Genomic DNA, 72089 nt, shown 5'->3' with positions numbered 1-72089 from the left:
TTGTAGTCTAAGCCTCTGTTTGATACAGCTTTTCTTTAAATGTAACCTCAGCCTATCCCGCCACATTCAAAGACTTGTGCATGTGCACCCCAGGACCCTCTGTTCCTGCACCACGTTTGAAATTGTACAATTTCGTTTAAACATTCCCTCTTAATTCTTTCTACGAAATTGTATCACTTCACACTTATCTGCATTAGATTTCATCTGCCATGTTTCTCTCAATTTCACCAGTCTCTCTATGTAATCCTGAAATAAAAACAGAACATGCTGTAAATACTCAGCAGGCCAGGCAGCCTCTGTAGAGAGAGAAACAGTGTTAACGTTTCACATCGATGATCTTTCCTCAGAACTGGAAAACTTGGAGTTATAAAACATTTTAAGCAAATGCAGAGGCAGTGAAATGGGGAAGGGAGGAAAGATCAAATGGGAAGGTCTGTGTTAGGTTGGAAGGCAGGAAAGATTAAATTACAGTAGGTCTGATTGTACAATGCAAAAGGAGATGGTATGGGACCAGTAAAGAAACAAAAGCTGGGTCTAGAGGAAGTGTAAATGGGAATAGCAGAATCATGTCCCCTTGATGTGTGTTGATATCATCCTCACTGCTCACTATATTTTCGACTGTCTTGTCTTCTCCAAACGTTTCAGTTATCCCCTGTGTACACAAGCCCAGCTCATTCATATTTTGGTTCTCAAGAATAAGTCTATATTGCATTTTGAATCGATGGTCACTACTTGTTCCTTTCGAATTACAGGTCTACCCAAACCAAATATATCAATGGATTCCAATGTTCTTGTGAAGGGTGGAGAAGTCACCTTTAACTGTACAAGCCCACGGGAGCTTCCTGGCATCACATTTTACTTATACAGACATGGAGAAACGAATCACTCGGATGTCCAGCATGCTGCTGCAGGGTGTAATTCTCTCACCTTCACCATCAGGAATATAGGTCATTCCGATGGAGGAAGTTACACCTGCCTGTACAAAGCGGATGTGAGCGGAAGGCGGCTAACATCGGCTCTGAGTGACCCTGTACATATAACTGTAGGAGGTGAGTGAGATTCACAGAGTCACTGTATTTATCGGACCCCAGCACAAGGGGTGCTTGCATCATAGTTAGTCTGCATCAGTTGTTCTGTTTAAGGATTAAAACTGGCATGTAAATGACATCAATATGTTAAAATTCTTATTGGATGTTGACTCATAGGCTGCACACTTTACACCCCGTCATACAGGACTGAACAGGTGGGCGATGTGACATTGCCCACTTTTACGCCAGTGCCCGAATACCCTTTGACTCTTATTCCATTAAGTGTTTGCTACTTACTGCGTGACTGATGGCAGAACTAAAGCGCTAACCATTGGATGGTTTTACTTCTCCAACTCCGATTAAAAGTTTGATTCACTCGCTTTCTCCTGTAGTTCCTCATCGATTCTATAATAGTGCAAGATTAACCCTAGGGAAGCTGAGAAAAAAAATATTCACGTTACCGACTTTAACAAAAGGTCATTTTAACCTGGTAAGCAATAAGCAAAACAAACAATCTGCTGTTTGAAATATACAACAGTTCAGTCGGCGTCTGTGGAGAGAGCAGGATGTTGTGACAAAGGTCCGCACCTAAAAAATTAGCTCAACTCATTCTCTCCTCGCATGCGCAGTTTTGACCCAATGACCAGAATGAAACTTACAGAATGAAACTGATTAATTTACGTGCAATCTGTTATATTTTTGCCGCCAGCTGGGAACAGTCGCTTTGTCCCAGAACACGGTTAATATCCAATGAAAGAATCAAAGAATGAACGAGGCAACTAATCAATCGAACAATGAGAATCAGCTTCGTGCTGCGTCATGTTCTCCCAATGCATTGTGACGTCAAATGCATGCCAAACCCCCGCCGACTTTATTACTGATTCGCTGATATTGCAGCACTGATTTAATGCGGGTCATTTATTATAAAAAACAGAGAGGAGGAGAGAACGACTTTGAACATCTGAGGCACGTTTTCGAAACAGTGAAAATCCAAGGATCCGCTAACATTAAGTATCGCGAGTGTTGGAAATGCTATGCCATTTTATGTGAAGAGACAAGGGAATCTGAGGTCGTTCTCCTTAGAGCAGAGAATGTTAAGGGGAGATGTAATAGAATGGTTCAAAATTATGAGGGTTTACGATAGAGCAAATAAGGAGAAACTGATTCTACTGGCAGTAGGGTCGATAACCACAGGGCACAGATTAAAGATCACTGGCAAAACACAGAGGTGAGATAAAATTATTAAATAAACAAGCGAGTTGTTGTAATCTGGAATGCACTGCCTGAAAGTGAGGTGGAAGCAGATTAAATAGTAACATTCCAAAGGGAATCGGACATATACTTGAAAGTGAGAACAAAATGCAGGGCTGTGGGGAATGAGCAGAGGTGTGATACTATTTGTATAGCTCTTTCACAGGCACGATGGGCCAAATGGACTCATTCTTTTCTGTGCAATTCTATGATATTATATCAACCTTTTAATTTCTTATGTATTTTTTCTGTTTTGGAATTCACTCCGGATCCACTGCCTATCTGTGGCTTCTGTTAAGCTGCAGATTATCTATTTTTTGTAGAAACTTTTGTTTAACTTGGTTACGCTGTGTCCCTTTACCTCACTTAGATAAATCCTTTGCGCTGGAGGCTGGTGTTGGCTCTGCTGTGGGTCTGATTCTCATCTTTTTTCTGTTGGGTGTGTGCTTCTGGAAGAAAGGTGGGTTAATCAACATGCATTATCCGTTCATTACAGACATGCAGACCATGCTTACTGCCGCCTCTCCATGAACACAGTACTGACAACCTCCTCCAACCATCTCCCACTTCACCCATAAGCTCGGACTGTAAATATTTGGAAATCGTAGACTGACAGGCGAAATAGCGAGGGTCGAAGCAGAAAGGGTCCTGGGTAGAAATGCGTCTTTGGTGGAAGCACATAACGGGTGTATTTTAAATAGCCGCCTGTTATTTGCTCCATCCGATATTTAGTATCATTGATTTCAATAGAATATAGATTTTAACGTAGAATGGGCGGCTCAACGCTACTGCTAATTTTGAGCAACTGCATTGCTGGGGTACAAATGTGTCTTACTTGATCGTGCAAGATGGATGATATCGCATTTGCCACCTGTAGTATTCCCCATGTATGGAACTGAATGTCCTGTGGGGTGTAGAACATGCAGAGTGAGCGATACCGCCCATTTTCCTTTACCAGTCAAGTGGAATTCCAACCCACAGTGTCACATTGTAACGAATGAATCGAAAAACTCGGTATTCTTAGTCTGGAAGGAGACGGCTGAGAGGTGATTTTGTGGAGGTGGTTAGGGTAGTACATGAGTATGGAGGAGGAAAATCTGCAACACAGCATGGAATGAAATTATAGTTTGGCGGAGCGGGAGATGGGCGCTGTGTACAATGGAAATCCTGCCTGAATTCGACCGTTTCCCACCGGTGGGTTTATTTAAAAGTACCCCCTTCGGGTTCCTTCATAAAACATTGGTTGGTTGTGTCGGGACAGTTATGGTGCTGAGGCACAGGTTTCTGTGTCCAAAAGACCTTTTCAGCTCATTGACTCTACTCTTATTCCTATTTTGTAAACCATTATTTGGCTCAGATTTCTAACACTTACATTTTCTTCTCAGGGAAGTGGAGAAGCAGCAGAGAAATGAGGTGAGATCATTGACTGTTGAATTGTCAATTACAACCACACCTGGCCAAGATAAAACTCAGATGCAGATGTTCAGGAATAATTGTACCCTGTATACTTCACTTCCTTTTCATATTAGAAAGAAACTCCCCCACTCACACTCACGCACACATTCCAACACGCAATTAGACGTATATACATACATACACTCACAAATATGTATATATATACACAGACTGGTATACATAATCACACACATTCACACACAAGAACACATATATTTTCTCATACGTTCAGTGAAAGACACAGATACACGCTCATAATAAAGCATACACTCAAACTCAAGCACACACATATTAAAACACACATACACACACTCAAACACACAATCATAATAAAACACACACACACTCAAACACACACACAATCACACACACTCAAACACACACACAATCACACAAACTCAACCATATTCAAACACTAATCCAGGCAGTTTTCACTTACTTCAGTAATTTTGTTTGCATCTGCACTGCATCCCATTAAATGTGTTTTTGTTCATTATCTCATTAAACTATAGCCTTTCTCATCTGGGGATCCCATATTAACGACAGCTCAATGAGAGATGAAATCCCTCTTTGTGCTCACTGAATCGATATCGCGAATCGGTTTGTGATGATTTCATCAAATTCTTATTTTTAGCCCAATGGAAATTCTGCTCGCCAAAAAGATTGTCCAACGGGAGGAAATATTCACAAACTATGTAATGGTGCCGCTTCACATGGTGAGAGCAGGAGATAGGTCCTCATTAATCACCTTAGACGTCAAACTAATCATTAGTTCCAGGGTAACAAGGAATAACCTGGCCTGGGAACAGTTGGATAAACACATGTTCCAGGACGTGGGCAGAGAGATACTTCTACATATAACATGGGATCCATGTCTGAAATCCAATCAATACCTGTATCAAGAATTTAATGATCTGTGACATCGAAAATAAAATGATTAATTGACGATATATGTTGTTTTAAGGAACACAGCGCCTCCTGGTGACCAAAGCAGTGAGACCCTGACATGGAAGTTCAGTTTTGTATTCGTACATCCAAAATTCTCCTTTGCATTTAGCTTTTCTTGCAGTTAACGAAAAGGAATGAACACAATATTATTGTTACATTTCTAGTAACCGTTTGTAGACATTTTATTGTATTAGCAAGCCAACTGTGAATCACATAAACTGTCAATCATTCTGAATCATTTAGTGAATCTGACCAAGAATCAAAATAAACTCTGAATATATATTTTCATCATTCAATGAAAGTGATTTTTCAGACAGGGAGTGATGAGGGAGTGTAGTCAACAGATGCAGAGAGGATAGTCGGAAACAGGTCGCTGGACCCGGCACATAGATGTAAAACAAACCCCTTTTTTATTCCGACCCACTGTGCTAATTTGTTTCTAATAGGAAATCTGATCATGCATTGTTTTAAATATTTATATATTTACAGTACAGTAGTGTAATAGATGGCAATTGCTGAAGCAAGTTGAGTCGGTAATAGCATCACAGGTTTTTGCAAACATGCTGTGAAGCTGCACCACGCCACCACTGGTGGATAGATGTAATTACAGTATGCCAAATTCCTGTCGCAGATTTTGATTCTACAAGTGAATCAAGCAGAGGAATTTATCATGAGCAATGTGAAGCAACTAATTACAATCGGAAGTGCGATTTATAAAGAGCACAAAAGATTTGTATGGTATTGCTCATCGAATTCGCAGTGCAATAGGCATGTGGAGTCCGGGCTAAGTAGAGTCTTCAAGTGCAGCACTGCAGGGTCATCTTCTTAGGGTGTCAGTCGGAACCGAGGATGACTTGCTTCCACACTAAAAATTAGTTCTCAGGTGACTACACGCTCTGTCAAAGGTGGGGCAGACGGTGGTTGAAGGGGTGGGTTGGTGGGCTGCATGGGTTGACGTGCGCTCCTTCCACTTTTTGCTCTTGTAGGGTAGTGGATTACTGGACCGGGGTACACAGATGTAATTAAATTCCAATGTTGGCCGTTTTTCCCTTTTGTACAATACTTCACGTTTTATTGTTATTTAATGTTAAATAGCAAAACCCTTTCAAAGATGTGAAGCTAACACATTGGGTTAGGAGGAGCATCGAACTTCTTCTCCAGTAACGTTTAATGCGTTGTAGTGCCACCCGTGGTTAGATGGTGTAACAACAGTGTGAGAAATGTACATATAAAGTTTCCAGAATAAAGGATCACATAGGTTATTATAATGAGAAAAGATTGAACAAAAAGGATGACAACATTTTTACAACAGCAAGTAAGATTTTGTAGAGAGGTAGCAACATGCCTGTATGATGTAAATATTTCGGAATCAAGTGTTTCCTTATTCAAATAGCTAAAGTTATTATCATGGATAAAAATGCATTAATATTCAACAATCGAGAGTTTAGCACTCATTGAGATCACAGGACAACTCTAGATTAGGCAAGCTATCGCTGCATCAGCGATAATCCGAGAAACATCAAGTCATACAGTGAAAATCTACTGCCCATGTCGAGAGAAACCTCAGCCAACCCATCCACTTCCTGGAGAAACCGAGGAATTGAGAAGGGAAGCTCAGCATAGGAGGTGCATTCACTTCCTAGTGGATAGTCAAATACCCATTGGTAGTTGTCAATGGCCAGCTAGTTCCCACTATTGAGTGTGGAGATGGTGTCCCATCCATATGATGCTAAACAAAACCTCCATAGGAATAAAACTCTTTAATAAAAGAGGGAAATGCTCTAAGTATTTAAACATCAATCCATTTGTTATTGTGTTTTATTTTGTTTAGATGCTGTTCTTAACCTGCAAACATTGCCGAGAGTAAACGCTGTAAGTTAAAAATGCACTGGGATTTTATTTTTCCATTGATGTGGACTTTTATCTCGCTCATTCCATCTCCTGGAACGATGTGTCCAAATATTTGTTGCCTTCTCCAACAGAGTTCTTCTTCTTTTGAAATATCACAATTGCCTTGTCCAGTAATTAATATACACGAGGACAAAAATGTTTTTGATCACACTTCAATATGTCTTTAAACGGCGACAGAATGATGTCCAATGCAGAATAATGAACGGATCTCTATTTTTCTAAGCGGATTGAACAAATGTATTTGCAATAGAACAATAATATTTGAGGGGTGAGGTGTAGATTTGGGCCCGCTATAGGAACTGAAGGGAAATTACAGAGTTCAATTACCACGAATGCAGCTGCAAACACACTCCTGTACAAGCGAATCTAGGCAGTGTACAGCATTTACAGTTTAACAATTGGTTAATGTCTGGAATATGCAGAGCATTTTGACATAAACAAGACCATTTTCTATTTCACCCACTGAACCAACATGCGCTTTCCACGTCTTACACACAACATCCTAGTATCCCACCTGGAAAGTTAAGTTGTCCCTTCATTTTCCAATGCTGTCAGAGATAGGCGCTGGAACTTTTGGCTTAGAGTGGGCCTAAAACAGTGATCTGGATTCAGCCGCCCATTTTACACCTTACTGATGTCCCTTTCCATCGATGTCAAAGTGATCGGTGGCCGAACCCTTATCGTCCCTTCAGCACCTCTGATCAAGTAGAAAATTCCTCCCGCTCTCTGTTTCCATCATGTCCTGTTGCCCTGCTGCTGCTCGAGAGTCCCTTCTTGTTTTAAACAAACAGCATTACCTGAGGTGAAACCTTCATCTGCAAATGTAACCGTTAGCAGACAGTTAATACCCTTTAGAGCAGTGCAATATTCCCCGTTTAATACTGCTCACTCCAACAACGCTGCTTTTGACATTTTTCGGCTTCTGCCTTGGAGCATCAGCTGATAGAATTTAGCTGAACTGTTACCAGAGTGTAGTTGTTCGATTGCATTTCTGACCATTTGCACCATTCCTTTCAGAGTCAGCGAGACACCGTCCAAAACCTCGGTGAGGACTCCGTCCTCTATGCAGCAGTGAAACTCGAGAAGACCAGGCACATCCATCTCAACAGTACCGGACAATGCCATGGTCATCAGCATTTCACCCATTAAAATATTATTCAGCGAGACTTTGTGTTTGCAAGAAGCCATCTATAGAAATGTAATCTGTGAGAAATGTCTGACCCCACTCCAGGTTATTAGTTTACTTTGTGCGTAATTTAAACAAACATTTTAGAACATGGTAACCAGGAGCCGGCCATTCAGCCCCTCGAGCCTTCGCTATGGAATGAGATCATGGTTGGTCCGAAGCTCAACTCGGTTTACCCGGTTTGTGCCTAATCATTTGATACGCTGACCTAACAAAACTTTTCAATCCCTCTCTCGAAATCTCCTATTGTCCCCCAGCACAGAGCCTTTCTGCGGGTAAACTTCTAAATTTCTACAAAACTTCGCGTGAAGATGTGCTTCCTGAATTTGCTTCTGAGCGGCCTACCTCTAATTTTATAATTACCTTGTTATAGATTTCATTACCAGAAGAAATAGATTACCTATAGCCAACCTATCAGATAGTGTAAACATTTTAAGAACCTTGATTAATTTACACAATAATCTCCTGTACTCAAGGGAAAACAATCCAAGTCAATGCAACCTATCCTCAGAATGTAACTCTCTAAGCTCCGGTAACATTCTGGTGAATCTGCGCTGCACCCCTTCCAAGGCCAATAGTTCCTTCCTGAAGAGCGATGCCCAGAAATGGCCGCAGTATTCCAGACCGGGTCTGACCAAGGATTTGTACAACTCAAGTTTAAATTCCATCCTTTTTGCCATGTTCCTTGAGATAATTGTGACTGAATTGCTGTTTCTGTGTAGCCGGGCACAAAATGCAAACTTGGCCCCCAGTCATGAATTTGAATAATCGATTAACCGCCGGATTGGGGGCTATCAATTTCGCCAATACTCTCGGCACCACCTTGCAGCAGGAGGGTAGAAGCGGTGTTTTAGTAAAGTAAAACTTCTTACTAAGCTTGCACATTACAGAACGGACCTCACTTTGGGGAAATTAGAATAGATCAGGAAACTTCATGAACATCTTTGCCCTCTCCGCTACTGCTGGAGTTTCCTCCAGGAAGTCAATTCTGCTCTAAATAATTTGGTGTAAAATATGTTTTTGCTTTTACTGCCTGGGTGCTAAGTTTCACCATAGCAGAGCGCCGAATGTTAAATCTGGCGCAGAGTATCGCGCGCACCTTGAGGAATGGGATTGACTTTCCTTTCACTGACAAAAACGGGGTTTATTATGTTAAAACTGTGCGACTCCCCTCTGCCCTGCCAGAGTTTCCTCTCTGCGCTCTGCCCGGGTGATGCTTTGTTGCAGGAAATAATTATAACTGTTAATGGCATGGAAGATGATTTAATAGCTTTATAATAGCATATGCATTTGAGCGTACAGCAATGTCATGCGTTCAGTATCTGAATAAAGGCATTACAATTTCGCAGAAGTCTAATTACACAGTAGTGGCGTTTGTTTATTTACTACAAGGTCCCATGAGGTTGGAAAGTCCAATAAAAACAACTTGCATTTATATCCTTTCCTTAAACGGTCCAAGGTGTTTCACAGGAAGGTAAGCAGAAAAAAATTGAGATCGAGGTATCTGAGAAGATATATATTCCTTGGCTCACCTAGAGTGCAAAAATCAATCTGTCTCAGCCTTGAATATGCTCAACGAATCAGCATCCACAGCCCTCTGGGGTAGAGAATTCCAATGATTCATAACCCTCTGAATGAAGTTATTCCTCCTGATCTCAGGAATGAATCTATTGAACCTTCGTTGCACCACTCCTAAGGCATGTATATCCTTGCTCCGATAAGGAGATAAAAATGGCTGAGACGTTAAACCGAGTCCCCGCTTACTTTCTCAAGTAGACATAAAGTATCCAATGGCACTATTCGATAATGCGCAGGGGAGTTCTCCCCTGTGTTCTGGACAATGTTTGTCTCTCAACCAACATCACTAAATCAGATCATCTCCACCTCATAACAATAGAAAATGCTGGAAAAACTCGGCAGTTCAGGCAACATCCGTGGAGAGAAATTTGAGTTGACGTTTCGGGTCGGAATCATTTTTCAAAATTGGAAAGAAAATAAAATCGATCGAAGGCAGGACTGCGATCGACAAAAGGAGTAAAAGAGACAATAAAAGGTATTCGAAAGCAAACGAGATGGTTATAGGCCGGTGGAGACAAAAGACAGCTGAGATTAGGTGTGAAGTGAACTAGCAGGCAAGAGACAGCTGCCAGGTGAGAGGGAGAAACAGAAGGAAATGCGGGTGGGAAGGAAGACCCAAAACAAACGGGTGGAAAAAATTATAAGTAAAAAAGTAATAGGGGACGAGGTTATGATCTGAAATTGTTGAACTCGATATTGAGTCCGGAAGGCTGCAAAGTGCCTAATCGGAAGATGAGGTACTGTTCCTCGCATTGCACTTCGTGGGACATTGCTGTGCACAAATTGGATGCCGCATTTCTGACATTGCAACAGTGATTGCTCCTCAAACGTACTTCATTTGCTCTACAGTGTTTCCTGAGTTCGTGAAATGGAAGACTTTATTTTTTCTTTCGAATTTAACAGGGTGGAAATACCTTGCCCTTACTAAAGCCCCCACAAAACATACTTTCCGCCCTCTTTCACGTCCACACATCTCCACTAACGGGTGGGTAAACCTATATCGCTCATGATACACTAGCTCCCAAAGATAAAATTACAAACGTTGTGTGGACCAGCGGTCAGCGCTTTGTAAAAGTGAGAACTGAAGATTGGGCTGAAATCTGAACTGTGATTCAGAAAGTGGGAGGACCAATCATCGGCAGCCAATGAGGAACAAGAGGGGCTGCTCGCTCACCGTGGACACCATCACATATTCAGGCACTACCCATTGAACTGAGCTGTTTCTGGGAGCCTGAGATTAACTCCTGCTCCGATATAATTAAATGTTTGGAGGTGATGAGTCTGTGGGAGAGGCGCTCAAAGAAGCAAACAGCAGCCCTTAGACAGCAGCGCTCCTCTGTGTCCAAGGTTTGCGTGCTTAGCTGTCAGTGTGGATGTAACTCAGTGGTAGAGCGCATGCTTTGAATGTATCAAGGTCACGTGTTATAATTTTTAGTCTCTCCAAGCACATTATGACTGTAATTATGAAAATATAATCTCTATTTTCTCTGACAGAGAGCCAGCTGCCCAGCGATACTGATGGCTCACAGCTTTTAAATACTTTTCTGTTCTCAAGGTTTCTGCTCCTCTTTGAATATTTCAAAAACAGGTCTGTGGCATAAATGCAATGACCAAGGTTTAGTTTCCAAGCTGACATCCGATCTTTGAATCAGCAAGTGAGATGGAAGAACCACAGGGCGTCAAACAGGAACTAGAGCTGTGGCTGCTCGCTCAGCATTGTGACGTCACACAATCTGGCCAGTCTGTGACTGTGGGTGAAGAGCAGCTCCGGCCCACTGATTGTTTCTGGAGCCTCAGCTGTTGTAACCTGCTGCCCTCATAAAGCAACATTCAGCAACTGTGGTTAAAGAAAATGCTTGGAGATGCAACTTAGGCTCGCATACCACTGAGCTACATGTCCGGGGCACCAAGCTAATGACATCAAGGATAGAAGGACTGAGTTCCTTACTTTCTCAATGCCAACATTCATTTGCTGGACTTAAAATAAGCTCCTTTTTTGCTCCAAGTATGTACTGAATATGTGCACCTAATACAACTGTGGGTGAAGAGAAGAAACCAGGGCTCAGCACAGAAGTGTGAAAGGGGCATTGAGCAGGAAGACATGGGGACTCCTTGGGCTCCTCCCTCAGGGAAAAAGGAGACTAAGAGGAGACCTCAGAGAGGCCTTTATCATTATGAAGAGATAACAACATATAATCATAGAATCTTACATCACAACAGGGGCATTTGGCTCCGTTGTGAGAGTGTCGTCTCTTTGAAAGAACAATCCAATTTAATCCCACTGCCAACTATTTGCCCCATAACTATCCTTCTAAGAACATATAAGAAATAGGAGCAGGAGTAGGCCATTTGGGCCCTCGAGCCTGCTCCTCCATTGAATAAGATCATGGTTCATCTTCTACCCCAACTCCACTTTCCTGCACTATCCCAATTCCATCAATTCCTTTAATATCCAAAATTCTATCGATTTCTGTCTTGAATTTACTCAAGGATTGAGCATCCACAGTCCCCTGGGGTGATTAATTGCAAAGATACACCACCAACTGAGTGAAGAAATTTCTCCTCTTCCCAGTCTTAAATGGCCGTCCCCTTATTCTCAAACTGTGACCGCTGGTTCTATACACTGCAGCCAAATGAAACATTCTCGCTGCATCTAGCCTGTCGAGCCCTGAAAGAATTGTATATGTTTCGAGAGAATATAGGCCTAGTCTACTCAACATATATTAATAGTACAATCCCCCTATCCCAGCAATCAGTCTGGTGAACCTGTGTTTGCACTCCCTCTAAGGCACGTGTATTTTCCCTTAGTTAAGGAGAACAAAAGTTTTCACTGACAGTCTGAATGCTTATCCTCACATGTAGCATGTACATTGCACTTGTTGACTAGGATCAGTTTCTGAGGATCCTCGTTCTCTATCTCACATCAGTTCCCTTTAGTCAGTCCACTATCAATCAGACTAATCCCGTTGTAACCCTCTAGCTCCCTACGAGGTGTTACCGAGATCTGGAGCAAACTGTTCAGATGCTGCTACCGACTTCCTTTCGTTAAGTTTCTGCTCATCTCCCCTGGAAACATTAAAAGAAACTGCAGCAAAGCAGCAATTGTGAAGGTTTTGTGACCAGACCAAAATCCGATGACCGAAACAGAAAGTGAGGTGGAAGAACGACAGGGAGTCAAACAGGAACAAGAGCTGTGACTGCTCGCTCTGCATTGTGAATACACACGATCCCGTCAGCCAGCGGCTGCTGTGAGCTGAGATGTTGAGGAGTCCGGGTTGATGAAGAGCAGCTTCGGGCCAATTCAATGCTGGTGGAGCTTCAGATGTTGGAACAACTTGCTGCCCTCATGAAAAGTGGATGTTTAAACTAGTGGATGGGGTGCCGAGCAAGCGCACTGTAATCAAGGGAAAAATTAACGGGCACTTGGGAGCTTTAAATTAGTGAAGTAGAGCCACCACGAATTTGTAAAAGGCAGATCGTGTTTGACTAATTCAATTCAAATTTCTGCTAAAGTAACAGGGCGGATTGATGAAGGGAATGCAATGGATGTTGTCTACATGGATTTTAGGAAGGCATTTTACAAATTACCACATAGAAGGCTGGGTACCAACATTGCGCCACATGGAATAGGCAAGTTAGATATGGAATTGGCTTAATGACAGAAAACATCGTGTTGTGGTAAATGGTTGCCTTGCAGACTGGAGAATCGTAGACAGTGGTGTTTCGCAAGTGTCTGTGTTGGGGCCACTGCTTTTTTGAAATGTTTAAATGACCTGCATATTTGTATACAGAGTAGAATTTCTAAAATTGCTGATGACACCAAACTTGGGGGTGGGTGACAAACAGTGGGGATGATACCAATAGACTGCAACAGGACATAGATAGGCTAGCAAAATGGGAAGACAAGTGGCAGATGGAATTTAATACAGAGAAGTATGAGGTGATGCATTTTGGCAGAAATAACAGGGAGGGGCAATATACACTTCATGGCACAGTTTTAAAGAGTGTGCAGGGAGAGAGGGACCTGGGAATTAATGTGCATACGTCCCTGAAGGTGGCAGGACATATTAGGAGTGTGGTTAGCAAAGCATATGGGATATTGGGCTTCATAAATAAAGGTATTGAGTACAAAAGTACTGAAGTTATGATGAACGTTTATAAAGCACTGGTTATGCCATAACGGGAGTATTGCGTTCAGTTGTGGTCACCACATTTAAAAGAGGAGATTATCACAATAGCAAGGATGGATATTAGCACTAATTATGTGGTACCCGTAGGGTTAGAGCTGACACTTACCAAGGGGCAGAAAAAGATAGTGGGAGTTGTATACAAACACCCAAAAAGTAATACTGAGTTTGGGGATGACATTAAACGGGAAATTAGAGAAGCGTGCAATAAGGGCACAGCATTTATCATGGGTGACTTTAATCTACACTTAGATTGGGCTAACCAAATTAGTAACAATACTGTGGACGAGGAAATAGTAGACTGTATACGGGATGGTTTCCTGGACCAATTTGTCGAGGAAACAACTAGAGATCAGACCATCTTAGACTGGGTATTACGTAATGAGAACGGATTAATTAGCAATGGTGTTGTGTCCGGCCCCCTGGGGAGGAGCGATCATAATATGATAGAATTCTTCATTAAGGTGGAGAGTGAAATAATTGAATCAGAGACTAGAGCCCTGAATTTAAATAAAGGAAACTACGATGTTATGAGGCAGACAAAGGGATTAATTAATAGGGGGAAAATATAATATGAGAGTAAGCTTGCAGGGAACATCAAAACGTACTGGAAAAGTCTTTATAGATATGTGAAGGGCAAAAGATTGGTGAAGTCAAGCGTAGGTCCCTTGCACTCAGAATCAGTGGAATTTATACTGGGGAACAAAGAAATGGCAAAACAATTAAATACATACTTTGGTTCTGTCTTCACAAAGGAGGACACAAATAACCTTCCAGAGATGTCGGGGAACATAGGTTTGAATGAGAGGGTGGAATTCAATGAAATCAGTATTTTTAGGGAAATTGTGTTAGGGAAATTGACGGCATTTAAGGCCGATAAATCCCCAGGGCTGGATAATCTACATCCTAGGCTACTTACAGAAGTGGCCCTAGAAATAGTAGATGCATTGCTGGTCATCTTCCAAAATTCTATAGACACTGGAATAGTCCCCATAGATTGGATGGCAGCTAAATTAACTCCACTATAAGAAAGGTGGTAGCGAGAAAACGGGGAATTATAGATCGGTAAGCCTGACATCGGTATTGGGGAAAATGCTAGAGTCCATTATAAAAGATGTAATAGCAGAGCACTTGTAAAATAGTGACAGGATCGGACAAAGTCAACATGGGTTTACAAAAGGTTAATCATGCTTGAATAATCTACTGGAATTTTTTGAGGATGTATCTAGTAGAATATATAAGGGAGAACCAGTGGATGTGGTGCATTTGGACTAACAGAAGGCTTTCGATAAGGTCCCGCATAAGAGATCAGCTTGCTAATTTAAAGCACATGGCATTGGGGGGAATGTATTGAATTGAATAGAGAACCGGTTGACAGACAGGAAGCAAAGAGTTGGAATAAACGGGTCTTGTTCCCAGTGGCAGGCAGTGATTAGTCGGGTACCACAGTGATCGGTGCTAGGACCACAGCTGTTCACAATATACATTAATGATCTAGCCGAGGGAACTAGCTGTAATATCTGCACGTTTGCAGACGACACAAAGCTGGGTGGGGGAGTGTGCTTTGAGGAGGATGCAGTGAAACTCCAGTATGATATGGACAGGTTGGGTGATTGGGCAGATGCATGGCAGATGCAGTACAATGTGGGTAAATGTGAGGTTATCAACATTGGTGACAAGAACAGGAAGACAGATTGTTATCTGAAAGGCAACAGATTCGGAAAAGGGGAAGTACAAGGAGACCTGGGTGTCCTTGTGCACCAGTCGCTGAAGGTAAGCATGCAGGTGCAGCAGGCCGTTAAGAAGGCAACTGGTATGTTGGCCTTCACAGCGAGAGGATTCGAGTAAAGGAGTAAGGATGTCTTGCTGCAGTTGTACAGGGCCTTGGTGAGACCACACCTCGAGTAATGTGTGCAGTTTCCGTCGCCTTATCTGAGGAAGGATGTTCTTGCCATGGAGGGAGTGCAGCAAAGATTCACCAGACTGATACCTGGGATGGCAGGAATGACGTATGAATAGAGATTGGGTCAATGAGGCTTATATTCGCTGGAGTTTCGAATAATAAGGGGGGATCCATTGAAACTTATAGAATTCTAACAGGACTAGACAGACGAGATGCAGGAAGGGTGTTCCCGTTGGTGCAGGAGTCCAGAACCAGGGTTTACAGTCTAAGGATAAGGGGTAAGCCATTTAGGACTGAGATGAGGAGGAATTTCTTCACCCAGAGAGTGGTAAACCTGTGGAATTCTCTACCAGAGAAGGCAGATGTGGCCAAATTATTAAATATATTCAAGAAGGAGCTAGATATATTTCTTCAGGCTAAAGGGATTAAGGGATATCACAGAAAGCAGGGACCAGGTTCTGAATTTGGATGATCAGCCATGATCTCATTAAATGGTGGGACAGGCTCGAGGGGCCGTATGTCCTACTCCTGCTCCTATCTTCTATGTTTCTTTGTTTGTATGTTTCTCAGAAGGATGTGAAGACACTTGAGAGGGTGCAGAGGAGATTTAACGGTGATGGGGGATCTTAGTTACAAGGACAGGTTGGAGAAGCTGGATTTTTATCATTACAGCAAAGGAGGTTGAGGTGTGACTTGATAGAGGTGATTGTGACAGGTTTGCCTTGGCTACACGGGGAAAGGCTCTTCCCAACAGCTGATGTTACAATGACTAGGGGACACAGATTTAACCTTTTGGGCAAAAGATACAGGTGGGATGTGCGGAAAAACGTTTTGATTGAGCGAGTGGTGACGATCTGGAAGTCGCTGCCGTTAGAAGAGGCTGGAAGTGGAGACACTCAAATGTTTCTAATGGAGACTGGATAGGCACTTGAGGGAATTAAAGTTGCAGGGCTACGGGGTAAGAGCGGGGGAATAGCACTGAGTGGATTTCTCTATAGACAGCCGGCAAGGACGCAATGGGCCGAATGACCTCCATCTGTGCCGTTATGATTCTATGATTATGTTTGAAACGATTGCTTTAAGGATTCAATGCCGCATGCTCCCGAACGGAGATAATCGGCCACAGAAATGTCCTTATGACTGTGTAGGTATGAGGTTAATTTAGAACAAATTGTTTATACAATTAAGTTAATTCACATCTAAAAACAGGCTGTGCAGTGCGATTTTGAACTGAGTGCGTTTTAAACAGAGTAGTGCGAGTTGAGTGAATCAGGGAGTTAGGTGAGGAGTGGGAGGAGGAGTTCCCTTGCTTCGCCTTTGCTTTTCCTAACTTTTCACCCTGTAGGAATTGGTTCTTACTTTACACCAAGTAAAGAGCTTGAGAGCAGGAGCAGTCAAACAACAACTGCGAAACCACTAAAATGACCTCACAACCATGGAAGGAGCTGATTGCTAAGTAGGACCTGGTGACTATATGTACATTCCAGTCGTTAAAGTAAAAGTAAGGTCTATAGTTTAGAATAAGTAGTGTTTAAATAATATAAGGTCCCTATTGTAATTAATGGCCCAGAAATTAGGGTCGGGGGCTTCCCGCGGGTGCAAGCCCCCGACCTACACTTACCTAGCATGCCGACATTTCAGACCTCGGCCTGTGTGGAAGCGTCTGTGGCCTGGTCCAGGTCCCGGCGCGCTGTGCTAGCGTGATCCAGCGACGTAGTTAGTTCGATGAGCCAGCTGGGATCACGTGAGTACTGGGCAACTAATCGGAGGTTGCAAAAGTTCATTCATGAGTTTGATAGTAAGAACTGTCAAACTCATGAAAACTCCGGGCGCCCAAAACAGTACTTAAACTTAAAATAAAAGTTAAAAAAATCCCACTAATTAAATGAACTATTAATAACATTAAAAAACTATTAAAAAAATTATTCAAATTTCGGAAAACATTTTTTTTCACGAAATCGGGTCCAAAAATACACTTACCTTACTGTAAATTCTACTAAAATAATAAACCTGTGGAAAAAAAATTCTAACTTTAATTATTGGACCACTTACCTTTTAAAATGCAGTCCTTATGCCCGATTTTTACATTTCTAAAATCTAAAGACTTACACTCATGGAAAAATCTGTAAAAGAAAACGTAAGTGCAAAGCGCACGCAGAGACTCCCTTGCGCACACGTTCGTTCAGAGGTCCGGAAATGCCAGTTTCCCACGCATGCGCTATGCATGAAAGATACTGGCACTTCCATCGGGTCCACGCGTGGGTACTCCGTCCATACTCACGTGTTGGGACCCGAATTACTGGGCCATTATTCTTTAATTTAAAGAAAGTAAAGGGAGTAAATTAAGAGTAGGGCATGGCAGGGCAACTCGGCAGTGTGGAGTGCTCCTCCTGTGCTATGTGGGAAGTCAGGGACACTTTCTGTGTCCAGGGCGAACATGTGTGCAGGAAGTGTCTCCAGCTGCAGCTAGTCGAAATCCGCCTTTCGGATCTGGAGCTGTGGCTGGGGTCACTGCGGAGCATCCGCAAAGCTGAGATCTTCGTGGATAACATGTTTAACGAGGTGGTCACACCGCAGATAAACAGTGCACAGGCAGACAGGGAATGGGTGACCGCCAGACAGAGTAAAAGAACTAGGAAGGTAGTGCAGGAGTCCCTTGGGTCCATCTCCCTCACCAACATATTTTCTGCTTTGGATACTGATGGGGGAGATTGTTCTTCGGGAATGCAGCAAGAGCCAAGTCCGCGGCACTAGCAGTGGCTCAGCTGCACAGATGGGGAGGAAAAAGATTTGGTGAGCAATACTGATAGGTCATTCGAACGTATGGGGAACAGATAAACATTTCTGTGGCTGCAGACGTGACTCCGGGATGGTATTTTGCCTCCCTGCTGCCAGGGTCAATGATATCACTGAACGGCTGCAGGGCATTCTTGAGGGGGAGGGTGAAAATCGGAAGCCATGGTTCACATTGGTACCAAGGACATGGGTAGAAAGAGGGATGAGGTACTGCAATAAGAATTTAGGGAGCTAGGTAGCAGATTAAAAGCAGGACCTCAAAGTTTGTAATCTCTGGATTTCTCCCGGTGCCAAGTGCTAGTGAATAAAGGAATAGGAGGATAGAGCTGATGAATGTGTGGCTAAAGAGTTGGTGCAGGAGGGAGGGCTTAAGTTTCCTTGATCACTGGGTCTGCTTCTGCGGAAGGTGGGACCTGAACAAGTCGGAAGGGATGCTCCTGAACCGGAACGGGACCAAAATCCTTGTGGGGAAGTTTGCTAGTACTGTTGGGGGGTGGTTTAAAATAACTTGACAGAAGGATGGGATACGGAGTGCAGCTATAGAAGGGGCTGCTGCACAGCCAAATATAGAGGAAAAAACAAGTCATCCTGTAAGGCAGAGCAAATATGTAATGGCACAAGGGTGTATGTCAAGGCTGGGTGTCATTTGTATTAAGGCGAGGAGTCTTGCGAGTAAGGCAGCTAAATTGAAGGTGTTGGTGCAACCATGGGGGTAGGAAATTGTTGCTATCACAGAGACATGGTTGAGGGAGGGGCAGGACTTGCAGCTCAATATTCCGGGATATAGAATTTTCTGGCGAGGCAGAGGGGTGTGTAAAAGAGGAGGGCTTGTCACAATATTAATCAAGGAGTCAATTACTGCTGTATGGAGGGATGATATCTTAGCAGGTTCCTCTAATGTGGCCATATGGGTAGAACTTACAAACGAGAATGGTGCCAGCACTTTGCTGGGAGTGTACTATAGGCCCCCAAACAATCAGGGGGAGATAGAGGAACAGATATGTAGGCAAATATCAGAGAAGTGTAGAAATATTAGGGCAATAATAGTAGGGGATTTCAGCTTACCCAATATTAACTGGGATAGACCGACTGTGAAAGGCTTAGAGGGGCAGAATTCTTAATGTGCATCCAGGAGAGCTTTTTCAGCCAGCATGTAGAAAGTCCACCAAGAGAGGGGGCGGTAACTGTACCTAAATCTAGGGAATGTAGCCGGGCAAGTGGTAGAAGTGTTAGTAGGAGAGCATTTTGGTGACAGTTTCCATAATTCGGTGAGATTCAAGGTAGTCATGGAAAAGCAGAAACATGGACCGGAAATAAAGATTATAAATTGGGGGAAGGCCGATTTTTATATGAAAGGGAGGATCTGGCCAAAGTGGACTGATATCAGCTACTTGTAGGACAATCCACATCAGAGGAATGGGAGTCTTTCAGAAAGGAATTAAGGAGAGTACAACGCCAACGTGTTCCCGTAAAGGTCAAGGATGGGTTCAAAAAGCCAAATGAATCCTGGCTGTCAAGCGATATATAAGAATGGATTAGGAATTAAGGGGGGCTTTTGGTAGGTACAAAGGACTAAAAACAGTGGAAGCTCTAGAGGAGTATAGAAAAGACAGGGGCCGACTTAAAAAAGAAATAAGGAGAGCAAAGAGGGGGCATGAAAAAACACTGGCGGGCAAAATAAAGGAAAATCCCAAGGTGTTTTTATAAGTATATTAACTGGAAGAGGATAACCAGGTAAAGAGTAGGGCCCATTAGGGACCAAAGTGGCAATCTGTGTAGAGAGCCGGAAGATGTAGTTGTGGTTTTAAATGAATATTTTGCATCTGTGTTCACTATGGAGAAGGGTGATGTAGGCATAGAAATTAGGCAGGGGGATTGTGATATACTTGAACAAATGAGTATTCAGAGGGAGGAGGTGCTAGCCATTTAAGCAGACATAAAAGTGGATAAATCCCCAGTCCCTGGCGCGATGTATTCCAGGCTGCTGTGTGAGTAAAGGGAGGAGATTGCAGGGGGTCTGATATAAATGGTCAGAACCTCTCTGGCCACAGGGGAGGTGCCAGAGGACTGGAGAACAGCTGACGTAGAACCATTGTTCAAGAAAGTTAGTATGGATAAACCAGGGAATTACAGGCCAGTGAGCCCAACATCAGTGGTCGGGTAATTACAGGAAAAAATTCTGAGGGACAGAATTATTCTCCAATTGGAGAGGTAAGGGTTAATCAAGGATAGTCAGCATGGCTTTGTCAGGGGGAGATCATGTCTAACAATTTGATTGCATTTATCGAGGGTGTGACTAGGTGTGTGAATGAGGGTAGTGTAGTTGATGTAGTCTACATGAACTTCAGCAAGGCTGTTGAAAATGTCCCACATGGGAGAATGCTCAAGAAGATAAGAGACCATGGGATCCAGGGTGATTTGGCACATTGCATCCAAAATTGGATTAGTGGCAGGAGACAGTCGATGATGGTCTAAGGTTGTTTTTGCGACTGGAAGCCTGTATCCAGTGGTGCACTGCAGGGATCGGTGCTGGGTACTTTGCTATTTGTTGTGTACATTAATGATTAAGATATGAAGGTAGGAGGTATGATCATTAAGTTCGCAAATGAAACGAAAATTGGTGGAGTTGTAAATAGTGAGGAGGGAAGCCTCAGGCTACAGGACGATATAGGCGGGTTGGTTAGATGGGCAGAACAGTGGCAAATGGAATTTATCGCTGAAACGTGTGAGGTGATGCATTTTGAGAGTAATAATAAGGCATGGGAATACACAATGAATGGTAGGACACTAGGAAGAACAGAGGATGAGATGGACCTTGGTGTGCATGTACATGGTGCATCCCTGAAGGCAGCAGCACAAGTAGATAAGGTTTTGAAAATGGCATATGGGTTACTTGCCTTCATTAGCCAAGGCATAGACTATAGGAGCAGGGAGGTTATGAAGGAGCTTTACGCTGGTTCGGCCACAGCTGGAATACTATGTGCAGTTCTGGTCACCACACTATAGGAAGGATGTGACTGCATTGGAGAGGTTGCAGAGGAGATTCACCAGGATGTTACCTCGACTGGAGAGCTTCAGCTATGAAGAGACATTGGACAGGCTGGCTTTGTTTTCGTTAGAGCAGAGAAGGCTGAGGGGGACATGTTGATGTGTACAAAATTATGAGGGGCATAGATAGGGTAGATATAAAAGAACTTTCCCCCTTATTAGAGTGGTCGTTAACCAGCATGCATAGATTTATGGTAAGTGGCAGGAGGTTTAGAGGGGATTTGAGGAAAAATATTTTCACCCACTGGTTGGTTGAAATCTGGAAATCACTGCCTGAAAGGCTGGTAGATGCAGGAACTCTAAACATTCAAGAAACGTTTAGATGAGCACGTGAAACGCCATAGCATAAAAGGCTATGGACCAAGTGCAGGAAAATGGGATTATTATAGACAGGGCTTGATGACCGGCACGGACATGATGGGCTGAAGGGCCTCTTTCTGTACTGTGTAACTCTATGTATTACTCTATTAATGCCATTACAACGACATCTGACCCTCAACCAGAAAACAGTGACATTGCAGCTGATATACATTCCTTTCTGGTGCAAAAGCACAAAAGGAAAAGAGGCACAGCCATGGCTTACAAAAGAAATGAAGGATTCTAATAAATCCAAAGTGAAGTCATATAAAGTTGCCAGAAAATCCAGCAAGCCTGAGGATTAGAAGCAGTTTAGAGTTCAGCAAAATGTGTCAAGAGATTGATTAAGAGGGGAAAAATATAGTATGAGAGTAAACTTGCAACGAACATAAAGGTGGATTGAAAACTTCTGCAAGTCTGTAAAAAGAGAAAGATTAGTGAAGACAAATGTACGTCACTTACATTCAGAAATGGGAGTAATTATAATGGAGAACAAGGAAATGGCAGTGCAATTAAACAAATACTTTGGTTCTGTCTTCATGGAAGAGGACACAGTTAACTTTCCAGAAATGCGAGGGAACCAAGTGTCTAGTGACAAGGAGGAATTAAAGGAACTTAGTAATAGTAAAAATAATAGAGCTGGAGAAATTAGTGGGAATGTAAGCTGATAACTCCCCTGTGTGACAATTATTCCTGTTTAACTTTCCTCTACCTCTCTCAGTTTCTGTCTCCATTTGTACAACAATTTCTCACAGCTTTCTCTTGCTCACAAACTCCTATCTTTCTCTTAAGTTGTGCTGAATGTGTGCTGCTTTCTTAATTTATATGCATGTGCCTTTATTGTTTATGGCTTTCGTCCATGTAATTTCCCTCATTATATTGTTTTCTTTCTATTTTCCTCCATCTTATCTTTTGCCGGTTTCTCTTTCTGCCTTCTCAGTGTGTCTGCCCAATAATTTCTCCCTCTCTCGCTCTGTCTCTCTATTCTTCTTTCTCTCTTGTTTCACTATCCATTTCAGCATCTACATCACTTACTCTTTGCATCTTTACCTATATTGATTCGTCTCTTGCAGTGTTTACTTTCTTTACCGTGTTACCTCTGCCTCTCTACGCGCTGCAATCAGTTGAACAAAGACCCAGAAATGGAAAATCGGAGGAAATCCATCGTTTTGCTCTTCAGTATATCTGGCTGTTATATATTATTATGGACGCCCATTGTTGTTTATTTTCTATCTCTCCGTATGCCAGCCCTCTCTTCTTCCTCATCCTCCTGCTTCCCATTGAAACTTTCATTCCCAAATATGTGATCAGCTTTTACATGTACGTTGACGAAACCAGTTTTAATCCTCTGTCCCCTCTATCGCCACCCACTCCCCCCCGCTTTGATGTCGGACTACATTTCCAATATCCTATTTTGGATGAGCCATAATTTTCTCTAAACTAACATTGGCATGGCTAAATGCATCATCTTTAGTCGCAGCCACAAATATTGTATCCTAATCACCAATATCAATCCCTACATTGGGCGTTAGCTGCCAATGACCCTCAGCACCTCTCTGATCATAGGTTCTGCGTTATACACAATAGTCACTCTATAACAAAGTTCACCTAATTCCGCGTCAGTAGCATCGCCGCATCCATCTTGCCACACAGAGTTCAGGCCCAATCTACTGAACTCTCCCCTTAGTACATTCCTCCCATCGCATGGATCAATCTATTAAACCGCCATTGCACTGCCTTGAAGGCAAGTATACCCTTTCTGTATTAAATAGACCAACCCCGTGCGCAGTACTCCAGGTGAGGTCTCACAAAAGCCCTGTAGTACAATTGTAGTAAGAATTCCTTACTCTTGTACTCGACCCCATTGCACTAAAGGCAAACATACCATTTACCTTTCTAATTGTTTGCTGTACCTGAATGTACAACTGAATTGTCGTTCAAATTACACTTAAAAATGCTTACAACTCAAAGTTGCTGTTTTACTTGAGGGAGCCAAATGCCTCAAAATTCAGTTTTCTGTTTATAGGCTTAATCAGATCCAGTCGAACCATATGCATTTGTTCAAAACTATCACGCTTATAACTTTTTCGCTTACCATTATTGAGGATGAGATAACAGGGCACTTAGAAAATCATAATATGTTTAGGCAGAGTCAACATGGTTTTTTGAAAGGGAAATCGTGTTAAGGAAATTTATTGGAGAATATTGAGATGCAACTAGAAGGGTAGATGAAGAGGAAGCAGGTTATCTGGATGTAGATTATTTGGATTTCCAAAAAGCATTCCACAAGGTGCCACTTACAAATGGTTATGGAAGATAAAGGCTTATTAGGTTGGTGTAAAACACTGGCATGGTTAGAGGATTGGATAACGGGCAGAAAACAGAGAGAAGGGAAAAACGGGTCATTTTGCGGTTGGCAGGCTCTTATTAGTGGGGTGCCGCAAGGGTTAGTGCTTGGACCACAAATATATACAATCATAAATAATGATTTACATGAAGGAACCTATTGTAAAGTATTCAATTTGATGCCGATGCAAAGCTAGGTGGGAAAGTCAATTGTGAGGGGGATACACAGATCCTGCAAAGGGATATACACAGTTTGCGTGTTTGTACAATAAACTGTCAGATGTACTAAAATGTGAGCAAATGTGAGGTTATTCACTTTGGTATAAAGAATAGAAAAACAGAATACATTTAACTGGTGACAAAATATTAAATGTTGAATTTCAGGAAGAATTAGGTGTTATCGTACAGGAATATTAGTTGGTGGGTGAGTAGTTACAGCAGAACCCATGGGGGTTGAGGTTAATTTTTCCTTGTCTTTGCTTGTAGGCTAGTTCCCATGTTAGAATAAAGTTGCTCGAGTGAAACTGATCCAAAACCATACATGTTCCAACTGTGGTTTCATACCGCTTTCATTGATTGGGTGAAATCATATATTGGTAAGGGAATATCTGTCACAAGAGCCTTCAACTGCGTCTTAGAGTGTTCAGATCTTAGGACAATAAGAATTGCTGCTGAATGAAGTGTCTAAGATATTGTGGAACGCCGTATCACAGTAAATTTCAGATATTGTTTGATGCAGTGAGAGGAAAGTGGCTCCAATTGTCAATCATGCTATTTACACGGCACTCTTACGGGCCATACTTGTGTCCAGTTTATTTGGCTGGCCTGGTAAGGTCTGTAAAATTATTCCCGCATGAACAACTTGCTGGAAATAGCAATCACTAGCAAGGTCACCCTCTGTGGAGCTGGGTCATGACATTCTTGGACCTCCTTACATTGGAGAGAAAATGGAAAATGGGCGATACGTTTCCAGATTGCCGCGAGCAACCCATGAATTTAATATTATTTAAATTTATGTTTCGATGCCCGCAGTAGCCCTAACTACAGAAATGAATTGGTTATCTTGGCTCTTTCAGCTGTCGCAGCATCAGCGATGTCACCCACAGACGAGTACTGCTGAGGGGGTGCGAATATGTCCGGTCTCAATATTTAATGAAGGTTTTCTAAGGAGAAGCAGGCTGGTTACTGGGGGAGTGACGCTGAGTGGTGGTGAAGGATTTTCAGGTCCATTTAGGCAGTACATCAGCCGTTGAGGTAAATTTAGCTGAGAAGAGACAATCTGGGTATTTCCCGTTGAATGAAAGTGACATTTATATTGTGTTAGTTACAGATGATTCAGGTGATGATGTGCGACGGTTCCCTTCTGATGGGAACAGTTGCTCCAATGATACACGATGCTGCATCATCCTTCCAACTGGCCCTAAATCCATCCAATCAGTCATCCTGTGTAACATTAATAATCACCTGGGCATGTTCAGTCAGCATTTATTTTAATTTTCACAGTTAATAACAGGAAAACATTTAATATTATAATCATACATGTGACGTTACATAACACAGTTTGTTAAGGAGAATATATTACAGTAACCTTCGATTTGCAACTTTGCTTAAAATGTTGCACCAATATCAATTGATCCATTAAACAGGTTTTGATCTTTATTGCAATGGCCGATAAACATTGTATGGATAGACATCAGCTATTTCTATTATTTAAATAATTTTGCAATTAAATGCAGTGGATAGTTTACCCCATTCTTTAGCTCCTCTCTGAATTTACCCTGGGTCAGCACATAAATAAATGTGTTTGTGCAGCAATTGAGAACCTGAAGCATGAATCCCACAGATTCAATGTCATTATCATAATCATACTGAATGACGGTTGTACGGATAGATAGAGAATAAACAACAATGGTCGTCCATAGCAAAATAAAACTGCCCGATACACTGAACAGCAAAACGAGGGATTTCCTTCGGTTCTCCATCTCTGGATCCTTGTGATTCTCTCCATTGCTGAGGCCCCGGAGTCCCCTACGGAATCGACTGGACATTAAAATGTGTCTAGCGGTGAGAACATTGAGCAACAAAATCAGAACGAATGGGACACAAGGGATTAAAGTAAGATTAAAGACATCAAACGCTGCCCACGCGGGTGAAGTAAAAAAGGTCAGTTTCCAGACACAACCCCGGGGGACGTTCTCCATTATATATTCAGGGTCAAATACAAAGTACCAGGGAATGTTTATTAAACAACCCAGCGCAATCACCACCCCGATAACAACAGCCGCAGTTTTCTCGGTGCAATATTTTGTTTTCAGCTTCGGACAACAAATGGCCACAAATCGATCGAAGGTGAAAACCACTGTGAACCAGACAGATGTCGCCGTGGCTGCACAAAGCAAGACCATATTGAGACAGCACACGGGGGTAATTGTCAAGAATGAAACTGGGAAATAAATTTCAACAATGCAGCTTAATATTACATCCGTACAAACTACCAGGAGATCGGCCGTTGCCATGGCGACCAGGTAGCGAGTGATACATTTGGAGAGACCGCACTTTCCTCGGGACAGGATCACAATCGCCGCCAAGTTAACTGCAAGAGATACACAGATCAGTGAGATTTGTTTCCACTCAGACACACTTTATATCCATCGGTATTACAGTTATATTGAGTGAAGTTTCAGGTTGCTATTGCACTGATGAATGGGATATCATGTGTGCTCTGTTGCTTCCAATCTGCTCCATCGCTGAACTCGCATCTTTCTCCAATTTCTTTCCTAGCTCCCCTCATGCCCTCTACGAGCTCAACTTGTCTATGGGACCCACCTGCTGCTCACTTGCTCCTATTCCCACCAAACTGCTGACCACCCAACTTCACTTCCAGGCCCGCATGTTAGCTGATATTGTTAATGGTTCTCTCTCCTCACATACTCTCCCCTCCCCTTCAAACATGCTGTCATGAACAACTGCTCAAAAACTATCCTTGAAGCCTGTGTCCTTGCCAAGTACCGCCCTATCTCCAACATCCCTTTCATTACCATGTCCTTGTTCGTGCTGTCTCCTCCCAAGTCCGTGCCCATCTTTCACAGAATTCCATTTTGGACCCCGTCATATCAGCTATCGCCCCCTGCCCGACTTCTAAATCGCCCTTACCAAAGTCAGAATTTGTATTCTATGTAACTGTGTCTGTGGTAAGCTATTCCCTCTCTTCCTTTCCGACCTGTCCCATGCCTTTGTCTGGACAAACCACCTCCAACGCCTCTCCAGCGTCATCCAGCTGGGTGGGACTGCAAATGCCTGGCTCTATTCTTATCTATATAACCGTAGCCTGCAACGGCTTCTGTGCTCGCTCCAACACTGTTACCTCTCGCCCCATCTTATCATCATCTACATGCTACTCATCAGCGATATCATCTGTAAACACAACGTCTTGTTCAAAGGCACGCCGGGGACACCCAGCTCCATCTCACCACCACCTCTCCCAACACGGCACTTGTCCCCATTTTGTCACACCGCTTGTCAGATTGGATGAGGAATAATTTCCTGCAACATATTATCGGGAAGACCGAAGTCATTGTATTCGTCCCTGCTTTAAACTCCATTCCCAGCCAACGACTACATCCCTCCCTGGCAAATTTATGAGGCTGGACCAGACCGTGCACAACCTTGGCATTGTAATTGACCCCGAGTTGAGCTTCCGACCACATATCTTCTCCATCACAAAGACTGCCTACTTCCACCTCCGTAACATCACCCGACTCAGCCACTGCCTCAGCGCAACTGCTACTGAACCACTCATACATGCTGCGGTGGCCTCTAGGATTGATTACTCCAAATCTCTCCTGGCAACCCTATCATCTTCCAACCTCCTTAAGCTTGAGCTCATCCAAAACTCTGCTGCCTGTATCCCAACTCGCAGCAAGGCCCGTTCACCCAGCACCCCCTGAGCTCGCTTAACTACAATTGCTCCCGGTTCATCAGAGTCTAAATTTTAATATTCTCATTCTTGCTTTCAAATCTCACCCTGGCCTCGCCCCTCCCTATCTCTGTAACTTCTTCCAGCCCTACAATCATCTGAGGTTTCTGCCCCCCTCCAATTCTGGCCTCTTGGGAATCCTGGATTTCAATCGATCCACCATTGGCGACCGTGCCTTCCACTACAAAAGCAATATGGACTGGGCGGGGTGAAGGTGTAATAGGGACAGGGCAGGCTGAAGGTGCAATGGAAGTTGGCTGGGCGAATTTGCCAATTAAACTGGGCGGGATGAAGGTGCCATATGGACTGGGCAGTGTAAATATTCAGTGGAAGTGGCCATGGTGAATATCCAATGGATGATGTGCAGTGGAGCTGCAATGGAGAACAGTCTAGATGAAGGTGCAATGGAAACTGGGCGATGTGAAGTTGCAAGAGAGTCTGGGCAGGGTGAATGTTCAATGGACGTGGGCGGGTTGGAGGTGCAATGAGGAAGGGGCTAGGTGAACGTGCAGTGGGGCACGGACTAGGCAAAGGTGCAATGGGGATCGGGCTGGGTGAAGGTGCAATAGGGACTCGACAGACTGATTTTTCTCTGGAAGTGGACAGGGTGAAGGTGCAATGCGGTACAGGCTGGGGGAACGTGCAATCGAGAACGGACTGCGTGAAGGTGCAATGGTGACTGGGCGGGTTGAAGGTGCAATAGGGATCGGGCGTGGTGAAGGTGCAGTCGGGACTGGGCAGGCTGAACGTTCAATGGAAGTCGGCGGGGTGAATGTGCAATGGGGAACAGGCTGGGTGAAGGTGCAATGGGGAACTGGCTGGGTGAAGGTGCAACGTTGACTGAGCAGAGTGAAGGTGAAATTGGGACTGTGGGGTGAAGGTCAATGCCAATACAAAGTGAGCCCGGCTGATTATAGAGAAAAAAATAACTAAAGGTATACATTGAGTACATTACAGAGACAATAAAGGAGAGGAAGGCAAATGCCAACACGATGTTAGGAAATAAGCCAATATACAATTAGGAAATCAATGTCGATTTACAAAATTAAATTATCAATCAATATAAAAATAAATATTTCAGAATTCTATAAGCATAGGAATAGGAAAATAAGGATATGGCCACTTAGGAATGGACAGGATAAACTCTAAAATAAAAGCAGTGAAATGAAATAAATTGAGCAGTTCTTTTACCTCAGTTTTTACCAGGGCCACAAATATGGTGGGCATGAAATTATCCGAGGAATTCAAAATGCATACCAAGGCTTCTAAGATAGACAGGAGCGAGGTCTTTGATTAGAAGTGCATGTAACACGGGCAATACAGTAATCATGGTTGACTTTAATGTACATATAGACTGGACAAATCAAAAACCACTAATGGTGTGAAGGACGAATTCTTGGAATGCATGCAAGATGGTTTCCTCGATCGATATTTGGAGGAACCAACCAGGGAACAGACTCTGCTGGATCTAGTACTGTTAATGAGAAAGGGCTAATCAATAATCTTGTGTTAAAGTGTCCTTTACTGACAAATGACCATAATATGTTTGAATTGTAATACGTTTGAGAGTGATGTAGTCCAATCTGAAACTAAATTCTTCAGTCTCAACAAAGGAAACTACAAGGGAATGTGGGACAAGTTGAGCATGGTAGATTGGGAGACTATACTAAAAGGTACGAAGGTGGAAATACAATCGCTAACAATCAAGGTAATAATGCATATTTTGAATAAAACATATATTTCTCTATGGCATAAAAACCCAAAAGGAGGAGTGATCCAACCATGGCAAACAAAATAAAATGAACTAGTATTGAGTCAAAGGTGGAAGCTTAAAAAGTTGCCAGAAAAAGGGGTCAGCCTGAGAATTGGGCTTTTTTAGAAATCTGCAATGTGTGACCAAAATTTGATAATGAAAATGAAACTGTAATATGAGCACAAACTAGTGAAAAATGTAAAACCGGATTGTAAATGCTTCTCTAGTTAAGTAAAAAGGCAAAGTCTGGCGAAAGTAAATGCAGGTCTTTTACAGTCAGAGACGGGAGAATTTATAATGGGGAATGAGGAATTGGGAGAGAAATTAAATAAATACTTTGTTTCTGTCTTCACGAAGTAAGACACAACAAATCTCCCACAAAGACGAGAAAACGAAAGCTGTGGCGAGAATAAGGATCTTTAAGAAATTATTTTTAGTAAAAAAAAACAGTAGTAGCAAAATTAATGGGACTAAAATTCGATAAATCTCAAGGAATGGATGACCTGCATCCCAGGGTTTTGCAAGAGGTGGCCATTGGGATAGTGGACGCATTGCTTTTCATCTTCCAAAATTTTATAGATTCAGGAACGGTTCCTGCAGATTTGAGGATAGCAAATGTATCCCCTCTATTTAAGAAAGTGCGGAGAGTGAATACGGGGAACTACAGACCTGTTAGCCTCACATCAGTCGTTGGGAAAATGCTGGAATATATTGTAAAGGATGCAATAACTGGGCACTTAGAAACGAATAGTAAGATTGGGCAGATTCAACATGGATTTATGAAAGGGAAATACTGTTTAACAAACTTATTGGAGTTCTTTTAGGATGGAATTAATGCAGCAGGCAAAGGAGAACTGGTTGATGTGTTGTATTTGGATTTTCAGAAGGCTTCGATAAGGTCACACACAAGAGGTTGGTAACCAAAATTTGGACACATGGAATTGGGGGAAATATACTAGCCTTGATTAAGAATTGGTTAACAGACAACAAAACGTGTATTTTTCAGGATGGCAGGCTGTGCCTAGAGTGGTACCGCAAGGACAGTGCTTAGGTCCCAGCTATTCACGTTCTATGTCAATGTTTTAGATGAGGGGACTAAATGTCACATTTCCAGATTTTACTGATGTCACAAAGCTAGGTGGCAGTGTCTGTTGCGAAGAGGATGTGAAGAGGCTTCAAGGAGCTCTCGACAGGTTCAGTGAGAGGGCGAGAACAGGGCAGATGGATTATAATGTGGATAAATTTGAAGGTAGAAAAATCAGAGAGGCAGAGTATTTCCTAAGTGGTGAAAGATTGGGGAATGTAGATGCTCAAAGGGACTTGGGTATCCTTGTGCATGTGTCACTAAAATGAATGTGCAGTTGCAGCAAACTATTAGGAAGGCAAATGGTATGCTGGCCTTCGTTATAAAACGATTTGCGTACAGGAGTAAAGACGTCTTACTCCAATTATATAGGGCATTAGTGAGACCGCACCTGGAGTATTGTGTACAATTTTGTTCTGCTTACCTAAGGAGAGATATAATTGCCACAGAGGGAGTGCAAGGAAGGTTAACGAGATTGATTCCTGGGATTGCAGGACGGTCGCATGAGAAGGTATTGAGTAAACTAGGCCTGTATTTGCTTGAATTTAGAAAAATGAGAGGGCATCTCATTGAAGCATACAAAATGATTTCAGGGCTTGATAGGGTGGATGCTGGGAGAATGTATCCCTTGGCTGGGGAGTCTAGGACCTGGGGCACAGCCTCAGGGTAAAGGGAAGGCCATTCAGGACTGAGACGAGAGGACATTTCTTCACACAGAGGGTGGAGAATCTTTGGAATTGTCTGCCCTAGAGGGAAGTGGAGGCTCAGTCACTGGGCGTATTCAAAACAGGAGTCGATAGATTTCAGACTAGTAAGGCCATCAAGGGACATGGCGATAAGGCCGATGCATGGAATTGAGGAAGAAGATCAGCCATGAACTCATTGAATGTTGGAGCAGGCTCGAGGGGCCTAATGGCCTAGTCCTGCAACTTTTTATTATGTTCTTATGATAAACTAAACATATGTATAGAGGATAAATCCCGTGTCTGGAAGGACTATTTCCACTCACAGTCAAAGCTAAGGAAGAGACAGCAGAGGCACTGTATATAAATATATGTAAACATTCTTTGAACTTTCATCCAGTGTGCTTAACAAGGGTGAGAGGAAAGGTATAGTAATCTTCGCTCAAACATAAAAAAGAAATTTCTCTTGAAACCGAAACATAATAAAGTCTAGTCAGCACGGATTTCAAACGGGAAGCTCCTACTTGACCAACCGTACTGCGTTATTTGAAAAACTAGCAGAGTAGATAATGGTAAGGTAGTGAATATAATATACATAGACATTTATAAGAGCTTCCACCACCATAGTAGACTCGTGACTAAGGTACGAGCCTGTAGACTCAGTGGAAAAGTGGCCGAATGGATAGAAAAACTGGCTGCTCAATAGAAAACAGAGAGTAGATGTTAAAGGCAGTTGCTCAGACTGGGGAAATGTGGGAAGTGGTGTTCCACAGGGGTCACTATTGGTTACAATTTACAGTAGTGGGTTGGACTTGGGAATCAGAAATATAATATCAACATTTGTGGATGACACCAAATTATGGGGTATAGTTAACACTGCGGATGTTTGTGACAAAATTCAGGAAGTTATTAACAAAATGGAATCATGGAGAGATAATGATAACTGATTTTCAGTAAATATAATGTGAGGTTGTGTATTTTGGTAGGTGGAATAAGTAGGGCACATGAGACTTGGAAAATAAGAGTCCAAATGTTGGGAGAAGATAACGAGTTTAGGGCTACAAATTCACAAAGAGATGAAAGAAGCCATTAAGCGTACAGTCAAAGCAACGGAGTTCATTTCTAGAGGAATGGAAAGCAATAACAGAGGAGATGTGTTAAACTTATATTGAACCTTGGAGAGACCACACTTAGAGTGCTGTGAACAGTTATGATCTGCTTAGCCCAATAAGAGGATAGAAGCACTGGAGAAAGTGCATAAAATATTAGAAAGTGGAACTCGTTAAAATTCATTAAGGCGATGACTGATCTGATCTTGGCCTCGAATCCAATTCCCTGCCCGCTCCCCATAACCCTTGATTCCCCTATAATTCAAAATGCTGTCTATCTCCACCTTGAATATATTCAATGACCCAACATCCACAGCTGTCTGATGTGGAGAATTCCAAAGGTTCACGACCCGCTGAGAGAAGAAATGCCTCCTCATCTCCAATTAGAAACTATGCCACCCTTGTTCTAGATTCCCCCACGCGAGGAAACATTATCTGTGCATCTACCCTGTCAAGCCCACTTAGAATATTGGCCCAGAAATTCGGTTCGATGGCTTCCCGCGGGTGCAAGCCTCTGACGTGCACTTACCTAGCATGCCGGCCATTGAGATGTGGGCCTGCATGGTATTCCGATCCTGTGCCTCCTCCAACTGCCGGCGTGCAGTGCTTGTGTATCCCAGGGGCGCAGTTAGTTCGAGTCACCCCCCTGGGATCACGTGGGCCATGGAGAGCCAATGGTAGCAGGGTATGCTTCATTCATAAGTTTGACAGGAAGAGCTGTCAATCCTATAAATACTATAAGCCCCAAAACGTAACTAAAATTTCAAATAAAATTAAAAAAAACATTGCATTTTTAAAATAACTATAAATTACATGAAATAACTATTTTAAACATTAATTTACATTTTTGAAAAAATTAATTACATTTTCTAACGGGGCTAAAAACAACCTTACCTTTCTTTGAAGTATTTAAAAATAATAAACCTGTAGAAAAATGTTATAACATTTATTAATGCACCACTTACCTTTTTAAAAGCAGGCCTGAGGACTGCACTTTACATGTCTAATTTCTGGAGACTTACCTTCCCGGAGAAACCTGGAAAAAATAGTAAGTTAAATGTGCATGCGCTGCCTCTCCCACGCACGCGTTCCACCTGTTAACCCCATCTTTCAGGGGAATGGAAGTTCTGCTTTCCCGCGCATGTGCAGTGCACACACGAAAACGGCACTTCGATTGGGCCCACGGGCGAGTACCCCGTGCGTACTCAACCGTGGAGACCCGAATTTCTGGGTCACTAAAAGTTTCAATAAGATCATTTCTCAATATTCTAAACTCCAATGAGTATCGGCCCAACCTGCTCAAACGTTCTTCATAAGACAACCCCCGATGGGAATGGGAATGACGTACTTGCTCTACAGAGAACTGGCACGCACTCGATGAGCCGACTGGCCTCCGCTGTTGCCGTTATGACTCTATGACTCTATGCCATGCAGTATTTGCAGAACTTTGCATAGATGCATGTAAGTGGCAGTTGGATAACTATAGGAGTCAAAAATTAATAGAATGATATGTTAGTGGAGTGAGATGAGGAAATACGGGAGATGGCTCGTGTGGAACATAAATCTGTTGGGCACAATGGCCTGTTTCTATGCTGCAAAATTGTAAGTTATCCTATTCTATGTAAGGGGAACCTGCGGGGTGTAGGTACAATGGAAACAGGGCAGGAGGAAGGTACATGGGGTATGGGTAGGTGAAATTGCAATGGGGACTCGGCATGGTGATGGTGCAATGAGTACTGCACCTGGAGAAGGAGAATTGGGGACCGGAAGGTGTAAAGCTGCAATGGGGACGTGGCAGGAAGAAGGTACAATTGGAACACGTGTTTCCTCCAGTTCAAAATCGGGCTTGCTGTAAGGTAGATAAGTGAGAAAGAAGTAATGAGTTGTTGATAGTGCTGAATCATTGTGATATGTTTAGAGGTGGACCCAATAATAGTAAAGATGCAGCAAGAGGACATGAATAGCGCTCTCTGGAGGGAAGCCAGGAGCAGATATTGGGCACGGATACGAGGATAGGCGTGTTTTCATACATAGAAGCCGAGAAACCTTTTACATTCATCTGTGGGGAGGATCTGAATATGATGCTGGGCCTAGGCTCCGCACTGCTGTCTGTCTGATATCAAATATGTTGCTGATGTTGACCACAGAGACTTAACTTAGCAACGTTTTAATAACTGCGGATAAAACACGCGATAATTCGAAGCAGAATTCCCTACCTCCCCCCAGACTATGCCACCAGGCTGAATTAAAACGATAGCAAAATATTGCTGATGCTGGAAATCCGAAATAACAACAGAAACCTCGTCTTCTGAAAAGGCAGTTTACAGCCTCCCGGACTCAATATCGAGTTCAACAAATTCACATCACAATCTCGGCCTCTATTAATTTTCTATATATTTTTAATCCACGCCTTTGATTGTGCCTTCCCCCTTTTTCTCTCCCACATGCTCGCTGTCTCTTATTCTGCCAACGCATTTCACACTTCATCTAGAGCTGTCTTTTGTCTCTTCACTTGTCCTATTACCACCTCGTCTCGTCTTGAATACCTCCTAGTGTCTCTTCACTTCGCTTTTGTTCTTTCATCCCCTCCCCCATTTCCCATCTGCCAAATGGCCTTTTAATCTATCTCATTTCCTGCCTTTCTTTCTCAGTTCTGATGAAGGGTATCGACCTGAAATGTTGAATCTATTTCTCTCTCCACGGATGTTGCCTGGCCTTTTCTTTCCATATATCTATATTACATTCACTAGATAATTGAGTGCATAATTCAGTTGGGAATTCTGTTGATAATTCAGTGCTTAATTCGGTGGATAATTTAATAAATAATTATTTTGATGATTCGGTTGATAGTCGTTTGGAAAATTCTTTTCCAGCGGTTTCTGTTGTTAGACCAAAGAAAAATTGAGTTTGATTTAAAGTGGGATTAAATTAGAAAAGTGAGAAGTAATATTATGTGAACGACAAGCAGATATTTCCACAGAACTTTCATTGGTTCTGCAATTTCGAGAAATTCATTCCAATGGATTTCATATATATTTATCCCATAAATTATAAAATAATTACCTACTGAATTATCCAGCGCATTAAACACTGAAGGAGTCAAATAATTGTCATCGAAAACATCGATTCAAATATCAACCGAGTTAAGTATTGAAATATACAAAGAATTTTCCAAACGACTATCAACCGAATCATCAAAATAATTATTTATTAAATTATCCACCGAATTAAGCACTGAATTATCAACAGAATTCCCAACTGAGTTATGCACTCAATTATCTAGTGAATGTAATATAAATATATGGAAAGAAAAATCCACTCATTTATCCACCGAATTAAACAATCCAAATATTTATCCACTCAATTATTTATCGAATTAAGCACTGCAATATCCAAAAGATTAACCACTCAATATTCTATTGAAATAAACACTGAAATATCCAATAATTATCCTCTCAAGTTTCTATCGAATTAAACACTGAAATATCCAAATAATTATCCACACAATTATCCTCCGAATAAACACTGAAATATCTAAAGAATTACCAGCTCAATTATCCATCGAATTAAATACTGAAATATCCAAAGTATTATCCTCTCAATTATCCATCGACTTAAACACTGAAATATCAAAAGTATTATCCTCTCAATTATCCACCGAATTGAACTATGAAATATCCAAAAAATTATCCACACAATTATCCATCGAATTAAACACTGAAACATACAAATAATTATCCTTTAGTTATCTATAGTATTCAACTCTGAAATATCCAATGTATTAACCACACAACTATCTAGCGAATGACACATTATATTATACAAAGAAGTAAGCACTCGATCATCCACTGAATTATCAACCAAATTAAATACTGCAATCTCCAATGAATTATGCTCTGAACTACTCACTGTTCTTTCAAAATTCAACCTATTTTTGAACTCCTGTTGATTTGTAGTGTGGTAATTATATCAGGTTCAGCAGACATACGTTTCAGTTTCCTGGGGTTCACTCTTGTAATGTGCCTACTTTGATTAACCCTATTGCTGTTAAAGAATGTATTTGTATTTCTACTTCCACATCTTTTCAGCAGGAATGTGCGATTCACAATATAAACAGAGATTAGCACTTTGACATGGCTTCTGATAAAATCCCAAAGCGCCCATGAAGATCTGAAGCGCTGCCCCGTTTGTTGCAGCTGAAGCAGCAACCGAGCAATATCCAATGAACACATTTTTCGGTGGCGCTGGTTTAAAGTAGGCACGCTGGGCACAAAAAGGGGAAAACTTGGAGAGCAGTCCCTCCTGCAAAGGCTCCTGGTTTAAAAGGGGAAACGTGGTTCCTCACCCTTGACAATGCAGCACCAACTAAAGGAAATGTCAGTTTCTTGCAAGTTTATATAGCAGAGTGAAACTTCAACAGGCAACTTTCTGAATTAAATATTGGCAGCTGGTACCAAGGACCAGCTAAAAATATACATATTGTAAAGAATTTTACAATTTAACGTATAATTTAATAATACTTTTGTAATCAGCAATCCCACTTTCTAAAGTGGCAATTTATGTTTATCACTGAGGGACAGGTAGTTGACAAGATGTAAAATCGGACCGTATACTTCCCAAGGCAATTCAGTTATACATTAAAGAAAGTTTGAAAGTAAAACACCATATCAGGAAATAAAGAGCAACACTGGACTGAACTGAATAGTGAGATCCGCAGAATTGCTCAAGGTAAATATATGAATGAATATTGCTTCAATAGATAAATAAACACAGTCACTGAAATTCCTTTAACATTTACAACTTGTTGTGCTGGAAAACATTCCTGAAGTTTTCGCTGTATAACAGTCAAAAGAAATATCACTGAAATAGAAATAATGTTATTGGGTAGTGCATCCCTTCTTTCCAATACAGAAACACCACTGAACATCAATAAATACATTCTTTTTTAGTTGAAAGTGTCTTTTGGAGAAAGCGAGCATAGCAGCATGATTCAGTTCTATTTAGTTATTAAAGTGTTGCAGATTTAAGTCAGACGACCCTATTTCTCAATGTTTTAGTGTCCTTTAATCCGGAACCCAGATTGCATGCCATTCTTTTTAGAAGAAGCATGGTATCATCACTGGAGACTGCAGTGTGAAGGAAGACACCACGTTAATTAAGCAGGGAACATTCGGGTTAATCTGACAGCAAACCTCAGATAACTGTTTTACCCAGAGAATAAGAAAAGCACATTTTGCCAGACACGCAGCACGAGAAGCTTTGTAGTTAAGTGATTTTTTATCAGATTCATGTCTTTCTTCACCACTCACCAGGAACACCAACAGCTGCGAGAATAGGATAGTAAATGGCGTTTATCTGCTGAAGTATCAGGACTTCCATTTAGTGTGAGAAGCGATGATCCCTGTAGTGATGGACACAGCAGGCCCGGTGGAAAGTGTGATGTGATACATTGAAGGTAGCCTTTATTTATACAGCAGGGAAATCTCCAGTGAACAGTTCTGTCCCCGGGCAACTGATGTTAGTTACAGTCATTTTAACAAACAGGTTGCGTCAGCCACTTTACTCCCAGGCTAATACTGTTATGGGAATAATAATAGCAAAGTGACACGTCAAACATTGGAATAATATCTTTCCTCAAATGGATAACAAACAGGTGTAATAGTAGAATTCATCTGGTAAATGTTACAGGCGTTATACCAGGTTGGCAAATTACTGAGTGGGGTTGCTATTGATCGGTGCTGAGATAGCTTTCATTGCAAATTTACTTCAAAAATAAAACCTATGAAACTCAATGTAAATTTGTCAGTCTTGCAGATATTTTCGTGAGTTTCAGTTGGCGGAGATCACAGCTCAGAAACAACACAACGTTTTGGGCAAAAGCTTCGGGAGGGATAATAACGGTCGGTGTGATTTTATGCTGAATCTCGTTACATACTACACATCGTAAGGTGAATGGGACGTCCATATACTATTTGAATAGTGTTTGTTGAGCTGAGGCTAAAGCAGAAATAGCCTTTGGATTCTAATTAGATTGCATACTCAACAAGGATTACCATTGCAAAACAGCAATCAAAAAATCAATAACATATTCAACTACATATCCAACGCAATAGTGTACAAGTCAGTGAAATTAATTATTTTATTGTGTGGAGCTCGGCTCAGTCAGAAGCTTAAGAAATCCGTCCACCTTTATTCACCGAGACACAAGGGATATATTCAAATACTTGAGGCAGTGCAGGGAACAGCCACAAGGGTGATCCCCAATGTGGAAGCCCTGGTTATTGAGGAAATAATGGAGGAATCTGGAATTACCAACTTCGATAAGACGTGACTAGGCCGATTGGGAGATAATTGATGGTATGGAAAAGGAAATTAAAAATAAATATGTAATCGAAATTGGAAGAGTTGGACAAGGGAAGCATAAACCAAATTGGTAAAAAAGGCTGATTTAGCAATGCAATCAATAGTTATAGTCATAGTGTCATCGAATCATAACGGTAAAGAAGGAGGACATTCGGCCGATAGTGTCCATGCAGACTCTCTGCAGGAAATCCTGTCGGTCCCATTCCCCCGCTCTATCCCCGTAGCCCTGCAAGTTTATTTCCCTCAAGTGCCTATTCAGTCTCCCCTCGAAAACATTGAGTGTCTCCGCTTCCACCACGTCCATCAGCAGCGAGTTCCAGGTACTCACCACTCGCTGTGTAAAATAGCTGTTCCTCACATAACCACTGTATCTATTGCCCAACAAATTAAATCTGCGTCCCGTAGCCCTAGTTCTATCAACTGGTGGCAACAACCTTTCCCCGCCTTGCCTATCCAGCCCGACAAAAACTTGTACACTTCTGTCAAATCACCCCTCAGCCTCCTTTGCTCAAATAAAAACAAATCTAGATTCTCCAATCTGTCGTTGCAGCTAAGATCCCCCAAACCCGGAACAATTAAGAACATAAGAACATAAGAAATAGGAGCAGGAGTAGGCCAATCGGCCCCTCGAGCCCGCTCCACCATTCAATAAGATCATGGCTGATCTGATCCTAACCTCAAATCTTCTATCACTCTGCATCCACCCGAACCCATGTGATCTCCCGGGAGAGGCGAAAAACCAGATAAAGACCCAATGGCCAATTTGGGAGAAAGAAATCTGGGAAATTCCTCTCCGACCCATCTAGGCGATCGAAATTCTTCCAGGAGATCACTCTGTCCCTATATTTTCTACAGTACTTACCTTCTGTAAAGGCGATCTCCACCCCAGCCAGGAACAGGAATAAAACCATCTCCTGAAATCTAACAGAATTAGAACACAGTAGGAGCAGAACAAGGCTACACGGCCCCTGGGCCCGCTCCACTACCCACAGGGCCATGACCATTCCGAACCCAGACTCATGTCCAATTTCCTGCCCGCTCCCCTTAACCCTTTATTCCCTTTACTTCTAGGAAACTATCTATTTCTGTTTTAAATTTATTTAATGATGTAGCTTCCACAGCTTTCTGGGGCAGCAAATTCCACAAACCTACCACCCTCTGAGTGAAGAAGTTTCTCCTCATCTCAGTTTTGAATGAGCAGCCCCTTATTTTAAGATTATGCCCCCTAGTTCTAGTTTCACCCATCATTGGGAACATCCTCACCGCATCCACCCGATCAAGTCCCTTCACAATCTAATATGTTTCAATAAGATCGCCTCACATTCTTCTGAACTCCAATGAGTAGAGTCCCAATCTACTCAGCCTCTCCTCATATGACCACCCCCTCATCCCCGGGATTAACCGAGTGAACCTTCTTTGTACTGACTCGAGAGCAAGTATGTCTTTTCTTAAGTATGGACACCAAAACAGTATGCAGTATTCCAGGTGCGGCCTCACCAATACCTTGTACAACTGCAGCAATGCCTCCCTGTTTTTATATTCCAACCCCCTAGCAATAAAAGCCAACATTCCATTGGCCTTCTTGATCACTTGCTGCACCTGCATACTAACTTTTTGAGTTTCGTGCACCAGGACCCCCAGATCCCTTTGTACTACAGTACTTTCCAGTTTCTTGCCATTAAGATAATAACTTGCTCTATGATTTTTCCTGCCAAAGTGCATAACCTCACACTTTCCAGTATTGTATTCCATCTGCCAAATCTCTGCCCACTTACTTAGCCTGTCTATGTCCCTTTGCAGGTTTTTTATGTCCTCCTCACTCACTACATTCTGTCCCATCTTTGTATCATCTGCAAACTTTGATATGTTACACTCGGTCCCCTCCTCCAAATCGTTAATGTAGATTGTAAAGAGTTGGGGACCCAGCACTGACCCCTGCGGAACACTACTAGTTACTGGTTGCCAATCTGAGAACGAACCATTTATCCCAACCCTCTGCTTTCTGTTAGAGAGCCAATCCTCCACCCATGCCAGAATATTACCCCCAATCCCGTGATTTTTTATCTTGAGCAATAATCTTTTGTGTGGCACCTTGTCAAATGCCTTTTGGAAGTCTAAATACACTACGTCCACTGGTTCCCCTTTATACACCCTGTATGTTACTTCCTCAAAAAACTCAAGCAAATTTGTTAAACATGACTTCCCCTTCATGAAACCATGCTGAGTTTGCCCTATTAAATTATGTTTATCCAAATGTCCCGTTACTGTCTCCTTAATAATGGACTCTAACATTTTAACAACCACAGATGTTAGGCTAACAGGTCTATAGTTTCCAGCCTTCTGCCTACTACCCTTTTTAAATAATGGTATTACATTAGCAGTTTTCCAATCTGCCGGGACCTTTGCTGAGTCCAGTGAGTTTTGGAAAATTATTATCAATGCATCCACAATCCCTACCGCTACTTCCCTCAAGACCCTGGGATGCAAGCCATCAGGTCCAGGGGATTTATCCGCCTTGAGTCCCATTATTTTACCAAGCACCACTTCCTTAGTGATTTTAATTGTATTTAGTTCCTCCCCCCCTAGAGCCCCCTGTTTGTCCAGTGTTGGGATATTCTTAGTGTCCTCTACTGTAAAGACTGATACAAAATAATTGTTCAGTGTTTTTCCCATCTCCATGTTTCCCACCATTAATTTCCCGGTCTCATCCTCTAAGGGCCCAACATTTACTTTAGCCACCCTTTTTCTTTTTATATAACTATAGAAACTTTTACTGTCTGTTTTTATATTTTTTGCTAATTTACTTTCATAATCTATCTTCCCTTTCTTAATCAATCTTTTTGTTATTTTTTGCTGTCTTTTAAAGACTTCCCAATCTTCCATCCTCCCACTAGATTTGGCTACCTTATATGCCCTTGTTTTTAGTCGGATACTATCCTTAATTACTTTACTTAGCCACGGATGGCTATCTTTTCTTTTACACACTTTTTTCCTCAGTGGAATATATTTTTCTTGGAAGTTGTAAAATAACTCCTTAAATGTACACCACTGGTCATGTACCGTCTTACCCTTTAATCTATTCTCCCAGTCCACTCTAATTCATTCCGCTCTCATACCTTCATAGTCTCCTTTATTCAAGCTCAGCACGCTTGTTTGAGATCCAACCTTCTCACCCTCTAATTGATATGGAACTCAACCATGTTATGGTCACTCATTCCAAGGGGATCCTTTACTAGGACATTTTTAATTAATCCTGTCTCATTACACAGGACCAAATCTAAGGTTGCTTGCCCCCTGGTCGGTTCAGTTACATACTGCTCAAGAAACCCATCCCTAATACACTCAATGAACTCTTCCTCAAGGCTGCTCTGCCCAATTTGATTTGTCCAGTTAATATGATAATTAAAATCCCCCATAATTATAGCTGTTCCCTTATTACAAGCCTCAACTATTTCCTGATTAATACTCCGTCCAACAGAGTTGCAACTGTTCGGAGGCCTATAGACTACACCCACTAGTGTTTTTTTCCCCTTATTATTCCTTACCTCCACCCAAACTGTTTCACTATCCTGCTCCTTTGACCCAATATCATTTCTCTGTATTATAGTGATTCCTTCCTTTATTAACATAGCCACCCCACCTCCTCTCCCTTCCTGCCTGTCCTTCCTGATTGTTAAATAACCTGGTATGTTTAATTCCCAGTCATGGTCACCCTGCAGCCATGTTTCTGTAATGGCCACAAGATCATACCCATATGTCATTATTTGTGCCGTTAACTCATTCATTTTGTTACGAATGCTACGTGCATTCAGATAAAGAACTTTCAATATGTTTTGTAACACTTAGTTCCTGTTTTTTCCCTTTTTAGTACTTTACTTTTTACTCCATACCTTCTGTCCCTTCCTGACACATTCTGTTTTTTAATTCCCCCACTGCTACCTAAGTCTATGACCTTCTCTGTTGTCATTTCTATGATTTGCTCTCTAGAAACCTCCCCCCCATTAATTAGTTTAAAGCCCTCTCTACAGCCCTAGTTATATGATTCGCCAGGACTCTAGTCCCAGCACTGGCCAAGTGGAGTCCGTCCCAACAGAACAGCTCCCTCCTGTCCCAGTACTGGTGCCAGTGTCCCAAGAAGCAAAACCCATTTCTCCCACACCAGTCTTTGAGCCACACATTTAACTCTTTAATTTTATTTATCCTAGCCAAATTCGCTCGTGGCTCAGGTAATAACCCAGAGATTATTACCCTTGAGGTTCTGTTTTTTAATTTGACCCCTAGCTGCTCATACTCCTTTAACAGAACCGTCTTCCTTGTCCTATCTACGTCGTTTGTACCAACATGGACCACGACAACTGGATCCTCCCCCTCCCACTGCAAGTTTCTTTCCAGCCCAGAAGAGATGTCCTTAACCCTGGCACCAGGCAGGCAACACAGCCTTCGGGACTCCCGCTCTTGACTGCAGAGAACCCTATCTATCCCCCTAATGATACTATCCCCTACCACTACAACATTTCTTTTTACTCCCTCCACTTGAATGGCCCCCTGTACCACGGTGCTGTGGCCAGGTTGCTCATCCTCCCTGCAGTCCCCGCTCCCGCCCTCACAGGGAGTAAGAACCTCGATCCTGCTGGACAAGAACAAGGGCTGCGTCTCCTTCAACACTACATCCTGGATCCCTGTACCTTCCTCACTCGTAGTCACACCGTCCTGTCCCTGACCACGGACTACATCTGCAGTAATTAACTTCATAGGTGTGACCATCTCCTGAAACATAGAGTCCAGGAACTTCTCCCCCTCCCTGATGTGTCGCAGTGTCCGAAGCTCGGCCTCAAGCTCCATAACATGGAACTTGAGTTCCTCTAGCAGCAAACACTTGTCGCAGATGTAATCACCGTTAGCCTCAATGGGGTTCACTGGCTCCCACATCTCGCAACAGTAACACATCACCTGCTCCATTCTATATAATTAATTAAATTTCTTATTATTAGTTATGAAGACCCTGCCCGGATATATATGATAATATCACACCACTATTCAATAGGACTTACCAACTTAAAGGTATGAAAGAGAAGAGAAGGAAGAAAACCAAGCAACCAGCTGATCACCAACCTCCTCCTTGAATACTGTCTGTGGAGCCTGTTTGGTTGACTCGTCTCGCTGCTCCGCCTCCGCAGTGATGTCTAAGCCTGGGAGTGGGGAACAAAACAGAGCAAAAAACATACCCTCACCTCCCACTTATCCGAACTCTCCCACTTAGCAAAACTCCAACAGCACTCAATGCACAAAGCACTCCGTGCACCGCACTAGCCCCTCCCCTTTTATACCCGGATTCTACTTCCTGTTTAAACTGCCCAAGAGTTTAAAAAACCGTTAAAACATTAAACTTACTTCAAATAATTGACTTCTTAACACACTAAAATTCACAAAATACACTTAAATGATTTTTCTCCCACTTAGCAAAACTCCAACAGCACTCAATGCACAAAGCACTCCGTGCACCGCACTAGCCCCTCCCCTTTTATACCCGGATTCTACTTCCTGTTTAAACTGCCCAAGAGTTTAAAAAACCCTTAAAAAATTAAACTTACTTCAAATAATTGACTTCTTAACACACTAAAATTCACAAAATACACTTAAATGATTTTTCTCCCACTTAGCAAAACTCCAACAGCACTCAATGCACAAAGCACTCCGTGCACCGCACTAGCCCCTCCCCTTTTATACCCGAATTCTACTTCCTTTTTAAACTGCCCAAGAGTTTCAAAAACCCTTATAAAATTAAACTTACTTCAAATAATTGACTTCTTAACACACTAAAATTCACAAAATACACTTAAATGATTTTTCTCCCACTTAGCAAAACTCCAACAGCACTCAATGCACAAAGCACCTGGTAATTCTACTCTGCACCGTCTCTAGTGCTTTCCCAACCTTCCTGAAGTGTATTTATAAACACAGAGAGCTGACACACCAGGGGAAAGCTCACAGTGTCGGACATAGAGAGAATTACACTGAACTGTTTATAAACACAGTGAGCTGAAACACCAGGGGAGAGCTCACAATATTGGGCAAGGAGTGAATTATATTGACGTGTTTATAAACACAGTCAGCTGACACAGCAGGGGAGAGCTCACAGTGATGGACACGGAGTGAATTATGCAGAATTGTTTATAAACACAGTCAGCTGACACACCAGGGGAGTGCTCGCAATTTTGGGCATGGAGTGAATTACATAACATTATAAGAACATAAGGCGCAGGAGCAGGAGTAGGTGATTTGGCCACTCGAACCTGCTCCGCCATATAATAAGATAATTGCTAATCTGATCTTGGCCTGGACTCCACTTCCCTGCCCGTTCTCCATAACCATTGACTCCCTTACCTTTCAAACATCTGTCTAACTCCAACTTAAATATATTCAATGTCCCAGCCTCCACAGATCTCTGGGGAAGAGAACTCCAAATATTCATGTCCCTCTGATGGAACAAATTCCTCCCCATTTCCGATTTAAACGTGTGCCCCCATATTCTGAAATTATGCCCCCTAGTTTCAGATTCGCCTACTAGGGGAAACATCGTCTCTGCATCTACCGTGTCAAGACCATTCAGAATCTTATAATTATCAATCAGGTCCTCTCTCATGCTTCTAAACTCCAATGAGTATAGGCCCAACCTGTTCCAACTATCTTCATAAGACAATCACTTCATCTCCGGAATCAACCTCGTGAACCTTCTTTGAACTGTCTCCAATGCAAGTATATTCTTCCTTAAATAAGTAGACCAAAACTGTACGCAGTACTCTAGGTGTGGTCTCATCAACGCCCTGCACATTTGTAGAAGGACTTCCCTCCTTTTATACTCCAGCCCCCTTGCAATAAAGGCCAACATTCCATTTGCCTTCTGAAATGAATCAGTCATTCATGAAATAAAGTTTTATGAAATAATGCTGAGCGGCCTGTGGGTGGCGCTGTCCAGGGAGGGTATAAATACTCGGGCACGGGCACAGCTTGCGCAGGACATTCTTATCAGTGTAAGAAGTCACGCAACACCAGGTTATAGTCCAACAGCTTTATTTGAAGTCACAAGCTTTCGGAGCGCTGCTCCTTCTTCAGGTGAAGTGGAGAAATGCATAAAGACACAGCTTATATAGTCAGAGAATCATGTCAGATGTTTACAGATAACCTTTCCAACTGCCATTTATCACACCTCGGCAGAGAGATAATCACAGCAGTCAAAGGTGTGAATGGTGTCCAAACAGGTCAGTCAGGGAAACATTACATCAAAGAACAATGAGGTGGGGTCACAAGGGGTCAAATATTGCAGATGCTGGGGTCTGTATGCGGCCGGACCTGCTGTGATATCCAGCCAAAAAAAATGTTTTTTCTCAGTTTTTTTGTTTTTCATACAGACCCCAGCATCTGCAATATTTGACCCCTTGTGACCCCACCTCATTGTTCTTTGATGTAATGTTTCCCTGACTGACCTGTTTGGACACCATTCACACCTTTGACTGCTGTGATTATCTCTCTGCCGAGGTGTGATAAATGGCATTTGGAAAGGTTACCTGTAAAAATCTGACATGCTTCTCTGACTATATAAGCTGTGTCTTTATGCATTTCTCCACTTCACCTGAAGAAGGAGCAGCGCTCTGAAAGCTTGTGATTTTAAATAAAGCTGTTGGACTATAACCTGGTGTTGTGTGACTTCTTACATTTGTCCACCCTAGTCCAACTCCGGCATCTCCACACAATTCTTATCAGGATCTAGTGAAGGACAGAACTAGACCTCCATGTTGTAAAACAGTTGATTGAAGCTTTGTTTAATGCTTAGACCAAGTGCCTAGTAGTTTTCATATGTCACCTTCCTAACTATTTGCTATACCTGCATGATAACTGTTTGTGATTCATGTACAAAGACCCCCAGATCCATCTGTACCTCAGCATTCTGTAATCTCTCCCCATTTAAATAATAATTTGCTTTTTAATTTTTACTACCAATGCGGATAACCTCGCAGTACCCCACCTGCCAGATGTTTGCCCACTTACTTAGCCTATCTATATACATTTGGAGATGCTTTGTGTCCTCCACGCAAATTCCTTTCCCACCTATGTTTCTAACTTCGGCAAACTTTGCCACATTACATTCAGTCCCTTCAACCAAGTCACTAATATAGATTGTAAGTAGTTGAGGCCCCAGCACCAATCCCTGCGGCACTGCACTAGTTAAAGATTGCCAATCTGAAATTGTCCAATTAACATCTACTCTTTGTTATATGTTTGTTAGCCAATCCTCTATCCATCATACTAATATATCACTCCCAACCCCATCAGCTCTTAACATGTGTAAACATAGAAACATAGAAGATAGGAGCAGGAGTAGGCCTTTGGCCACTCGAGCCTCCTCTGCCATTGAAGGAGATCATGGCTGATCATACAGCTTCAGTAGCCTGTCCCTGCCTTCTCCCAATATCCCTTGATCCCTTTAGCCTTAAGAAATATACCTAACTCCTTCTTGAATGTATTTAATGAATTGGCCTCCACTGCCTTCTGTGATAGAGTATTCCACATGTTCACCACTCTCTGAGTGAAGAAATTCCTCCTCATCTCTGTCCTAAATGGCTTACCCCTTATCCTTAGACTGTGGCCCCTGGTTCTGGACTTCCCGGCCATCGGGAGCATCCTTCCTGCATCTAGTCTGTCTAGTCCTGTGTAGAAACATTATATGTGACACCTTATCGAATATCTTCCGGAAATCCATATACACGATCTCTACTGGTTCCCCTTTATCCATCCTGCTCGTTACATCCTCAAAGAACTCCAGAAAATTGGCAAAAATGATTTCCCTTTCATAAAACTAAGCTAACTCTGCTTGGCTATATTCTAAATTTTCTAACTCTCCTGCTACCATGTCCTTAATGATGCACTCTAGCATTTTCCCAATGACAGAAGCTAGGCAAACTGGTCGAAAATTCCCTGCATTCTGTCTACTTCCAGCCTTAAATAGGGGCGTTATATTTGTGGATTTCCAGTCGGCTGGGACCTCTCCAGAATCCAGGGATCTATCGTAATTTACACCCAATGCATCCAATATCTCTGCAGCCACATCTTTTAAGGCACTGGGATGCAGGCCATCGTGTCCAGGGAAATTGTCGACCTTTTGTCCCATTAGATTGCCCAGTACATTCTGTCAAGTGACAGTCATTGTTTCAAGTTTCCACCCCGCACTCCAGTAGCCCTTTGATTATCCATTATTGGCATGCTTCAAATGCCTTCTACCATGAAGACCAATACAAAATATTTGGTCAAAATATCCGCCATATATCTGTTTCCTATTATTAGTTCCCCAGACTCGTCCTCTAGGGGACCAACGTTTACTGTAGCTAGTCGCTTTACATTATTATATACGTGTAGAAACTCTTACTCTCTGTTTTTATATTTCTTGCTAACTTAATCTCATAAGCTATCTTCTCTCCCTTTACCATTTTTTTAGTTGTCCTTTGCTGGTTTTTTTAATAATTTCAATCTCCTGGCCTTTCACTATTTTTTGCAACTTTTGATATACTTTTTTTTTCCAAATTGATACCATGCTTTACATCCTTAGTTTGCCACGAATTGTTCATCCTTCCCTTACAGTATTTCTTTCACACAGGTAAATATCTTTACTGAGAGTTATGAAATGTCTCCTTAAATGATTACCATTGCTTTTCTACAGTTTTACACTCTAACATGTTTTTTCCAGTCCACTTTAACCAGATTTGCCTTCAAACCTTTGTAATTACCTGTGTTTATGTTCAGACACTAGATTGACAGCTAACTTTTGCACCCTCAAACTGAATTTGAAATGCTACCATGCTTTGATCACTCTTCCCAAGAGTATCCTTCACTTCGTGATCATTAACTAATCAAGCTTCGTTACAAATTACCAGATGTAAAATACTCTTCTCCCTGCTTGGAACCATAACATATTGTTCCAAGAAACCATCCCATTTAGTCTTTAAGAACACTTCCTGAAGTCTACCTTCGCCATTTTGCTTTGTCCAATCAATATGAAGGTTAAAATCTCCCATGATGATTACCCTACCTTTGTTACAAACTTCTATTATTTCTTGATGTATACTCTGCCCTACCGTGTGGTTACTGTTTTGCGGGGCTGGAGACCATTCCCACCGGTGACTTCTTACGATTATTATTTCTTATCTCTACCCTAATTGATTCTACATCTTGATCTTGCAGGCCAATTTAATTTCTCAATACCGCACTGAAGTTAACCCTTATTAAGAGAGCTCGTTTTCCTTTCTGCCTATCGTTACGAAATGGCAAAACCCCCTGAATATTCAGTTCCCAGCCTTAGTCACATTTCAACCACGTCTGTCTAAAGGCTGTCCGATCAAACTCAGTTACTTCTATTGGTGCTGCCAACTCATCTATCTTGTTACGAATGCTGCTTGCTTTCAGATATAGAGTTGTTAATGATGTCTATTAACTATTTTTCCCTACTCGGACCCCTCTTTCTAATGCTCTCTTATGTGTATACGCTCTGTACCTCTCTGTCAAATTTTGGCTATCATTACCCCTATCGCTGCCATGCACTGTTGCCTTCACTGAAGTGTTTATAAACACAGTGAGCTGACACATCAGGGGAGAGCTCACAGTGTTTGACACGGAGTGATTTACACTGAAGTGTTTATAAGCACAGTGAGCTGACACACCAGGGGAGAGCTTACATTGTTGGACACGGAGTGAATTACACTGAGGTGTTTATTAAAACATTGCGCTGACACACCAGGGGATAGCTAACAGTGTCGGACGCGAAGTGAATTACACTGATGTGTTCATAAACACAGTGAGCTGACACATCAGGGGAGAGCTCACAGTGTCGGACACGGAGTGATTTACACTGAAGTGTTTATAAACACAGAGAGCTTACGCACCGGAGGATAGCTAACAGTGTCGGACACGAAGGGAATTACACTGAAGAGTTTATAAACACAGGTGGCTGACAAACCAGGGGAGAGCTCACGGTGTAGGACACAGGGTGAATTATACTGAGGTGTTTATAAACACTGTGAGCTGACACACCAGAGGAGAGCTCACAGTGTGGGACACGGAGTGAATTACACTGAATTGTTTACAAACACAGTGAGCTGACACACCAGAGGAGAACTCACAGTATGGGACATGGAGTGAGTTACACTGAAGTGTTTATGAACACAGTGATCTGACACACCAGAGGAGAACTCACAGTGTGGGACATGGAGTGAGTTACACTGAAGTGTTTATGAACACAGTGATCTGACACACCAGGGTAGATTTCACAGTGTGGGACACGGAGTGAATTACACTGAAGTGTTTATAAACACAGTGATCTGACACTCCAATGGAAAGCTCAATGTGTCGGACTTTGAGTGAATTACACTTAAGTTTTTATAAAAAAAGAGAGCTGACATACCAGGGGAGAGATCGCAGTGCTGGACACGGAGTGAATTACACTGAAGACTTTATAAACGCAGTGAGCTGACACACCTGGGTAAAGCTCAATTGGTTGGAGAGGGGGTGAAATACACTGAAATGTTTATAAACACAGTGAGCTGACACAGCAGGGGAGAGCTCACAATGTTGGGCACGGAGTGAATTACACTAAGTGTTTAGAAACACAGTGTGCTGACACACCAAGAAAGAGTTCACAATGTTGGGCACGGAGTGAATTACACTGAAGTGTTTAGAAACACAGTCAGCTGACACACGAAGAGCGAGTTCACAATGTTGGGCACGGAGTGAATTACACTGAAGTGTTTAGAAACACAGTGAGCTGACACACCAGGGGAGAGCTCACAGTGTTGGACACGGAGTGAATCATACTGAAGTGTTTATAAACACAGGGAGCTGACACACCAAGGGAGAGCTCACAGTGCCGGACTTGGAGTGAATTACACTGAAGTTTTTATAAACACAATCAGCTGGGACTCCAGGCGAGTGCTCGCAATGTTGGGCACGGAGTGAGTTACATATCATCATAAGAACATAAGCCGCAGGAGCAGGAGTAGGTGATTTGGCCCCTCGAGCCTTATGTTCAAATTGCCGTGTTCTTGCCCAATTACAAAGCCTGTCTGTATCCCCTTGAAGCCTCATTGCATCCTGCTCACAACTTATGTTCCAACCCAGCTATGTATCATCAGAAAACATAGATATAATAAATTCGGTCCCCTCATCCAAATCATTGATATAGATTGTGAATAGCTGAGGCCCAAGCACTGATCTTGCGGTATCCCACCAGTTACAGCCTGCCAACCCGCAAATGACCCGTTTATTCCTACTCTCTGCTTTCTGTCCGTTAACTGATCCTCTATACATGCTAGTATATTACCACCAATCGAATGAGCATTAATTTTGTTTAATAACCTATTGTGTGGCAACTTATAGAATGCCTTCTGCAAATCCAAAAACACCATATCCACTGGTTCCCCCTTATCTATTCTGCTAGTTACAACCTCAAAAACCTCCAACAAATTTGGCAAACACGTTTACCATTTCATAAATCCATGTTGACTCTGCCAATCCTATTATTATTTTCGAAGTGCCCTTTTACTAAGTCCTTAATAATAGATTCTAACTTTTTCTCGAATACTGATGTCAGGTCAACTGGTCTGTAGTTCACCATTTTCTCTCGCCCTCCTTTCTTAAATAGTGGGGTTACGTTTTGTTTTTATTGCTCAAATCTTGATAGGATCCCTGTAACCCTGACCCTGCATTCAGACCCTATGAATCTATTAGCGGCAAGGGGCGTTACAGGAGATAATGGGATGAAAATCGTCACGGGCAGAAGCGCAAAACGAGCGAAAGCAAATCAGCCTCCCGTTTCACACCCCATGAATTCAGATTCCATTGTAGGCAATGGGAACGAAAGTCCGGTGATGTGTAAAACGGGCTGATGATGGGCTATCGCTTGTTTTAGGCTACTGTACAGGACTAATGATTCCCTCATTGTGTCAGAATTTTGTTAATTCAACCCGGCCAAAGAATCATGACAGCGCAGCCCGTGGCCAAACTTGGAGAGTAACTGTAACCACATTCTCCAGGCGGGAAAGCGGCGGAGAGTGATCGGACTCCCGTTTTATTCTCCGCCCAATTATAACCTGTATTGACTTGAATGGATTGTAATATCGTGCTAGTTTACAATTGCCCCTGTGACTGAGTACTGAGGGAATGCTGTGTGATGGAGCTGAGAGACCCGATAATTAGCGATGTGAAGACAAGCCATTCTGACAGGGGAACTGCAGGCTGGCTATTATAATTACACAATCAAAGTCCCTGATTTCAAATTTTACTCCCTAAATCTCTGGGCCTACCACAGCGAAATGTTTAATGCCAAATGTCATCATCCTGATATTTTTTTATTCCACTGAATGTATGGTCAATTCACGAGAAACCGCCAGATTGGTTGGCCATGTCAGATTACAGATTCTCAGTCAGAAAACCGGAACTGCAGAATGAGATTTACGAAATCATCCTGATATGTGAAATATTTAACTTAAGCTCATTGTAGCATTCCATATCACTCAATGGGTTGCATTTTGACGGCACTCCGCACACCCACGACCTCCATCATCAGAAAGGACGATGGCAGCAGCTGCATGGGAACAGCATCATCTCCCAGTTCCACATCCAAGTCAGACACCATCCTGACTGGGAACTGTATCTGGCGTTCCTTCTGTGTCGCTCGCTCAAAGGCCTGAAAGTCCGTACCAAACAGCATTGTGGGAACACAAGTGGATTCAAGAAGTGGGCTGACAATCATCTCAAGGGCAACTGGGGTTGGGCAGTAAATGTCGGCCTTGCCAACGACGCCCACGTCCTAAATTCCAGCAAAAATGAATTCCTTCATATGAAATGCACATCCCCACGTTTCATGGGAGTTGTTCACTCTGGTTAATCAGGTTATGGCTCCACAAAGTTAGTAGAAATGTGAATTTCAATCCAACCCTTCTCTTGGTATCAAAGAGGGACATTGCATCGATGAGCCCACGTTATTGAACTGGATCCCCAGCTGGTTTATTTTATGTCCCACTTCTGTTTGAAACCATCAGTTCCACTTTTATAGAATCTCAACCTCTGATACGGACCTTTCAATTTTTCACGTCACAATGGTAATTGAGTTACCAACATTTGACGGCACAAGAAAATGCAGCAATCCATTTCTGTTGTTCTTTTCATTTACTTTACCACAGATTCGCTAACAGCAGCAAATATATTAATGCAGAAGAGTGCGAGGTGATACATTTTGGCAAGAAGAATGAGGAGAGGCAATAAATGGTAAAATTCAAAATGAGTGCATGAACATAGACATCTGGGGTTATATGTCGACAGATCGTTGAAGGTGCCAGGGTAGGTAGAGAAAGCGGTTAAAAAATCATACAGGATCCTGAACTTCATAAATAGAAGCATAGAGTACAAAAGCAAGGAAGTTATGATGAATCTTTACAAAACACTGGTTCGGCCTCAAAGCGATTATGTCTAATTCTTGGCACCACAGTATAGAAACGATGTGAAGGCAGTAGAGAGGGTGCATAAAAGATTTACGAGAATGATTCAAAGGGTGAATGATATCAGTTACGTGGATTCAGCAGAGAAGTTGGAGTTGTTCAGCTGAGAGCAGTGATGGTTGAGAGGAGATTTACTTTACATAGGATTACATAGGACTAAGTCGGATATACGACACAGAAACAGGCCATTCAGCCCAACCAGTCCATGCCAACGTTAATGCTCCACTCGAGATTCCTCCCGGTTTACCTCATCAAAATCTATCACCATAAACCTCTCTTCCCTTTTCCCTCATATGCTAAACTCGCCTCCCCTTAAATTCATCGATACTTTTCCCTTCAACCAATCCCTGTGATAACGAGTTCCACATCCTCACCATTCTCTGGGTAAAGACGTTTCTTATGAATTCGCTATTGCATTTCTTGGTGACTATCTTATATTAATGGCCTCTATTTATGAACTTCCCCACAATTATAAACATTCTCTCTTTATCGAATCTATCAAAACCTTTCATAATTTTAAAGACCTCTTTCAGGTCACCCCACCACCTCCTCTTTTCAAGAGAAAAGAGACCCAGCCTGTTCATCCTTTCCTGATATGTATACCCTCGCATTTCTGGCATCAGCCTTGGAAATATCCTCTGCACCATCTCCAGTTCCTCTATATTATTTTAAAATATGGCGACCAGAACTGAGCGCAGTTAGTGTGGTCTATCCACGTTTCGATTCAGGTTTAGCAAAACTTCCCTACTTTTCAACTCTAAACCTCTAGAAATAAACCCTAATTCTTGGTTTGCTTGTTGATGGCTTTGCTAACCTGTGTCGCAACTTTTAGTGAATTGTGTAGTTGTACTACGAGATCACTTTGCTCTTCTACCCAAACTAGACTCGCACCATCCAATTAATATTTGACTTCCCTGTTCTTCCTACCAAAACGTCATACATCACATTTATATGTGTTTATGTTCATTTGCCAATTATATGCCCATTCTGCAAGTTTATTCATGTCAGCCTGTAATTTGTTGTAGTCCTCCTCAGGATTGACTATACCCCAACCAATTTGGTGTCATCCACAAATTTAAAAATTGTGTTTTTGATTTCAAATCTAATTCGAAAATATAAATTGAGAACAACAGTTGTCCCAGCTCTGATCCTTGTGGAAAACCACTACACACTTCTGCCACTGTGATAAGCTACACTTTACTCCCACTCAATGCTTTCTGTCTTGAAGCCAGCTAACTATCCATTCTGCTACTTGTTCCCTGACTGCACATTATCTGATATTGTATATCAGTCTATTATGGGTTACCTTATGGATGGCCTTTTGAAAATCTAGGAAAATTAAACCTACTGCATTATCATTGTCGACACTTTCTGTTAACTCTTCAAAAAATTCAATGATGATGGTCAAGCAAGACTTTCCCTTTTGAAATCCATGCTGACTAATCATTTCTATGTCTTCTGTTTCGGGATGTTCTTCTATTTTATCCTTTAGTAAGTGCTCCATTTTTTTCTACTATCGATGTTAAGCTGACTGGTCTATAATTCCCTGCACATGTTCTATGCCCCTTCTTAACTATAGGTATTACATTCACTATCCGCCAAATCTCTGGCACAACACTTTTTTAAACGAATTATTAAATGTTTGTTGTAATACCTCTGCTATCGCTTCGCTAGATTTTACTAAAATGTGTGGACGCAATCCATCCAGATCAGGGGTTTTATTCTCTTTGAGTTTGATTAGTTTAGTTAATAAATCCTTTTTATTTTAAATGCACTTATCTCGTTACTAATCTCATCACAAATGAGATGCCCAGCTGTTCTATCTCCCTGGTAAATACTGAAGCAAAATAATTATTTAATATTTCTGGCATCTCTCTATCGTTACCTGTGGTATTATCCTATCTACCCGTTAATGGCACTATTCCCATCCCAATTCTCTTACTTATTGAGGTGCCTGTAAAATATTTTACTGTTGTGTTTTAAAGATGGTTCTAGATGAAATGTAAAAGCCAATTGCTGAATTAAAGACAGCTGCCATGTGAGGGAAAGAAACCAATTGATACAGGCAGAGGTTATGATCTGAAATTGGTGAAGTCGATGTTGAGTCCAGACGGTTGTAATGTGATTAATCGAAGAGGAGGCAATGTTCCTCGAGCTTACGTTAAGCTTCACTGCAACAGTGTAAGAGGCCGAGGATGGAGATTTCAGAGTGGGAGTGAAGTGGAGAATTATAGTGACAGGTGACCGGGAGCTCAGGTCACCCTCATGGACTGAATGGGGGAGTTCCACAAAGCAGTCACACAATCTGCGTTTTGTATCCCCAATGTGGAGAAGACCACATCGTGAATACGAATACAATATACTAATTTGCAAGGCATACAAGTAAATCGTTGTTTCAGCTGGAAGTAGTGTTTGGGGCTCTCGACAGTGGGAAGGGAGGAGGTAAAAGGGCAGTTGTTGCATCTCTTGCCCTTGCACGGGAAGGTGCTGGGCGAAGGGGGAGGGGTGTTGTCGGGGGGGGAGCTGTGGACCAGGGTGTCGACGAGGGAGCAGTGCCTTTGGAATGCACAAAGCAGAGGTGAGAGGAAGATGTGTTTGGTGGATGAGATCACGCTGGTGATTTCGTAAATCCTGGAGGATGATCCATCGAAGGTGCAGGCTGGTGGGATGAAAGTTGAGGACAAGGCGAAACCTACTGTCGTTCTGGGAGGGTTGGGATGGAATGAAAGCAGAAGTGCGGGAACTGGAATGAACACAGCAGTGGGCCATGTCAACCATGGTAGAGGGGAATCCTCGGCTGAGGTAAACGAATTACAAATCAGAAGCACTAGTAGGGAAGGTGGCATCGTCAGAGCAAGTTTGAAGGAGACACCGGGAGAATGGAATAGTGGATGCATTGGTTGTCATCTTCCAAAATTCTATAGGTTATGCAATAGTTCCTGTAGATTGTAGGGTGACAAATGTAATACCACTACTTAAAAAAGGAGGGAGAGTGGAAACCGGAAACTACAGGCTGGTTAGCCTAACATCAGTAGTATGGAAAATGCTAGAGTCAATTATAAAGGATGTGATATCAAGACACTTTATTTTTCCTGCCAAAGTGGATTCCCTCGCACTTTCCCACATTATACTCCAACTGTCATATGTTTGCGCATTCATTTAGCCTCTCTGTATCCCTTTGCAGCTTCGTTTAGACCTCTGCACAACTTGCTTTCTCACCTATTGTTGCATCTTCCGCAAACTTGGCTAAATGACACACGGTCCCTTCGTTCAAGTCATTAATGTAGATTGTAAGTAGTTGAGGCCCCAGAATCGAGTTTTGTGGCACCCCACTCGTTACCGTTTGCCAACTGGAAAATGACCCATTTATCCCGACTCTCTGCTTTTAGTTAGTTAGACAATTATCTTCCATGCTAATTTATTACCCGCTACTCTGTGTGCTCTTATCATATGCTGTAACCTTTTATGTAGCACCTAATCGAATTCCTTCTGGAAATCCAAATACACCACATCCACTGGCTCACCCTTATCCACCCAACTCGGTACATCCTGAAAGAACTCCAGCAAATTTGGTAAACATGATTTCCCTTTCATATAAACATGCTGCCTCTGCTTGACTGCATTATGATTTTCCAAATGCTCTACCACTGCTTCCTTAATAAAGGACACCAGCATTTTCCCAGCGACAGATGTAAGGCTAACTGGTTTATAGTTTCTTGCTTTCTGACTCCCCCCTTTCATAAATAGGTGTGTTATATTTGATGTTTTCCAATCCGCTGCGACCTCTCCAGAGTACAGTGCATTTTGGTAGATTGCAACCAATACATCCACTATCACTGCAGCCACTTATTTAAAGACACCGGAATGCAGCCAATTTGGTCCAGGGGACTTTTCGTCGTTTAGTCCATTATTGTACCAAATACATTTTCCTTAGTGATAGTAATAGTCTTTAGTTCCCCCCTCCCTGTTGTCCCTTGATTATACATTAGTGGGTTAATGTTAATGTTTTCTACCGTGAAAACACATTCTAAATATTTGTTCAGAGTCTCTGCCATTTCCCCGTTCCCCATTATTAATTCCCTATTCTCATCCTCTAAGGGAGCAATATTTACTTTAGCTACTATTTTCCTGATTATGTAGCTGTAGAGGCTCTTACAATCTGACTTAATATTTCTTCCTGGCTTACTCTGGTAATTCATATTCTCTCACTTTATTATTTTTTGAATAATCCAATGCTGGTTTAAAGATAATCGGAATCCTCTTGCCTCCCACCAATCTTGTTTGCATTTGTTTTCAATTTGATACCATCCTTTACTTCCTTAGATAGCCACGAATAGTGCTGCTTTCTCTTAAAGTATTTCTTTCTCACTGGAGAATATTTTTGTTGAGAGTTGTAAAATATTTCCTTAAATATCTGCCACAACATTTCAACTGCCTTTCCTTTTAATTTGTTTTTTTCCAATCCACTATAGCCAGCTATGCCCTCATGCCATTGACATCACCTTTGTTTAAGAGCAGGACACTGGTTTGAGATACAACTTTCTCACCCTCCAACTGAATTTGAAACTCAATCATGTTATGATCACTCTTTCCTAGAGGATCCTTTTGTATGAGGTCATTAATTAATGCTATCATATTACACAGTACCAGATACTAGGTAGCCTGCTTGGTTCCATTACTGAAGTCCTAGGGGGAGTGTTTGCTAGTGCTGTTGGGGAGGGTTTAACTAAAATGGCAGGGGTTGGGAGCCTGTGCAGGGAGACAGAGGAAAGGGAAGCAATGATAGAAGCAAAAGACAGAAAGGAGAAAAGCAAAAGTGCAAGGCAGAGAAATCAAGGCTATAATTCAAACCGGGCCATAGTAAATAAGAATTCTAAAAGTACGAAGAGTGATGAAAAATCAAGCCTGAAGGCTTTGTCTCTTAATGTGAGGAGCTTTCATAATAAGGTGGATGAATTAGCTGTGCAAATAGAAGTAAAGGAATAAGATATAATTGGGATTACGGAGACATGGCTCCAGTGTGATGATGACTGGGAATTCGACATCCAGAGGTATTCAATATTCAGGAAGGACAGGAAAAAATGAAAATGAGGTGGGGTAGCAGTGCTGGTTAAAGATCAGACTAACACAATAGTAAGGAAGTTTATTAGCTCTGATGATGTTGAATCTGTAGGTGCAGAGCTGAGAAATGCCAAGGGCAGGAAACGATAGTGGGAGTTGACTACAAACCCCCAAAGAGTAATGCGGAGGTTGGCGATGGAATTACACCGGGAATTAGAGATGCGTTCAATAAGGGCACAGCAGTTATTATGGGTGACTTTATTCTAAATGTAGATTGGGCTAACCAAATTAGTAACAATACCGTGGAGGAGGAACTCCTAGAGTTTATACGGGATGGTTTCCTGGAACAATATTCGAGGAACCAACTAGAGATCAGATCATCTCAGACTGGGTATTATTTAATGAGAAAGGATTAATTAGTAATCTTGTTGTGTGACGCCCCTTGTGGAGGAGCGATCATAATATGATAAAATTCTTCGGTAAAATGGAGAGTGAAGTAGTTGACTCAGAGACAAGGGTACTGAATTAAAAAACAGGAAACTACGATGGTATGAGGCAAGAGTTTGCTAGGATGGATTGGGGAATGTTACTTAAAGGGTTGACGGTGAATAGGCAATGGCAAATATTTAAAGATCGCATGTATGAACTATAGAATTTTTTCAGCCCTGCTTGCATAAAAATAAAACAAAATGTGACTCAACCGTAGCTAACAAGGGAAATTAGGGATTGCATAAGATCCAAGGAGAGGACATACAATTTGGCCAGAAAAAGCAGCAACCCTGAGGATTCGGAGCCCTTAATATTCAGCAAAGGAAGAGAAAGGGATTAATTAAGAATAGGAAAATAGTTCATAAGTGTAAGCTTGTAGAGAACATAAAAACAGACTGTAAAAGCTTCTATAGATTAGTTAAGAGAAAGAGATTGGTGAAGTCAAGCGTCGGGTAACATAGGTCTAATGAGAGGGAGGAATTGAATGAAATCAGTATTTGTTGGGAAATGGTGTCAGGGAAATTGATGGGATTGAAGGCCGATAAATCCCCAGGGCCTGATAATCTACATCCAAGAGTACCGAAGGAAGTGGCCCTAGAAATAGTAGATACATTGCTGGTCATCTTCCAAAATTCTAAATATTCTGGAACAGTTCCCATGGATTGGAGGATAGCTAATGTAACCCCAAAATTTAAAAAGAGCGGTAGAGAGTAAACGGGGAATTAAGAAACGGTAAGCCTGACAACAGTAGTGAGGAAAATTCTAGAGTCCATTATAAAAGTTGTAATAGCAGAGTACTTGGAAAACAATGACAGGATCAGAAAGTCAACATGGATTTACAAAAGGTAAATCATGTTCAGTAACCTACTGTAATTTTTTGAGGATGTAACTCGTAAAATAGATAAGGTATAACCAGTGGATGTGGTGTATTTGGACTTTCAGAAGGCTTTCAATAAGGTCCCACGTAAGAGATTAGTGTGTAAAGTTAATGCACATTGGATTGGGGTAAGGTACTGTCTTGGGTAGTGATGTGGTTGGCAGACAGGAAGCAAAGAGTTGGCATAAATGTGTCTTTTTCCGAGTGGCAGGCAGTGACTAGTGGGGTACAGCAGGGATCGGTGCTAGGACCCCAGCTATTGACAATATATATAAATGATCCAGAGGAGGGAACTAGATATAATATCTCTAAGTTTGCAGATGACACAAAGCTGGGTGGGCGTGTGTGCTGTGAGGAGGATGTAGAACAACATCAGTACGATTTGTATAGGATGGGTGATTGGGCAGATGCATGGCAAATGCAGCATAATGTGAATACATGCGAGATTATCTACGTCCCTGGCAAAAACAGGAAGGCAGATTATTACCTGAAAGGCAATAGATTGGGAAAAGGGGAAGTGCAAAGAGACCTGGGTGTCCATGTGCACCAGTCGCTGAAGGTAAGCATGCAGGTGCAGCAGGCTTTTAAGAAGGCAAATGGTATGTTGGACTTCTTAGCGAGAGGATTCGAGTACAGGAACAACGATGTCTTGCTGCAGTTGTACATTCCTTGATGAGACCACACCTTGAGTGTTGTGTGCAGTTTTGGTCGCCTTATCTGAGGAAGGATGTTCTTGCCATGTAGATAGTGCAGCGAAGATTCATCAGACTGATACCTGGGATTGCAGGAATGACGTATGAGGAGAGATTCGGTCGATTTGGCTTACATTCGCTAGAGTTTAGAAGAATGAGTGGGGATCTCATTGAAACTTGTACTATTCTAACAGGACTAGACAGACTAGATGCAGGAAGGATGTTCCCCATGGCGGGGAGTTCAGAAGCAGGGTTCACAGTCTAAGGATAAGGGGTAAACCATTTAGGACTGAGATGAAGAGGAATTTCTTCACCCAGAGAGTGGTGAAACTGGAATTCTCTGCCACATAGGGCAGCTGAGGCCAAAATCATTAAATATATTCAAGTAGTAGTTAGATATATTTCTTGAGGCTAAAGGGATCAAGTGATATGGGGAGAAAGCAGGACAGGTACTGCATTTGGATGATCAGCCATGATCTCATTAAATGGCGGAGTAGGCTGGAGGGTCCGAATGACCTGCACCTGCCCCCTCTTCTATGTTTCTATACTGTTCTAGGAAACCATCCCAGATACACACTATGAACTCCTCCTCAAGGCTACCTTGGCGAATTTGATTTGTCCAATCAATAGACTACCGAATAAGGTCAGAGTATGCGGAGTCACGAGATAAGTAGCAGAGTAGGTTGCTAGCTGGCTTCAAGACAGAAAGCAGAGAGTGGGAGTAAAGCTTTTCTATTCACAGTGGCAGAAGGTGCGTTTTGGTGTTCCACAACGATCAGTGCTGAGATCACTGCTGTTCACAATTTACATTAACGATTTAAACTATTCAATCAAAACACAATTTCTGAATTTGCAGATGATAACAAATTGGGGCAATAGTCAATAATCTGGAGGAGTGCAATCCATTATAGGGGGATGTTAATAAACTCGAAGAATGAGCAAATAATTGGCAAATTAAGTTCAACATAGATACATACGAGGTAATACCTTTAGGCAGGAAGAATAGGGAGGTCACTTATCACTTGGTAGGTTCGAATCTAGGTGGGGTAGAGGAACAACATTTCCACTGATTTCAAATACATACATTCACTTAAATTTGCGACATAGGTTAGCAAGGCCACTTAGAAACAAATCAAGCACTAGGGTTTATTCTAGAAGGACACAACAGAAAAGTAGCGAAGTTATGCTGAGCCTGCATTGAACCTTTGTTGGACTGCATTTAGAGTACTGCTTGCAGTTCTGGTCGCCATATGTTAAAAAGGATTTAGATTCAAGGGAGAAAGGGCAGATGAGATTTACAAGAATGATACAAAAATGTGATGGTATACATATAGGAAAAGATAAAATTGCTGGGTCTCATTCCTCTTGAAAAAGGAAGGATGAGGAGTGAGCTTATAATATTATGAAAGGTTTTAATAGATTGGATAAGGAGAGAATGTTTCCACTTGTGGGGAGGAGCATAACTGGAGGCCATCACTAGAAGAGTGACACCAAGAAATCCAATAGATAATTGAGAAGAAACTTATTTTCCCAAACAGTTGTGAGAATTTGGAACTCGCTTCCAAAGTGAGTGGTTGAATCGAATAGTATAGATGCATTTCAGGGAGGCAGGACATGAGGATGAGGGAGAAGGGAACAGAGTGTTACGCTGACAGATTTAGATTTAGACAGGAGGAGGCTCGAGTGTAGCATAAACGCCGGTATGGACTGATTGGACCGAATGGCCTGTTTCTGTGCCGTATATCTGATGAAATCCTATGTAATCCTATCGAGTCATCATCTTCCAAAAGTCTCTCGATTGAAGAATTGAACGATTGGATTGGAAAATAGCAAGACGCAGAGCATTATTTAAGAGGGAACGAGAGATCAACCACGAAATTATGGGCTCATTAGACTGCTCTCAGTTGTGGGGAATGTACAACAATCTATTATTAGGACAGAGTGACAGAGCATTCGGAAATAAATGAGCTGATCAGAGAGATCCAGCATGAATTTGTAAAGGTTAAGTCATCTCTGTCGAAACTAGTTCATCGTTTTGAGGAGATACCTAAAGTGGTAGGTAAAGGACTGTCTATGGATGTTATTCAAATGGAATCTCAGAAGGCATTCAACTAGCTTGTGCATGGAATTGGAGGAAACTTATAGACTTCAAGGACAGGAAATTTACTATATTGCTGGAGACAGATAGTAGGAATAATGGCTCTGTAATCACACTGGCAGGATGTGATTAGTGGTGTCCACCGGGGATCTGAACTGAATCTCAGATTTTCAGTAAATTTAACAATGACTTGAAAGAAGGAATAGGGAGTCGTATATTTAAGTGTGCTGGTGAAATTAATTTAACTGACGCAGTAAATAATGCACTCTTGAGCAGAAAGTTGTAAAGGGACATTGATGGATTGGGTGAGTGGGAAAAATGTAGCAGATGGAATGTAAAGTGAAAAAGTGTGAGATCTTCCACTTTGGACGTAAAACAAGATTCCTGTATTTCTTATTTGGTGAAAAACTGGGGAAAATGGAGGATCAGATAGATTTAGGAATCAAAGTACAGAAATTAGTAAAATCTAGTGGAAAGGTAGGAACATAATTACAAAGACTAGTGGAATGTTAGCCTTTATCTCAAGATGTGGAGATGCCGGAGTTGGACTGGGGTGGACAAATGTCAGAAGTCACACATCAACAGGTTATAGTCCAACAGTTTTATTTGAAATCACAAGCTTTCGGAGCGCTGCTCCTTCGTCAGGTGAAGTAGAGGAATGCATAAAGACACAGCTTATATCTCAATATATAGTTTTATCTCAAGATATAGTTTTATCTCAAGATAGCTGGAATTCGAAGTGGAGGAAGAAAGTTGTAGCTGTACAGAGCACTTGATTACGGAGACATGGTTGCAGCGTGACCAAGACTGGGTGCTGAATATCCAGGGGTATTTGATATTCAGGAAGGAAAGTCAAGAAGGAAAAGGAGGTGGGGTGGCACTGTTAGTAAAGGATGACATCAGAGCAATAGTGAGCAAGGATATTTGCTCAGAAAATCAAGATGTAGAATCAGTTTGGGTGGAGCTAAGAAGCACCAAGGGGCAGACAACATTGGTGGGAGTTGTCTGTAGGCCTCCAAACAATAGTGGATCTGTAGGGGATGGCATCAAACCGAAAAATAGAGATGAGTGCAACAAGGGTTGTACAGTAATCATGGGTGGTTTTAATCTACAAATAGGCTGGCCAAACCAAATTAGCATTATTAGAGTGGAGGATGAATTACTGGAGCGTGCACAGGATTGTGATTTAGGCCAGTACGTTAAGGAGCCAACCAGGGAACATGCTATCCTAGGTTAGGTATTGTGCAATGAGAAGGGGTTAATTCATAATTTAGTTGTTATGGATACTTTAGGAAGAGTTACCATAATATGATGCAATTCTTCATTACGATGGAAAGTGAACAATTCCAATCAACCGAATTTTTAACATTACTGTGGAGTAGGAATTCCTGGAGTGTTTACAGGATGGTTTCCTGGACCAATATGTCGAGGAACCAAACAGAGATCAGGCCATATTAGAATGGCTATTTTGTAACCAGAAAGGATTAATTAGCAATCTTGTTGTACGAAGCCCCTTGAGTCAGACGATCATAATATGATCGAATTCATCATTCAGATGGAGAATGACGTTGTCGACTCACAGGCTTGGTACCTAAATTTAAATAAAGGAAACTACGACGGTCTGAGGCGCAAGTTGGGTAGGATTGCTTGGGGAATGTCACTCAAAGGGTTGATGGTGGATATGCAATGGCAAACATTCAATGACCGCATGGATCAACTACAGTATTTGTTCATCCCAGTTTGGCATAAATATAAAACGAAAAACGTGACTCAACCGTGGCTACCAAGGGAAATTAGGGATAGCATAAGATCCAAGAAGAGGACATGTAAATTGGCCAGAAAAAGCAGTAAACGTGAGGATTGAGAACAGTTTAGGATTCAACAAAGCAGCACAAAGGGATTAATTAAGAAAGGGAATATAGAAATAAGAGTAAGCTTGTAGGGAACATAAAAACCGACTGTGAAAGCTGTTATAGATATGCGAAGAGAAAAACATAGGTGAAGTCAATCGTAGGTCCCTTGCAGTCAGAATCAGGGGAATTTATAATGGGGAACAAAGAAATGGCCGACCAATTAAATACATATTTTGGTTCTGTCTTCACAAAGGAGGACACAAATTACCTCCCAGAGATGTCGGGGAACATAGGGTCTGATGAAAGGGAGGAACTGGAAGAAATCACTATTTGTACGGAAATGGTGTTAGGGAAATTGATGGGATTGAAGGCGGATAAATCCCCAGGGCCTGATAATCTACATCCTAGTGTACTTAAGGAAGTGGCCCTAGAAAAAGTAGATGCTTTGCTGATCATCTTCCAAAATTCGATGGAATCTGGAACAGTAACCATGGTTTCGAGTGCAGCTAATATTACCCCACTATTGAAAAAAGGTGGTAGAGAGAAAATGTGGAATTACAGACGGGTAAGCCTGACATCGGTAATGGGGGAAATGCTATAGTCCATTATAAATGATGTAATAGCAGAGCACTTGGAAAACAGTGACAGGATCGGACAAAATCAACATGGATTTACAAAATGTAAATCGTGCTTGACTAAACTACTGGAATTTTTTGAGGATGTAACTGGTAAAATAGATAAGGGAGAACCAGTGGTTTTGTTGTATTAGGACTTTCAGAAGGCTTTCGATAAGGTCCCGCTTAAGAGACTAGCGTATTAATTTAAGCAACATGGGATTGTGGGCAAGATATTGAATTGGATAGAGAACTGATTGGCAGAGAGAAAGCAAAGAGTTGGAATAAGCGGGTCTTTTTCTGACTGGCAGGCAGTGACTAGTGAGGTACCGCAGGGATCGGTCCTTGGACCCCAGCTATTCACAATATATAATAATGATCTAGACAAGGCAACTAGATGTCATATCTCCAAATTTGCAGATGACACAAAGCTGGGTGGTCGTGTGTGCTGTGAGGAGGATGCTGAGAAACTCCAGGATGATTTGGACAGGTTGGCTCATTGGGCAAATGCATAGCAGATGCAATATAATGTGGATATATTTGAGGTTATCCATTTTGGTGGCAAAAACAGGAAGGCAGATTATTATCTGAATGGCAATAGATTGGGAGAAGGGGAAGTGCAACCAGACCTGGGTGCCCTTGTGCACCAGTCGCTGACGGTAAGCCTGCAGATGCAGCAGGCATTTAAGAAGGCAAATGGTATGTTGGCCTTCTAAGTGAGAGGGTTTGTGTTCAGGAAGAGTGATGTCTTGCTGCAGTTATACAGGGCCTTGCTAAGACCACATCTTTAGTAGTGTGTGCAGTTTTGGTCGCCTTATCTGAGGAAGGATGTTCTTGCCATGGAAGGAATTCAGCGAAGATTCACCAGGCTGATACTTGGGATGGCAGGAATGACGGATGAGGAAAGATTGGGTCGATTGTGCTTGTACTCGCTGGAGTTTAGAAGAATGAAAGGGTATCTAATTGAAAGTTATAAAATTCTGACAGGTCTGGACAGACTAGATGCAGGGAGGATGTTCCCGATGGTCTGGGAGTCCATAACCAGGGGTCACAGTCTAAGGATAAGGGGTAGGCCATTTACGACAGAAATTAGGAGGAATTTCTTCACCCAGAGAGTGGTGAACCTGTGGAATTCTCTATCACAGAAGGCAGTAGAGGACAATACATTAAATATATTCAAGAAGGAGTTGGATATATTTCTTAAGGCTAAAGGGATCAAGGGGTATGGGGAGAAAGCAGGGGCCGGGTTCTGAATTTGGATGATCAGCCATGATCGCATTGGATGGCACAGCAGGCTCGAGGGGCCGAATGGCCTATTCCTGCTCCTATCTACTATGTTTCTATGTTTCTATGTTTCTAAACCGAAAGTAGGGTCCTTAATCTAAACAAAGCAAAGTACGAAATATGAGGAGGGAGTTGGATATAATAGATTTGGGAGCTTAATTTAATTGCATGACAGTGGATTGCAATGATTAACGTTTAAGTAACGAAAGCAAGAATTGCAAAAGTTATAAATTCCTTTCTGGTGCAAAAACCGAAAAGAAAAAGCGGCCCAACAATGGATAAGCAAATAAATTTAGGATAGAATTAGCTCCAAAGAGAATCCATATAGAGTTGCCAGAAGTAGCAAGCCTGAGGATTGGGAGCAGCTTAGAGTTCAGTAGAAAAGGACCAAGAGTTTGATAAAGAGGGGAAAATAGAGTATGAGAGTAAACTTGGAAGGAACATAAAAGCGGATTGCAAAAGCTTCCACAAGTATCTAAAAAGAAAACGATTAGTGTAGAAAAATGTAGGTCCCTTACAGCCAGAAACGGGCGAGTTTATAATGGGGAACAAAGAAATGGCTGGGCAATCAAACAATACTTTTTTCTGTCTTCACGTAAGAGCCCATTAATAACATCCCAGAAATTGTAGGGTACCTGAGGTCTAGGCAGAACGAGGAATTAAATAATTTAGTATTAGTAAAAAAATAATGCTGGAGAAATTAAAGGGACTGAAAGCTGATAAATCCCTAGCATCTGATAATCTGCATCCCAGAGTACCATAATAGGTAGCCATGGAAATTGTGGATGCATCGGTTGTCATCTTCCATAATTCTATAGATTATAGAACAATTTCTGCAGATTGAAGGGTGGCAAATGTAACCCCACTATTTAAAAATAGAGTCATAGAGTCATAGAGTCATAGAGTTTTACAGCACAGAAAGAGGCCCTTCGGCCCATCGTGTCTGCGCCGCCCATCCATCCCTGTCCAGTCTAATCCCATTTTCCAGCATTTGGTCCATAGCCTTGTATGCAATGGCATTTCAAGTGCTCATCCAAATGCTTCTTGAATGTTGTGAGGGTTCCTGCCTCTACCACCCTTTCAGGCAGTGAGTTCCAGCTTCCAACCATCCTCTGGGTGAAAAAGTTCCTCCTCAAATCCCCCCTAAATCTCCTGCCCCTTACCCTGAATCTGTGCCCCCTTGTTATTGACCCCCCTACTAAGGGGAAAAGTTCCTCTTTATCTACCCTATCTATGCCCCTCATCATTTTGTACACCTCAATCAGGTCCCTCCTCAGCCTCCTTTGCTCCAAGGAAAACAACCCCAGCCTGTAGAGTCTCTCTTCATAGCTAAGGCGCTCCATCCCAGGTAACATCTCTAGAGGGAGAGAGAAAACCGGGAACTACAGACCGGTTAGCCTAACATCAGCAGTAGGTAAAATACTGGAGTCTATTATAAAGGATGTGGTAATCGGACACTTAGAAAATATGAACGGGATTAGAAAATGTCAACATGGATTTATGAAAGGGAAATTGTGTTTGACAAACCTACTGGAGTTTTTTAAGGATGTAATTGGTAGAATAGATAAGGGAAACCTAGTGGATGTGTCGCATTTGGCTTTTCTGGTGGCCTTTGATAAAGTCTCATATAACAGTTTTGTGTGCAAAAGTAAGTATATGTGATTGGGGGTAATATACTGGCATGGATTGTTAATTGGTTATAGACAGGAAACAGAGAGTAGGAATAAATGGGTCTTTTTCGGGGTGGCAGGCAGAGACTATTGGGGTACCGCAGAGATCAGTGCTGCGGCCCCAACAATTCATAAAATATACCAATGATTTGGATGAGGGACAAAATGTATTATTGTGAAGTTTTCTGATGACACAAAGCCAGGTTGGATTGTGATTTGTCAGGAGAATGCAAAGAGGCTTCAAGGCGATTTAGAAAAGTTGAGTGAGTGGGCAAATATATGGCAGATGCAGTATAACGTGGATAAATGTGAAGTTATCCACTTAGGTATGAAAAACAGAACGGCAGAGTACTACTTTAAAGGTAATAGATTGGAAAATGTTGATGTACAAAGGGACCTGGGTGTCCTTGTACACCAGTCGCTGAAAGTAAACATGCAGGTCCAGCAACGGTTAGGAAGGAAAATGGCATGTTGGCCTTCATTGCAAGAGGTTTGGGCACAGGATCAAGGATGTCTTACTACAGTTATACAGGGCCGTGGTGCGACCTCACCTTGAGTGCTGTGTGCAGTTTTTGTCTCCTTACCTAAGCAAGGATTTATTTGCCCTAGCGGGAGTGCAGCGAAGGTTCACCAGACAGGTTCCTGTGATGGTAGAACTGCCGTATGAGGAGAGTTTGGGTCGACTAGGCCTGTAGTCGCTAGAGTTTAGAAGAATGAGAGGGAATCTCACTGAAACGTATAAAATTCTGACAGGGTTTGACTGGGTGCAGGGAGGATGTTTCCTCTGACTGTGGGGACTTGAACGAGGGGTCGCAGTCTGAGTATACGGGGTAGGACATTTAGAACTGAGATGAGGAAAAACTTCTTCATCAGAGGGTGTTGAACCTCTGGAAATCTCCACCAGAGAAGGCTGTGGAGGCCATAGCACAGAATATATATAAGAAGGAGAGAGATAGATTTCTAGACACAAAAGGCACCAAGGGATATGACGAGAGAGTGGGAATATGGTATTGAGATAGAGGAACGGCCATGATCATATTGAATGGTGGAGCAGGCTCGATGGAACGAATGGCCTACTCCTGCTTATATTCTCTATGATAGACCCCGTCTGGTGGAACTGCATTCAGTTCTGGGCAGTGGACCATATGAATGATATGAAGGCCCAAAAATTGCGGTCAGTCTCGATGGAGCTGCAGAGAACTGAGACTTACTCTTCGGCACTGCTTAGTTGTGGGCAGCATATGACATCACTAAGGCCAGGCGTGCAGCCTGCAGCCAATGAGTAAGTGAAGACACGCCCACAAAAGCAGTGAAAACTAAGCCACGCCCACATTAACCTCTTTCAGTCTCTTCCATTTTAATTACATTTTAAAAAACTTTCCAAACTTCTAAGAACTTCTAAAAATATTTAACTAACTGGTGCTTGTACCTTTTTATATATCCGCCGTTTGTTTTATTTGTTTTCATCAAAACCACAATCTATTGGTCCCTCGCTATACAACCTCTTGTTTTGACACCCAGAAAAAGTTTAACAATGTTTTATATCTCCTACAGGTAATGCTGTTGAACTTCAGAAATACATTCCCAGCCATATTTTCAATGTTAATTTCCAGTATCAAAATATATTTTTCAGACATCATTTAGACTGTTAATAAATAAATCTGCTCTCCACGTTATAGAGGGATTATGTTGTTTGTTATAGAAACATAGAAGATAGGAGCAGGCCATTCGGCCCTGCTCCGCCATTCAACGAGATCATGGCTGATCATCCAAACCCCAGCACCCGGTCCCTACAGCGACAGCCATCCCACACAAGCTCGATCCCCGTAACCCCGCGTATTTAATCCCCCCTAACACTAAGGGCCACTTTTGTATCATGGTCAATCAACCTCACCCGCACATCTTTGGACTGTGGGAGAAAACCAGAGCACCCGGAGTAAAACCCACGCAAACACAGGGAGAAAGTGCAAACTCCACACAGGCAGTCACCCAAGGCCGGATTTGAACCTGGGTCTCTGGCACTAGATGAGGCAACAGTGCTAACCACTATGCCACCGTGCTCCCTTTATGTTGAAAGTGCAGAATTGTTCACTGAAATCTGCTAGAAGTTAGAAGGAGTAAGGATACCGATCAGCAATGATCGAATTGAATGGCAGAAACAGGCTCGAGGGACTGAATGGCCTAGTTCGATTCCTATGTTCCTATATGCTAATTATGGTGTGGTTTGCTGAAGTGCTCACAGTATTCCAGGTGTAATATATATCTTGCTTAGGTCGAAATTGGTTGACCAAACAGCCCCCGACACTGAACTAAATTGCCCAGAGTTTTGCCCACTCATTAAGGTAGCAATGTCCCATTACAACGGTCTGCTGCTATCGCCAGAATAAACAGCTTAGTGCCATCAGTGGAGTTGGATATCTGGAACTTTATTCGTTCCTGTAACTCATAGATCAATGCAGTTAAAACACGATGCCGCATTACAGAATCCTGGGGACACCACTTGTCACTTTTTGCCAGTTAGATTACAGACACATTATCGCTGCTCTATGATTCGTAACTGCTAATCAATTCAGTACCAATGTCACTAATTTGTCTTCAATTCCATGCGCTTTACTGGACAAATGCTCGACTTAATATTACGATAACTTATTTTGATCTAACCTGTGTATAATTTTGTTAACAACTCAAGTCCCTTTTTATCCAGCTTCCCTGGCATTCCACTCTCCTTAATTTGCATGAATGATTTATTGGTGAACAATCCACAGCGGCATTCTGTGCCTCTCCTGGCATTCTCTGAAAGGTCCATCGAGATTTCTGTCAATCTTTTCATACGAGCAGCAACGCCCACTCCCGCTCCTGCTCTGGTGCTGATCACGACACCCATCACTCTTGCTGAAGCCTAATCACACAATCTATTTATCCATCCCAGTCAAGTAATTCACCACTAACCCCTTGGGTTGTTCAATGTGTCAACCAGCACCGCTACCAATTTCCATCCGGATTAATTGTTCACTATTATTATAATATGTACAAAGTGTGAAGTGGAAGGATATACGTGGATCAACATATGTAAGTGAAATCAGGATAACACTTACTACGTAGAAACTAATTTCCGAAATGGGGTTGAAGAGCAGAGGAATCTGGGGGAACAGGGCACAAATCACTAAAATTTGAGACACAATTTAATTAACACATAACAAAACAAAGAACGCCCTGGGATTCATTTCTTAAGGCAGACCACATTGGAGCACTCTCAACAGTTCTGGTCTTAATATTATTAACTGGATATAGAGGCACTGGAGAAGGTGCAATGTATATTTACTACGATGATACCAGACCTGAAATAATGTAACTATCAGAAGAGATTGAAAAGGCTCGGGCACTTTTCTCTAGGTATATAAAGACGAAGGGGTGATGTGAAAAAGCTCTTTAGGATTATGAACGGGTTTGATAGGGCAGTTGTAGAGAACATTTTTCCACTTCCGTGGGAGACCAGATCTAAGGTCCATCAACATAAGATCGTCATTGATGAATCTAATAGGGAATCCAGGAAAAACCTCTTTATCCAGAGAGTAGTTAGAATATGGAACTCGCTAGTTTAGGAGAAGGATATGTTGATGGGGTCAGAAGGAGAGGGTGGGAGGAGGGTCGTGTAGCGCATAACAGCAGACATGGAATTAATGGGTCGAATGACCTGTTTCTGTGCTGCCGTATAATGTAATGCAAACAAACAAGGCAGTTGCAATCCATGTGGGTGATTGCTGAATTGCTTTGATCTATTGGCTTTGTCTGAGACTTGACTCACAATGGCAACATCATGAACCTCGCTGAAGCCCCCCGACGTGCTTCCGCATTCTAGCACCTGTGGTAGCACTGTGGCCCTAATCACCAAATCTCAGCGCAGACTCTACTCTAGCTCATCTGTTACCTACACTTACATTCACCCCCT

The 72089-nt window shown here is 42.1% G+C and overlaps 2 protein-coding genes and 1 long non-coding RNA gene across 3 annotated transcripts in view; 2 read left to right on the top strand and 1 right to left on the bottom strand.

Annotated features, from left to right (window-relative positions):
* The window catches only part of LOC147087248 (leukocyte immunoglobulin-like receptor subfamily B member 3), a 10579-nt gene extending 7769 nt beyond the window's left edge, over positions 1-2810 (top strand). Inside the window, exons 4-5 of the mRNA XM_085978132.1 lie at positions 753-1049; positions 2650-2810. Coding sequence (XP_085834258.1) covers positions 753-1049; positions 2650-2810 — 458 coding nt within the window. The remainder of the gene's footprint in view (positions 1-752; positions 1050-2649) is intronic.
* Positions 2811-5548: 2738 nt separating this feature from the next.
* On the top strand, positions 5549-9136 carry LOC147087247 (uncharacterized). The gene is made up of 2 exons (XR_015075603.1): positions 5549-6554; positions 7611-9136. It is a non-coding gene; the product is annotated as an uncharacterized LOC147087247 (long non-coding RNA).
* Positions 9137-25484: 16348 nt separating this feature from the next.
* LOC147087246 (putative G protein-coupled receptor 139) lies at positions 25485-52715 on the bottom strand. The gene is made up of 2 exons (XM_085978131.1): positions 52519-52715; positions 25485-26634 (listed from the first exon to the last, which is right to left on the bottom strand). Exons 1-2 carry the CDS (start codon positions 52713-52715, stop codon positions 25701-25703), a joined length of 1131 nt encoding a protein of 376 aa, XP_085834257.1. The 3' UTR covers positions 25485-25700.
* Positions 52716-72089: the final 19374 nt, after the last annotated feature.

Source organism: Somniosus microcephalus, unplaced genomic scaffold, assembly GCF_052327205.1.
Source record: "Somniosus microcephalus isolate GS21.2 unplaced genomic scaffold, FLI_Smic_1.0 unresolved_chr6, whole genome shotgun sequence".
NCBI lineage: Eukaryota > Metazoa > Chordata > Chondrichthyes > Squaliformes > Somniosidae > Somniosus > Somniosus microcephalus.
Note: the sequence above shows the minus strand (reverse complement) of the source record. Positions and strands in the feature narration are given on the sequence as shown.

What these genes read in the sequence shown, in the direction of transcription:
- LOC147087246 (XM_085978131.1), bottom strand. Translation starts at nt 52,715, where the DNA reads ATGCTGTTTGGTACGGACTTTCAGGCCTTTGAGCGAGCGACACAGAAG. An exon ending in GTCAAAATGCAACCCATTGA is followed by an intron (nt 26,635 to 52,518) that starts GTGATATGGAAT and finishes ATGGATATAAAG; the next exon opens with TGTGTCTGAGTGGAAACAAA.